At 45.1% G+C, this 62,034-nt stretch overlaps 1 protein-coding gene and 1 pseudogene across 1 annotated transcript; one reads left to right on the forward strand and one right to left on the reverse strand.

Annotated features, from left to right (window-relative positions):
* The first annotated feature begins 21,978 nt into the window (after positions 1 to 21,978).
* LOC140720645 (uncharacterized) lies at positions 21,979 to 38,776 on the forward strand (annotated as a pseudogene).
* A 13,392-nt stretch (positions 38,777 to 52,168) lies between these two features.
* On the reverse strand, positions 52,169 to 56,140 carry LOC140720595 (uncharacterized; the record flags this gene model as incomplete). Its single annotated transcript, XM_073035427.1, has 1 exon — positions 52,169 to 56,140. A coding segment is annotated over one exon (819 nt), but the record flags the coding sequence as incomplete, so codon positions are not given.
* Positions 56,141 to 62,034: the final 5,894 nt, after the last annotated feature.

A 62,034-nucleotide genomic window follows, 5' to 3' on the forward strand; every position in this document is an offset into this window, starting at 1 on the left:
GTTGTTCCTCCAACCTGAGTTTGGATTCATTTTGACAGCAGAGGAGGCCATGGATAGACATATCAGAATGGGAATGGGACGTGGAATTAAAATGTGTGGCCACTGGGAGTTCCTGCTTTTTCTGGCGGACCGAGCGTAGGTGCTCAGCGAAACGGTCTCCCAGTCTGCGTCGGGATCACTAATATATAAAAGGCCACACCGGGAGCACCGGACGCAGTTTACCACACCGGCCGACTCACAGGTGAAGTGTCGCCTCACCTGGAAGGACTGTCTGGGGCACTGAATGGTGGTGAGGGAGGAAGTGTAAGGGCGTGTGTAGCTCTTGTACCGTTTACAAGGATAAGTGCCAGGAGGGAGATCGGTGGGGAAGAGATGGCGGGGGGGGGGGGGGGGGGGGGGGGGGGAGGGGTGTGACGAGTGGACAAAAGAGTCGCATAGTCACTCCTGTGCTCTGTACTTTGGTCTATGCAGGCCGATGTGCGAATTTTATTTTTTTTTACGACCATGTACCGCATCTTTCATTGAATTACGGACCTGCATTCTCAGATTCGTTTGTTATATCGTACTCCTCGGTGCCCTATTCTCATTGTGTCAGACCAAGCCTGGCTGGTCCTCCCAACTGCAACATCTAACACTTGTCTGCGTTAAACCAGATCCGCTTTTTTTTCAGCCCATTGTTCCAGCTGGTCCAGATCCCGTTTCCGGTAACATGCTCTGGGACTCTTCCTCGCTGTCAACTACACAAGTAATGCTGCTGTCATCGGCAGTTTGCTGATCCAGCTAACGACATCATTATCCAGATCGTTAATATAGATGACAAACAACAAACAACGATGACAGCAACGATCCGTGCGGCTCCCCACTCGTCACAGGTCCCGAATCAGAGAGACAACCATTTATTACCACACTCTAGATTACCCAACGTAGCCAATGGCGAATCCAATTTACTACCTCATCGTGAAAGCCAAGCGACTGAACCTTCTCGAGCATCCTCCCCTACGGAACCTTGAGAAATTCCTTGCTGAAGTCCCTGTTAGACGGCATCCACTGCCTTGCCATCAACACCATTCCTGGTAACTACCTCGTAAAGCTCTGGGAGATTGGTTAGACATGACCAACTACACACTGGCCCATACTGTCTATCGCTAATGTTCCTGTTAGTACGGATACTTCCCTTTATACCCCGATGAGCAGCGTAGTCCTGAACACCGAGGGCAATTCGTCATTACATAATACTTGGGGAGTCCCTTCCAAGCAAAGCTATCGAGATCATCCAGCGGTCGGGACTGAAATTTATGGCCTATTGTTTCTTTTAAATACTCCTGCAATTTATTATCCGACGCATTGAGAGTAGTCTGGAAAAGCAAGGCGTCATAGCGTTAAATAATTAGACTAATTTAACTATAGCAAGTTTCGGTACGCTCGATCGAGCATAGAACATTGCATATTACTGTACTGTACACGAGGTTGGATAAGCTTTCAACTGATGTAAGTTCGATCTAACACATCCGCCCTGCATCTGAAACAGAATCAAAGGTTTCAAAAGTACATTTAAAGAATCAGAACCAGATTTAATATCACAGACATACGTCGTGAAATTGTTAACTTTACAGTAGCAATACAATGAAATACAGGATAAATAAATATAGAGAAAAACAAAACTGAGATACAGGTGGCAGCGGGAAAAAAGCTGTTCCTGAATCGCTGAGCCTGAGCTTTCAGGCTTCTGTATCTCCTTCCCGATGGTAACACTGTGCAGAGGGCACGTCCTGTTAGAGGGCAATGTTAATGATGGACGCCACTGTGACACGAATCATCCCCTTGTAACAATGATCAATGAGATACAGAGAATCTGTATTTACCAACAAGTATCTTTTATTATTTCTACTAAAGCACGTAGATTTACACACTATCTTCCTGTGTGCACCCTACTGGAAACCCTGACACTCCATGAACAGTCAATGAAGGGAAAAGGTATTACCCCGGAAAAGAGTCTACGCTGGCAAGGCATTCCATAGAAACATAGAAAACATAGAAAATCTACAGCACAATACAGGGCCTTCGGCCCACAAAGTTGTTCCGAACATGTCCCTACCTTAGAAATGACTGGGCTTACCTATAGCCCTCTATTTTTCTAAGCTCCATGTACCGATCGATAAGTCTCTTAAAAAGACCCAATCGTATCCGCGTCCACCACTGTCGCCGGCAGCCTATTCCACGCACTCACCACTCTTTGAGTCAAAAGACTTAACCCTGACATCTCTTCTCCTACCGTCTCCCCAACACCTCAGGTTTATTGCCTCTGATTAGATTGTCCCAGAGTCAAGAATTAGTTCAGAGTTCACGCCCTTCACATAACAAATGGCGATTTGTTTGAGAATGGACTCAGGTTTAGCGGATCATTACCTGAAGCTTCCTGTGTCCACATTCAGTTCCTCTAATTAAATTATTCCAGTGCAAGAATCAGTTCATATTCTACGAAATGGGGGGGGGGGGGGCGGACAAAACTGGCTTGTTTGCTTCCCGAGTCTTTGATTTGCTGCAGTTTCTAATGGCCAACAGTGTTTTATGAGCCATTCAATCTGACACGACTGTATCTTTCTCGGGTCTGCTGTCGTCTGAATGCACCAGGGTGGATGATGGAGGTTTTGCAGAGATGCGAGTGCTGTAGGGTCGAAGGGATTTACAGAAATGCGGGTGTGATGTAGGGGTTGCAACGGTTTTGTTACGTGCCGCATAATGGGTTAAAAGAACCAGCAGAAATGGAACACACCTGTAGTCTGGTATTTTTACAAACAAAACACTATTTATTAGTATCTACGTAATTAAGGGAGCTAGGGCTTCACTCTTTGGAGAGAAGGAGGATGAGAGGAGACATGATAGAGGTGTACAAGATATTACGAGGAATAGACAGAGTGGACAGCAAGCGCCTCTTCCCCAGGCACAACTGCTCAGTAGAAGAGGACATGGCTTTAAGGTAAGGGGAGGGAATTTCAAGGAGGATATTAGAGGAAGGTTTTTTTACTCAGAGAGTGGTTGGTGCGTGGAATGCACTGCCTGAGTCAGTGATGGAGGCAGATACACCAGTGAAGTTTAAGAGACTACTAGACAGGTATATGGAGGAAATTAATGTGGGTTATATGGGAGGCAGAGCTTGAGGATCGGCACAACACTGTGGGCCTAGGGCCTGAGATGTGCTGTACTATTCTATGTTCTAAGTATCTATATGTAGTATAGTAACATAAAACCAGATAAATCAAAAAGGTTAGCAGAGTATATGCATATACAAGTGTGCAAATATAAAACCCCAAACTTCTTCAAACTCAGGTGGTAAATGATACAGTCCTACGATGACGTCGGTTCAGTTCTCGATACTAAATTGAGTGGAGTTGAGGAGAGAGAGAGAGGGAGAGAGAGAGAGGAGAGAAGAGAGAGAGGTGATTTTTTTCCAAATAAGCCGATACCGTCGATCTTTCCATTGTCCTCCGAAGTCTTGTTAAAGTTACCGACTTGTGACCACTCAAAAAGGTACCGTCTTCACGCGGTGAAGCTGTCAACCCAGTCAAGCCTTAAGCACACCGAGAGCATTCCACCGGTCACCCCTTTTCCCACACTGCGAGTAAAACCCACCCTTTCGTGACATTGAAATCTCAACCAGTGTCTATTTCTTCTGTACTTCTGTCCGTGTCTTCCGTGTGTCTGTGTGTCTCTGTGAAAAGCCAGATGACCTTGTACATATCCTAAACATGCTGAACGCGAACTGCCCATTATATAGCCCCCACCCTTCGGTAACCATGGAGGCTCACGAGCTGTTCGGTCCTCTCTCTCTCTCTCTCTCTCTCTCTCTCTCTCTCTCTCTCTCTCTCTCTCTCTCTCTCTCTCTCTCTCTCTCCCTATCTATCTCTCTCTCCCCCTCTCTCTCTGAATCAGTGTACACCCATCCTCTCTCTCTCTTCGTAAAGGCACATTCCATATTGAATAATTCTTAAATTCTTAGGATCTCGTCACACCTCCCTACATTTCAGGAAAAAAGTTTGGTCAAGGAGCAAAATTTCTGTCTAACTGTAGAGTACAGAATATAAAGCAACACATATCTGATTAACTTGTAGCAGACTAGAGAAACTATAAAAATATTAGTTTCTATTTCATTCTTAAACTTAACATCCAGACAATCAATCCACCATGTTATTGACTTTGCCTTTCACATACATTGTTACAAAACCAAATTCCTGCAAAACCAATCCCGTTCTCTTCAAAATGGCGTTGTTGATCACACATTTTCTCATTTCCACTTCACTACAGAATATTTAACCATCACGTGATCAGCCCCAACAGGGTTTTCAAGGACGGCGTGAACGTTATCCTGCACAGGAGCTAACTCCTCACTCATGTTTCCTAAACTAAGCCCATTCGCTGAACCTCCAAAGAAGTCCTTTGTTCGAACATGTCATTAGTTCTTTCTCAAAGATCTGTAGTTCTATATGCTTCCATACGAACACCTGCAGATGGCCTCTCTTGGTCAAAACAACACTTCCCTTTGTTTTGAGAGTCTGCCGAACCCTGTCTCTCCAATTCACGAACTTGAACAACATCACTAATTGTTTATCTTCAAATTCCAAAACATAGTTAAACAATTCAACGTGTAGTGTCTCAGCACCTGAGAGAGCTGTTTCTGTCAGCAAGGTCAAAGGTCTTGAACCCAATCTAGACTTCACAGGTACTTTATTCAAAAGTCCAGAAACAGCACCCTTCTCAAAGTCCTCAATAACATTCACTTCACCAGTTTTCATCTCATCACCAACTTATAAAACACTGTCTAACTCAAGTGACTGAGAATCCTCAATTTCCCACTGGTACCAATGTTAACCCATTATTCACTGAACCAAGTCCATCTGACACAAAAGGGCTGCATTCCTTTTAGACCGAGTCAGTCAGCTCAGACCTTAACTCAGTTTCAACACAAGTTTCAGTACCCTGTGAAGTGACGGGTTCTTCAATAACCTGAACATAGGCAATCAGGCCAGCTGTCTCACCCACGCTTTCATTACTAGTCCCAATTTCATATTCTAGTTCAGCCTTGATTATCCCAGATATTCTATTGGAAGCTCTCATTCAGGAAAAACTGAACCTTCGTGAGTTAAAGCAAATTCGTCTGCTGACTTAGCAGACACTGAAAGGGTCTCACCAACTTTCTCATCCTCCCTCTTTAATTTTATTAACCAAAGCTGAACCTCAGCATCAGTAGGTTTCCCGTTCAACATTTTTCCCACACATCCTCTTGAAACGTTCCCTTGGATATATATAAACGATCCCTTCTCTATTAACGCCTGTATTATCGACTTCCTCATTCTGGTGGTCACCTTAAGTTTTAACTTATGAGTAACTCCCAACAGCACATCCCTCTAGCATTATCTAATGCTTCAGGGGATGGTTCCAACAGAAAACTACCAACCTTAATCTCCATTGCTGCAGATTTTCCACTCAAGAAAATGATGGATATTCCGCGTATAAGATCAAACACAAATCATTCAATTATTCCCCCAAATTTAGGATGGCACTAAATTTATTCTGTTATCCCGGACAAGCCCACAATTTCAGTATGTACACCGTAACGGGTTAAAGGAACAACCAGATATGGACACAATGGAGTCAGGTTTTATAACATACAATAGTACAGCACAGTACAGGCCCTTCGGCCCACAATGTTGTGACGGCCCTAAACCTGCCTCCCATCTTAAATTCCTCCATATAGGTTTTGGTACACTCTTAAATTTTACTAGTGTATCTGCCTTCACCATTGACTCAGGCAGTGCATTCCACACACAAGCACTCTCTGAGTCAAAACCTTCCTCTAATATCCCCCTTGAACTGCCCGTCCCGTACCTTAAATCCATGTCCTCATATTGAGCACCGGTGCCCTGGAAGAGGTGCTGACTGTCTAATCTATCACTTAATATCTTGTATACCTCTATTATGTCTCCCTTCATCCTCCTTTTTTGCAAAGAGTAAAGCTCTAGCTCCCTTAATCTCTGATAACAATGCATACTCTCTAAACCAGGCAGCTTCCGGTAAATCTCTCTGTACCCTTTCCAATGCTTCACACCCTTCCTACAGAGAGGCGACCAGAACTGGACACAGCGCTCAATTATGGCCTCACCAGAGTTTTATAGAGCTGCGTCATTCCTTGCGACTCTTAAACTCTATCCCTCGACTTATGAAAGCTAACACCCATAAGCTTTCTTAACTACCGAGCTACATGTGAGACAACTTTCAGGGATCTGTGGACATGTACCCCCAGATCCAACTGCTCCCACACACTACCAAGTATCCTGTCATTTACTTTGTACTCTGCCTTGGAGTTTGTCCTTCCAAAGTATACCACCTCACACTTTTCCGGGTTCAACTCGATCTGGCTCTTCTCGACCCACTTCTGCATCCGATCAATGTCTCTGAAATCTGCTACAAGCAAAACTATTTATTATTATCTACGTAATATAGTGATATAAAACTAGATAAATCAAACAGGTAACGCTAATAATGTTCGTGCAACATTATGCCGAGTGAACCTGAGTACCTGCCATGAAGACTGGAGTCCCTACACTGTATTCCATCTGCCACTTCATTGTCTGTTCTTTCAAACCTGTCTGAGCCCTTCTGCAGACACCCACTTTGCTCTAAGCTGCCTATCCGGCACCTACCTTTGTAGCAACTACAAAGTCGGTCACCAAGCCACCAACTCTGTCATCCAAACCGTTGACTTTAACATGAACAGGCGCAATCTCATTATCGATTCCAGAGGAACGCCATTGGTTACCGGTAGCAAACAGAATAGGCACGCATTGTTCTAACTTTTTGCCTCATACCGATAAACCAATCTTCGATCCGTGTCAGTATCTTTCCTGTAATACCGTGAGTTGTCATCTTGTTTGGCATCCTCATGTGCAGCAAGTCGTTAACACCATCTGAAAATCCAGGAGAAAAACATCCACTGCCTCTCCTTTGTCTATTCTGCTTGTTATTTTGTCAAAGAATTCTAAGAGATTTCTCAGGCAATATATACCCTGAAGAAAACCATGCTGAATTTGGCCTACTTTAGCATGCGCCAAGTATCCCGAGAAATCATCCTTAATGGAATCCAACCACTGAGGTCAGACTAACTGTTCTATATGTTCTATAATTTCCTTTATTCTGCCTCCCTTCCTTCTTAAAGAGTGGGGGTGACATTTGCAACTTCCTAGTTCGCCAGAAACATTCCAAAATCGGGACACTCTTGAAAGATGATTACTCATTTTTTAAGAGATCCATGGGGGGGCGGGGGGACGTCTTCACTCAGAGGCGGTGAGAATGTGTAACGTGCCGCCAGAGCAGCAAGGGGCAGGGTCGATTTTCAACATTTCAGAGAGGTTTGGATGGGTATATGGATGGGAGGGAATGGATGATTTTTGTCCCGTTAGCGGTTGCTGGAACTAGGCAGATCAATGGCTTGAAACAGACTAGACTGGCTGAATGGAATTTTCCTGCGTTGTCATGTTCCATGACTCTAATGTCTTCACAAACTCTTCAACTACCTCTTTCTGAACCCTGGGGTGTACATCATCAGGTCCAGGAGTCTTACCTACCACCAGGCGTTCCAGCTGCCAAAGCACATTTTCTCATTAGTAATGGATTCTATACTCACTTCTGTCCACGATACTCTTGAATTATTGGCTTTTTTTAAAAAAAGAGGACGATAAGTCAGAGTAAGAAGTGTAGTAGGCAGGGGAGAAAGAATAGCAAGGAGGTACTTCATCGGTGAAACTGGGAGATGGGGAGGGGTGTTCATTAAAAAGAACCTCCTCAGGGTATGTTTTTCTTAACGAAACCAGAATTGAGCACTGAATGCCGGCATGTGTAAAACTAATAAAAAATAGACAATACTAAACGTAAATGAGAGCACAATCCAGAAATATGAAGAAATGGTCAGCATGGAAGTTCGAGTGAACCACTCATGTTCGTCCATAGAAGACATCCCAGAGATTTGAGCACACAATTTCTTAGAAAACTGAGAAATGAGTGTGCTTCGCGACCGCTGTACCTCAACTTATACCAGCTCGAGCTAAGAAACAAGTAAAATATAATAATAATTATTAGAGGTTGACAAACCCTGTATAGAGAGTCGATTGCTCCTTCATCATCAAAGGTTGAAGAATTAATTAAATAGTAGAACTATATTCTAAAGATATAAACATGAACTTTTGACAGAATAAGTGCAGTGCAAAGTTATGAAAGTTGCAATAGAGCTGGTAGTGTATGAACCAGATCAACCAGATACAATACAACTGAGAGATGGATATTAAACATAAGACTATAGACGTGGGTGCAGAGTTAGGTTATCGAGTCTGCTCCACCATTTCATCATGGCTGGCCCAATTTTCCTCTCAGACCCAATCTCCGGCTTTCTCCCTGTATACCTTCTTGTCCTGACAAGTCAAGAATCTATCGCCCTCTGTCTTAAATAAGCACAAGGTCTCGGCCTCCACTCTGCCTGTGGCATCGAATTCCACAGATTTACCACTCTCTGGCTAAACTCATCAATGTTGCAAATGGGCGACCCTCTATTCAGAAATGGTCTCCTCTGGTCCTAGACTCGCCCACCATAGGACACAGCTCCTCCACATTCAACCCATCGAGGACATTCGGTAAGTTTAAATTGTATCAGCCATCATATTCTCTTCATATGATAAGGTATTCAATCCTGGAATCACTTTCGTTAAACTCACTCAAATGTTAGCCCATTTTCCTAATATCATCGGCCCAAAACATCTTACAATCTCTAAGCGAGCTGTTGTGCTTTTTCAGTTCACGGCTGGTATGTACAGATCACGTGAGGTCCTCGGTGATGTGGACGCTAGGAACTGAAAGCTGTTTATCCTCTCAACCTCAGATCCATTGGTGTCAATAGGAGTTATCCCGTCTCCATTCCTCCTGTAATCAACAGCCAGCTCCTTTGTTTTTGCGACATTAAGGGAGTTTTTTTTACTTGACGGCACTGTGTCAGAGAGATAACTTCTTCCCTGTAGGCCACTTCGGTATTTTTTGAGATTAGTCCAATTAATAGGGTATCGTCGGCAAATTTAATTAACAGATTGGAGCTGTGGGTGGCGATGCAGTCATGGATATACAGGGAGTAAGGGAGGGACCTCAGTACATGGCCCTGAGGGGCTCCTGTGTTGAAAGTCAGAGGGGTGGAAGTGAGGGAGCCCACTCTTACAACCTGCTAGCGATCTGAGAGGCAAGGTCAAGAACGAGATCCCTGAGCATCCTGTCGAGCCTGGGGGGAATGATGGTGTTGAATACTGAACTGTAGTCCAAGAATAGCATTCTCACATTAGCATCCTTCTTCTCCAGATGTGTAAGGACGGTGTGTAGAACAGCCATTGCGCCGTCTGTCGATCAGTGGTGTCGGAAGGCAAATCATAAGAGGTCCAGCACCCTCCTTTCGTAAAAGGGTTACATACACTAATCACACAGGCCCGCGTCAGTCACCAAGTAATCTCAATGCCCCGCTGTGTCCCCACAACCTCGTGTCATTCCCCATACCCATCCCATTGCCCCACTCTCAGCACACTTCCTCGTGTCAGGAACCAAATTAATCACTCTACCCGCTCACGTCCCATAGCCCCGTGTCAGTCCCCAATGTAATTAACTGTGTACGTGGAATTCTGATTATATTATGCTGAAACATCAAAGCATAAATCGGGAACGGACAGGTCCTGTTCTGGAAAATGCACAACGGAAATGTGAAGGTATTTTAGTCTGCACTTACATGGGGTTCTGGACAGATTTGCCTCATTCAGACAGGGGAAGAACTGTAGGGTGAAGGAACCATGGTTGTCAAGAGATGTGATACAGCTGGTCAAGAGGAAGAAAGAAGCTTTAGGAAGCTGACCTCAGGATTAGAAAGGATCAGGCATGACTGTAGATTTACAAAGTAGCCGGGGACAAACTGAAGAATGGAATTAGGATAATTAGAAACGTCTACAGAAGGTCTGCAGTGGCTTTAAGGAAAATCCCAAGCCATTCTAGATATATGTGAAGAAAAAGATGACTGGAATGAGTGTAGGACCGGTCGGGGATAGAAAATGAAACAGGCCCCTGAGGTCGGATGAAGAAGGGCAGGTCCGGAATTAAAACGTTTGTTCAGTATTCACCAGTCAGAGGGATATTTGTGAGGAGAGCGTTAAACAGGCCGATGTGCGACAACATACCGAGGTTAAGAGAGAGGATGTACTGGAACTTCTAAAAAAAATACAGTAGGTTAAATACGTCTTCTTGTGTGATCGGGAGAAAGCCTGAGTGACTGCGGGAAGCGGTGAGTCCTACTTCAGTGATGGGCAAATTATCAGAGAACTTTCTTAGAAACAGGATTTACGAGAATTTGGAGAAAGATTACCTAATTTGGGAGAGTCAGTATGGCTTTGTGAGGGGCAGATCATGTCTCACGACCCTGGTTCAATTCTGTGAGGATGTGATGGTTATACTTACGGTTAAGCCTGTTAGGACCTTTCAGAAGGCTTGGTATCCTGGGAAAGTTGGCTTGTGGATTCAGGACTGACGCCCCAGGAGGCAGAGGGTAGTTGTGGGTGGAGCGTTTTCTCCCCGGATGCTGTTGCCAGTGGTGTCCTGCAGAGATCTGTTCTGAGACCCCAGGATATTTGTGCTTTAAATGATGTGAATAAATAATTGGAAGGGTGGTTTATTGTATTTGCAATGATGTGGAGGTTGGTGGAATTAGGGTTAGTATACAAGGTAGTCAGAGTTTACAACAGGACAGTGACAGGACGCAGAGCAGCGCTGAGAAGTTACAGATGGAGTTCAACCCTGAAAGGTACGAAGTGATTCACTTTGGGCGGATAAATTTGAAGGCTGAGGTGATACTCTCTCGAGTCAACCGAGGGCCGCACATTAGTACGAGATCCACAATGGAAAGAGAGTGATGAGACTCTCTCCAATAAGCCGAGGGCCGCTCATCGGTACGAGAACCACAATCGGCAGGTGAGCTTGAACACTTCCGCTGTTCTGCACATACTCACAGAGACGCTCGAAAGGCAATATACATGACAGTAAATCAAGAGGAAAAAAAATACAACTTCGCGGCAAATGATACAACAGCCTGAGAACCTGCTGATTGATCATAGATTTTGCTTACTATATTTGTTCAAACAGAGAATGGATGGAGAAATAGTGGTAGAATTGTGGCAGGTCTGAGAATATCTTTAAAGTTAAACAGACTGCATCGCAGGTCACGGGTGTGGGGTGGTCAGGTCCTTCACTGGCAGAGGTCAAGTTCCTGCCAAACGGCCCATGTGTGCGCTGGAAAACATTGTTCTTCAAACTGTCCACAGCCCTCGCTAATCTCCAGCGGACACGTTCCCTTTTTGACGACAGGTCTCTGGAATATCGCTGCGGATCTTTTAAAGTGTTTGGAGGAATATGTGCAGTGTATTTTATTGTAACACATGTCAGCTGTCACTCTGATTTCCATCACTCAAACCGCCCGGAATAACTGGAACGAAGGAAAGAAAAGATGATGAAAGTTCCCCTTTAATAAATAAGTGTTCTCCAATTCACCCGCCAGAACAAACTCCCGTCAATTTCAGAAGCGAATGTGCTCCGTCAAATATTTCAAATAAATCGACTTCAAGCTGAATGCCTGATTTAAAAGCAACAATGACAGAATATATCTTCATTTAAATAGCTGAAGCCAGGTATCATGGAAAATAACATGGGGGAAAAAAGCACATCATATTTTGTTTTAAAGTAATTACATTGCAAAATCCCTTGAGGAGTCAAATTCATGACAAGGGGATTGAGACAGTAAAAATAGTTTAACGTAAATGTTTGTGTAGTTGGTTGTCACTAATGTCCCTGACGTGATAGCCACGCTAATTGCCTCAGTGGAATTGCTCTCTCCTCAATAAAAGTCTGCTAAACCGATGCCCAGTCAATCTGAGCAGCTGAAACGCTCCGTAGAACTGAACGCTGCTTCTGACGGAATATGGGATATCCGGCGATTTACTACATCGCGGCCATTTTCTATCCCGCACTTGTAGCGGTTGGTGTCCCCGGTAAGATGCCGGAGCTGGTTACTTTATGTATGGTGCCGTCGTTACTCTGCTGCGGTATCCACACTCTTACTAAGCACCGATGCTACCGTCGGCTGAAACGTGTTTTCGGAATGGAGGATTCAGGCATCTAATGGTTTTATTTCCATTTGCGTACTTTGTTCGAAGTGATTATTCTTTTGTCAATTACGTATATGCCGATATTGCCATTGTTTCATAATTTCACCTCGCTAGGCTTTCTGAAGTGATGCCGGTCTCTGCTTTTTTAGGTCCGAGTTTCAATCAGTGCAGACACTTCGACCTAAAAACAACATAGCAGCTTATTTAAATGACTGTCCAGTCTATTTCCGACACGCGGGTCTGTAAATGATAAATTGTGTTTTGTATCTTTTGATTCCACTTTGTCACGGCTGCAAACAATCCCTTCAGCTCTTTCACCTCTAGTAATGGAAATGGTGTTGTTTACTGGGACGATCGTCCGTTCACCGGTACGTGAGCCGTGGAACTCAGATTCTTTGCTCTAACCTGCCCAGCCGGAGTGCAGCGACACAGACTCCCGCTTTCCACTTCCAAGACCCAACCCTGCATACCATCGGTAGAATGGGGGCATTCAGGGAGATGACCATATCTCTAATCTCTTTTCAAATTTCTTGCAGTTAATTTAACGGCGATTGTGATCCTCTCTCGGGGAAAATGCGGACTCTCCAAATGCATCACCCGTTACCTGGTTGGAATGGCCACAGCGGATCTGCTGGTGGTTATCGTTGCTGTTTTAATGGAACAGACCAACAATATCTACATTTATTCCAAATCCCTGCTCATCACTCCTGTATGCGCTCTGACACTTGTATTGCGGGCTGTAATGACGGACTGTTCTGTTTGGTTCACGGTCAGTTTTACCTTCGATCGCTTCATTGCAATATGTTGCGAAAAGTTGCGGGAGCGATACTGCACCGAGAGAACAGCAACTGTGGTTATCGTGACCGTGGTTATAGTGAGCTGCGGGACAGGGGTCCCGTTTTACTTTGTCATTGAACCTTACGTCATAATTGACAACACGCCGTGGCGGTGCACCACCACATATGAATACGCTACTTCACCCGTGTGGAAAGGATACGAATTACTGGAGAGCATTTTAACACCATTGCTACCAATCGGCTTAATCCTGTTGTTTAACGGGTTAACCGTAAGGCATATCGTTGTGGCAAATAGAGTCCGCAGAAGGCTTCGGCACAGCAGCGATAATCAGAAAGATGCCGAGGTGGAAAAACGCAGAAAATCGATGATTTTGCTGTTTTCTATATCAGCTAATTTCATATTATTTTGGATGCCCCATGTATCCCGTTCTCTAAAATGGCAAGCGCAAAACTTTTTTTACGAGGACAGATATTTGAGTTCCCCGGTATACATCCTACAACAATTTGGGTTCATGTTACAATTTATCAGCATGTGCACCAATACTTGTATCTATACACTGACACAGAGGAAATTCAGAGAGGAGCTGAGGAATGGAATGAAGTGTGTGTTTACATTAAATGGCCATCTGTGTAGATAACGTCCGCCTCCAATGGCAATTCAGCGGAGTTTTCAAACAAAGCCGTTTTACAATGAACAGGCTTGGCAAATATGTCATAAATTCAAACATTCATATGCCTGGTCATCCGGGAATTGGAGAATTGGCGGAAGATTGCTGACGTGATACAGTTCAGGTAGGTAGCAATACAAACGCTCAATGCTGCTACCGTGATTGTTAGATTGGTTGAATTATGTTACAATCTATCACAGACACTGGCCTGTCTGTGAAAGGTACATAAGATTCGCTTATGTACATGGACTAATTTTACGTACTTAAATAAACGCTGGTTGCGCGAACATCTGAACATGATATGTGTCTGACAGGAAATTATAAATTGACAATGTCAATGGCCACTGAAATGTGTCAACAAGGCAGGGATGGCTTCAGGGCTTTCCGAGTTTTAGGTGTTTCAAAATGGACAGGGTCGTGTAACAGAGTGTAAAGGGAGTGCGATATGAAACCAGGGATAGTATCGCAGCTGCAGAAAGGGAGGACAACGTGGAGCGTTCGTTTGTTGTTAGACTGTGAGACGAACACAGAAACATGAAGGACGTGATCTCTCCTTTTGGAGTATTCTATACAGCTGCCCACAAGTTGAACAAAAATAAAAACGGCGAATGAAACGGAGGTACCGATCGGGAAGCGGAACTTGGACATGTGTCATGTTATTGGCAAGGGCAACTGAAAGTTCCCTAATATTCTTTGGCACATCCCCAGGGTAAAAGGTTTGGTTATGACAGAAATCCTCAGTTGTGTGCTGGAAGGATTCATGTCACTATATGAAGACAGGCGGACTTGCGAACAGTCCATACGGTATCTAATATTAGATAAGGAAACGGATCAGGTGACAGATCTCTCCGCGGGTCAGCATTTCAGAACGACAGGGAGAACTCCTCGACATCCACCCTGCACGCGGATAGGACCGGAGAGCACGGAATTATTTAATTGCGATATATCGGGCTACCTGGCAGGAACTTGGGAAGTAAATAGGAAAATGATGTACTCTGGGAAATGCACAACACATATGTGGAGATTGTTCAGGAAACACTTACATGGGGTTCAGTAAAAGCTTGTCTCATTGAGGCAGGGAAAGGACGATAGCGGAAAGTAACCCTTGCTGACAAGAAATTGGAACAGCTTGTCAAGAGGAAGAAAGAAAGATACTTAAGGTTCAGGAAGAAAGGATCAGATTGGCTTAGGGCGAGTAACAATGTAGATAGAAAATGAATTTAACAATGGACTTCAAAGTTAGAAGGGGAGTAGAGATTCACTAAGATAAGTGAAGAACAGAAAGATGACCAGAGAGAGTGTGGGCAGATCAGATGTAAAAGAGGAAAACTTGTGTCTGGAGTCCAAAGAGGCCCTGAAGCTCCTCACTGAATACATAGGTCAATGTGAACACAGCGTCAAATGGCAGATATGCCAGAACCTGCCGACGCTGAGAAAGAGGATGCGCTGGAAACTTGGAAAACATTATGATAGATGATTCCCCGGTGCCGAAAGAGATATAGTCCAGGTAATTTTGGAAGGCGAGCAAAGATATTGCTGCACTTTTGGACAGGATATTTGTGTCTTAGCTGGCCACGGAGGTAGAACTAGATGATTGGAGAGTGGAAAATGTTATTCATTTGTTGACGAAAGATAATAGGGATATTTCTTTTAATTATAAGCAGTCAGTCTTACAGCAGTAGTGGGTAAACTACTGGAGAGGATAATCGAAGAAGGAATTATGTGTATTTGGAGAAACGTAGTCTGGTTAAGGAGAAACAACATGGCATGTTGTCCTTTATTGGCCAGATTGAGTTATTTGAAAAAGTGAAAATAAATCAAATAGATGAATTAGAACAGTCGATGTGGGGGCATTAATTATGCTCAGGCTTTTCATCAGCTCCCCATAGTGGACTCATTCAGAAAGTCAGGAGGCATGGGATCGAGGGAAACCTGACTGCGTTGATTCAGTATTGGCTTCCTAAACGAAAGCAGATGATGTGGTAGACAGAGTGAATTCTGGCTGGAAGACAAAGGACAGCCGTGTTCCGCATGGATAGTCGAAACTTCGGTACACTTTACAACTCTATTGCGAGTCCGCAGTTACAGTGCTCCAAGAAATAGGGCTGAGGAAATAATCGATTTAATCTGATCACACAGCAGCACCTGGATAATTAATGGAATTAGGGCTGACGATGTGAACAAATCGCTGAGCGATTGACTGCACCAGCGCGTTTTCTAAACTGACCTGCCATTTACATATTACAGGGCAAATGCTACAATGACTTTACAACCTGATTTCCAGTGAAGCCCTAGAACTTAAAACCAGCATTTCAAAGTGTTCAGCAGCAGCTTCTGGCGCTTATTAAAAGAACCAGCCTTCCAAAATGTCAATTCCATATTCCCAATTCAGGTACACACCAATTCATCTGAATGCCAATTTACCTCTGAATCGTGGTTTTATCGTATCGGGTGCAGATACGCTCATATTTCGATCAATTTAACCCTGAATCCACATGGCCGGTGTGGAATCCGTGTCTCCCTCTGAAATCAATAATAAATGAAACACACAAATCTACACAAACTGAAAACGCAGCGAAGGCAAAGCAAATATCTGGGCTCATACTTGTCTTCCTTGAAAACCATCGCAGGCAATTGGGGAATACAGAATAAACAATTTCCAAAGCTTCCATCTTCCCATGCTATAACCATTCAAGAACAGTATCAACGACTTTATAGATTGGTCGGAGCTGCGACACACTGAAGTTCTAACCCAGACATACAGTCAGACACCGATAGGGATCCACTGCACAGAAACAGGGTCTTCAACCCGTCAGGCCACTGAGGAATTACTTAAACTGCCTACTGCCATCGACTAAACCCGGACCGTGGCCATCCATATCCCAGTACTTATCCAATTATTTCGTAAACATTGGCATCGGAATCTCAATCACTGTGTGCGTTGGCGACACTGTCTACCCTCTGACCACCCTCTGGGTGAAGAAGTCTCCCCTCATGTTTCCAGTAAACTTTTCACATTTCACCATTCGCCCATGATTTCTAGTTGTATTCTCGCCGAACATCAGTGGAGAAAGTCCGCTTGCATTTACACTCTCCATCCGCCTCATAGTGTTGTACACCTCTATGAAATCTCCCCTCGGTCCCTACCCGCTCGGGAATAAAGTGCTGACATATGTAACCTTTCTTTTTAGTTGAAAACTTTCAGTCCCGGCAATAGCCGCATAATTTTTTCTGCATTCTTTTAGCCCTTCTAGTCCATGCTGACCTGTTTTTCTTGTTACAGCCTGGTTCCAGCTACCTGCACCAGAGCCTCCATACACCTCCCATCCACGTCCTCACCCAAATTCCTCTTTAGTGTCTAAATCAAACCCACATCCTCCACTTCCACTGGCAGCTCATTCCACACTCTCACCAACCTCTGAGTGAAGAATTCCCCTTCATGTTCCCCGAAAATAATTCACTTTCACCCTGAACGTATGTCCAATGTCAGGGTGAGAGGGAGGAAGGGGCAGAGAGGGAAGACAGTAAGGGGAGGGGGTGGTCGAGTGCGCAGTGGGAAACAAAGCGGAGAGGTTATACTTAATATCTTTCAGAAAAACTAATTGTTTGAACTTGCGGCAAACATACTCTCCATACCCTGTACATTCGCAACCAAATTATTGATCTAGATGACAAGCAGCAATGGTTGATATTCAAAGTAAATGTTATTATCAGAGTACATATATGTCACCACATGCAACCCTGAGATTGTTTTTCCTACAGGAACACTTGGGAAATCTATAGAATAGTAACAGGATCAATGTCAGATCAAGTGGAGCATAGAATTCAACAAACTGTGCAAATGCAAATATCATTAAATATCAATGAATAATGAGAGCAATGGGGTGTAACCCTGGGGAACCTCACTCGGCCCGGGCCTCGAGTCCAATAAACAGCCTCCCACCATCACTCTCTGCTTCCTACCATCAAGACAACTGTGCATCCAGTGAGCCAGCTCTCCCTGGATCGCGTGTGATCTGACTTTCCACAGCAACTTACCATGTGAACCTTATCAAAGGCCAAACTGATGCCCATATCGGCCACGATCCTGGGACAGAGGTGTCACCGATCAGAGGGCATGGATTTAAGCAGAGGATGAAGAGGATTAGAGGGATCTGAGGAGGAGATTTGTCACTCAGAGGGTAGCTGAAATCTGGAGCTCAATGCTCGAGGTGGCGGTGGAGGCAGGTTCCTTCACAACATTTACGAAATGGATGGGAATGGAAACTGCCGGGATAGAGTCAGCTACGAACCAAGTGCTGATAAATGGGACGAGTGTAGACAGTGAGTGGATGGTCAGAACAGGTATGGCCGGCCAAAGGCCTGTTTCCGTCCTGTGTGATCCACCACTCTGGACATGCTAAATTAACGATAGGAATTCAAGGCATTGATTTCAAAACTCCACACCCCACTCCAACCTGAAATAAACCAGACTGCACCCCTTTGTCACCATTGCGAATATCTGTTTCTGTCAAAGTAATATACAAATTGATCACTTCTGCTAAACAACTGGCAATTGATGAAGTTCCTGTGTCTTCTTCCATTAATGTTGCTGCCTTACAGCTAAACTAACCCTCTCACTGTATCAGAATGAATGATTAAAGCCGGCCCCAAACACTGTGATTTCATCCCAGCACATTGTAACATGAAGCATTTCACTGAGGGTCTGATGGAGACACAACCCGTGCCCTCTGCACATGTGATCACATCTCCCCAGCTTCTGACATTTCAAATACTCTCGGAATGGTTTTCTGATTCAGTCTTAAAGTTATTGTATATTCAGCTCGTCGTCAGACCTGACAAACCGTGTCTTCCCACAGCTGGTTCCACCTGTTGGTGTGTCCTCTTTCCTTCACCTCCAGGGAAGCTGCATCTCCACACAAACTCCTCACTTGAGACGACTGTCTGTACCCGTGATACAGGAAATCACATCTCTCTCACTCTCCTGATACCGTGTCTGACCTGCTCACCTCCGGGTATCCTCCCTCAACAAGCTTCCTCCTCAGTCACCGTCTGTGAGATTATATAAAAATACAATTACTGTAAAGCGATCTATCAGGCAGCCCCTGTACCCCTCCACCCCAGAGCATGTTTCGCTGGTTAAAACTCTCTCTCTCCTCACCCCTTCTCTGTTCCATTCGCCTTTGCAAACTCCAGATATGCCAGCTGATCCGAATCCACTGTGAGGACATTTATATCTCACAGGAGGATGTAGAAACCCGTGTTGTTCTCTGATACAGAGGTCACTGACACCCCACCGCCATCCCAATCTGCACCAACAGCCCATGACGTTGACAGCTCTTCCAGACACTGGGGCTTTGTAACAAACACCATGTTTACAGCAAGATAAGACAGTAATTCATTTGAAGAGAGAATTGCTGCTTCCTGAAAGGACAGTCGAACGTCCGACACATCGGAGCAGATCCTCCCCCGTTCACAACTTTATTTGACCCGGGTCACGGAACGTCCGATCATCCAACTTTCTCACAACAGCAACCCCACCTTCCTCCCCTCCCGACTACGGCCCCGCAACCTTCCCTCCTCACCCCACACCCACAGTCCACCCATAACCTCTACCCACACACACACAGACAGATCCCCTTTACCCCAAACCCCTCCCAGCCTGGGAACCACAACTAACTGATCCCACAGCCCGGGCTCGGGCGCAAAGCTAAAACCGGGGCTGCGTGACCGGAGAGCCCGGAACCTCCAGCCGTCCGGCAGAGCTCGTTCCCGGCACTTTTCATAGAAACATAGAAAACCTGCAGCACGATACAGGCCCTTCGGCCCACAAAGTTGTGATTCGACGGCAACCGGCCCCCGATTTCCACAAACCCGAGATCAGACCCTTCTTCACGGACGCCTGAACAGAAGAACCGCCGGCGACAGCTCCAGTCGGCACTGCGCCTGCGTTTAGCAGGAGGTTCTGGGCTGCACCAGCCGTGGCCGGAGGTCCCTACAGAGGGACCAGTGACCGGAGGCGGGAGAGACAACGGAGAGGTAAATCACAAACACGACAAAGTCGGCAGATGCTGGAAATCCAAAGCAACACAAACAAAACGCTGGCCGAACTCAGCCGGCCGGGCATCATCTATCAGAGAGAAAAATCACACTCCCACTCCACCTCCCGCATAAAACAATGCAATCAGAGGTTTATGATCATTTTCAACATCAAAAGATTGCCCTGACACAAACTGATGAAATGACTCACAAGGAAACAGAATGCTGAGCAATTCTTTTTCAATCTGGGCATAACGTGTTTCTGGATCAGATAATGAACGAGTTGCATCCGCCACTTGTAGCCATTCTTTATCATGTTATGATCATTTTCAACATCAGTAGATTCCCCAGAGAGAATCGGAATGAAAATGTTTGGACACCAGGAAGTCCCGCTCGGAGCGGATAGTTCAAAGGTTAATTTATTATCAAAGCTGGTATCCGTAAACAATTCTTGAGCTTTTCCTCTTCTCCAGAAAACCACGAAACAAAGAAAGAGCATGAAAGTCGTTCAGAGAGAAAAATCAAACTTCCACCTCAAACCCCGCATCAAAAAGACAGCATCCCGATCATCAAACCCCCAAAATCCACCCCTCCCGCACTAAAGGGAACAATATCATCGACCGCACCCCCCCCCCGAAAAAAAACAACCCTACCCCGCACAACTGCGGAGGAGCCGGTGTCACCAGTGTAGAGCCGGCCGCATCGGGAGCAGCGGACACAATGGGCGACCCCGGAAGATTCACAGGTGAAGTGTCGCCTCACCAGGAAGGGTGTTTGGACAACGGAGAGAGTTCGGCCGTTCGGCCCTTTCACTGTGACACCCCGAACTCCACATCGAATCCGTCCAAACGAATCTGGGCGAAATTTAATGACCAATAAATATAATTCCTCTCAGCGGTCAGCTGTCTGAATGATTCCCTGACTCTGAGAGGAAGGGGTATCTATGGTCCACACTGTCAGGGTGTTGAGTTTACCTTTACAAGCTTTACAATTCTACCGCCAGGACTTAAGAGCTTTTTAAAGCTATTATTAATGCTTTTTGAGATGGTGATTTAGATGCATATCATATTTTTACTGAGTTAAGTATTGTATGTAATTAGTTTTGCTACAACAAGTGTATGGGACATTGGAAAAAAGTTGAATTTCCCCATGGGGATGAATAAAGTATCTATCTATCTATCTATCTATCTATCTATCTATCTATCTATCTATCTATCTATCTACCAGGAGACAAAGACTGCAGGGACGAGAGGTTTTCTGTTGACTAATACACTGTGTGTGTGTGGTGAACTGCATATACCTGTCTGACTGCTCCTGTGGCTCCTCCCACAGACCCTGCTGACTGCTCCTGTGGCTCCTCCCACAGACCCCTGTATAAAGGCGACTGTGGGCTGCTGCTCTCCCTCATTTTCCCCAGGATGTAGTGTTGTTTATTCTTCCAGTCAATAAAAGCCGATATCTCGTTTCCTAAGTCTCAGCGTGAGTTATTGATGGTGCATCAGTGTGGACCCCGCTGGCAATTCTGGTGTTGTGACCCGAATCGAGACAAACACTACGCTGCCCACTCCACCAACAACACGGCACAGCCGGACACCTAACAGGGGACTTTACATCTCACAACACTGGATTCAGTGATGAAACCCGTGATTAATGTTGTTGTCCCACCGAAAAATCCATTAAAGTGATTTTAAATACGAGCGCTCCCCCACAGGTGACGTCACACAGCTCCCCCCCCCACTCGCCTGACGTCACACATGGGCTCCCCACACCGGGATCTGCCCTGACGGGCGCGGTGTCTTACGTCACCCACGTGCTGCTGTACTCGAGCTTTATCGGTTTAACGGCTGGGCTAATAATTAAGTGTTTATAAACATAGACTGATTTAACTGAAACCCGCACATTTCCTGTGTGGGTCTGAATTGTGTGTCGGGATGGGATGGGATGGGAATCGAAATTATAACTCTGAGAACTCTGTGACCTGGGGCTGGAGGGAAAGGGATCGGGGAAGATATGGAGGGAAAAACTAAATACGAGTCTGGTGTAAATATGGAAATAATATAGGGAAATAATGAAATAATTTGGGAAGTGCGGCGGTGGGTCGGGCAATATGTGAAGGGGGAGGAACAGTCACCGAGTCACGTGATCCTGTTTTACCGCGGATCGTCAGCATTTTCCGAGGCTCCGCCTAACGCCCGTGACGCAATAAGCACATTGCGCATGCTCACATTCCCGGGAACGGCAGTGTTTTTTCGTTCTTTGTGAAAGCGGGACGGCGGTGAGATCGGGATCGGAATGGGCTTCTCGCCCCCTTGGACGGGGAGCCGGAGACGGATTATTCTCTGCGGGGCAACCCCAACCATTTCCCTTCGGTAAGTATTGAAGCCGGTCCCGAGCGGGGAGGTCTGACGTTGGGTAGTGAGTTAACTTTCCCGAACTCAAACAAGAGAAAATCTGCAGTTGCTGGAAATGCGAGCAACGCGCACAAAATGCTGGAGGAACTCAGCAGTCCGGGCAGCATCTAGGGGAAGAATACAGTCGACATTACCGGCCGAAACCCTTCGGCAAGACTGGAGAATAAAAGGTGGGGGTGGGGAGGGAGAGAGAAACACAAGGTGATCGGTGAAACCTGAAGGGGGAGGGGATGAACTTTCCCGAACTGGCGGCCTCGCCTCGCTTCCTTCACAGAATCTGCCGGGGTCGGTCCGGGTTGTGAGACCTTCACACCGAACCGTCTGAGATGAGCCGGCGCTCAGCCCCTGTTGTTCTGGTCCTATTAGCAGGATGACGTAAACATGTTTCTATATTGTCACTGACAGAGAATCGTATAGTGTGTGTTCCGTGTGTTATCTGAATGTACTTGCCTGTGATGCTGCCACAAGTCAGTGTTTCTCTGTACCTGTACCTTCCCGTACTTGTGCACTTGGCAATAAATTCAACAGGTCCTGAGAAATCTCAGTGAGATTTGATTAGTGATGATCATCTTGGCAGCTCGGTAGGTCGAATGTATGCGACAGTACACTGTTAAATGCAAAACCCTGAACAGTGTCGATGATCAGAGGGATCTTAGACTCCAAGTTCATCGCTCCCTGAAAGAGACTGCACAGATTCATCGGGTGGTTAAGAAGGCAAATGGCATGGTTGTCTTTATTAGTTGAAGCATTGAGTTCAAAAGTCATGAAGTTGTGTTGCAGCTTTATAAAACTAGTTAGACCACATCTGGAGTGTTTCACACAGTTCTGGTCGCCCCCATTCTCGGAAGGATGTCGGGGCTTTGGAGTGGGCGCAGAAAAGGTTTACCAGGATATTGCCTGGATTAGAGGACCTGAGCTATAACGGGAGGTTGGACAAAATTGTGTTGTTTTCTCCGGAGCCGTGCCGGCTGGGGTGAGACTGGATAGACGTTTATAAGATTACCAGAGGATTAGAAGCCATGTCTCAGAAAGGCAGCGTCCATTATCAAGGACCTCCAGCACCCAGGGCATGTGGTTTTCTCAATGTTACCAGCAGGTAAGGAGGTACAGAAGTCTGAAGGCTCACACTCAGTGATTCAGGAACAGTTTCTTCCACTCTGCCATCCGATTGCTAAATGGATATTGAACCCTTGAACACTACCTCACATTTAAAATATATAGTATTTCTGTTTGTTGCACGATTTTTAATGTATTCACAGAAACAAAGAAAACCTACAGCACAATACAAGCCCTTCGGCCCACAAAGTTGTGCCAACATGTCCCTACCTTAGGAATTACTATGGTTACCCATAGCCTTCTATTTTTCTAAGCTAGTATTTCTTTATTTTTCTCCAGTGTCTCCAGGTACCTATACAAAAGACCATATTCTACCCTCCTCCACCACCGTTGCCGGTAGCCAATTCCACACACTCACCACTCTCTGAGTAAAAAAACTTATCCGTAACATTTCCTCTGCAACTACTCCCCAGCACCTTAAACGTGTGCTGTCTTTTCATAACCATTTCAGACCTGGGAAAAAGTCTCTGACCATCCACACGATCAATGCCTCTCATCATCTTATACACCTCTATCAGGTCACCTCTCATCCTCCGTTGCTCCAAGTAGAAAAGGCCGAGTTCACTCAAACTCTTCTAATAAGGCATGCTCCCCAATCCAGGCAACATCTGTGTAAATATCCTCTGCACCATTTCTATGGTTTCCACATGCTTCGTGTAGTGAGGCAACCAGAATTGAGCACAGTGGGGTGTGACCAGCATCACATATAGCTGCAACATTACCTCTCGGCTCCTAAATTCAATCCCACGATTGATGAAAGTCAATGTATCATATGCCTTCTTAACCACAGAGTCAACCTGCGTAGCAACTTTGAGTGTCCTATGGACTGGGACCCCAGGATCCCTCTGATCCTCTACACTGCCAAGAGTCTTACCATTAATGTTATATTCTGCAATCATGTTTGACCTAACAAAATGAACCACGTCACAGTTATCTTGGTTGAACTCCATCTGCCACTTTTCAGCCCATTTTTGCATCCTATCAATGTCCCACTAAAACCTCTGACAGCCCTCCACACTATCCACAACTCCCCCAAACATGGTGTCATCAGCAAACTTGCTAACCCATCCCTCCACTTCCTCATCCAGGTCATTTATCAAAATCACAAAGAGTAAGGGTCCCAGATATGCTGTAAATAATTTAGTTGTTTATTTTTATTATTTTATTTTGTTTTTTTTCCTTCTATAATATGTATTGCATTGAACTGCTGCTGCACGGTTTTCAAATTTCATGACACACACCGGTGATAATAAACCTGATTCTGATTCTGAGTGGACAGACAATCTATTTTTCCTGGGGGTTGAAATGTCTAATATATTTATGGTGAGAGGAGATGTAAGCAGCAAGTTTGTTTCTTTACACAGAGTGGTGGGTAGCTGGAAAACTCTGCCTGGGGTGGGAGACCCGACTGGTCACGTGATCCCGTTTGCCCCTCCCATTTAACAGCAGATGGGCAGCACCTGTGCATCTGTTTCCGAGGCCCTGCCCTCCGGATGATGTGACACTCACTTCGCACATGTTCACTGTCTCCGGCCGGGCGGTGTTTTCTTTTCCGCTCAGTGCTGAAGTGCATCATCTGTGGGATCGAGGGAAGGGTCCTCACCTCCTGGGTGGGGGAGCCAGGGGTCGGGATCACTGTCTGTGGGCCAAAGATATCGCGTTCCTGTCGGTGAGTATTGAGACCGATCCCAAGCGGGGAGATCCAATGTTGGCCGTGAGCACCAAACTGAGAACCAATTACTCATTTATTTTCTGATTATCTGGGCTGGTCAAAAATGTGTAGACTTCACTTAATCTGCATTGAACGATCCAAACCTGGAGCCCAGGCTCTCTATTTCCACAGAGTTGAAATGGGAGACCCACCAACAGGTCACGTGAGGCTGTTTACTGTTGATCTGCCCTGCCCTTCACTTTGTGATGCAAGATGACGTGGTGTGTGCTCAGAGTCCCCGGATGGGTCAGGATGCTTCCTCTATGTTGTGTTGGGGGATCTGACGTTGGTCACTGAGTCCCGTTAACTTCCTCCAACTCGCCTCGTTTCCTGAGGCTGCTCACATTTGTCCTTGAGCTTTATGGCTGTTGTGTCTTCTCCCGGAGTGGGGTGGGTGAGAAAGGAGAACGTTCCAGGTTGCGGGGATCTTTGATTTCACTGCCTGCTTTACCGAGGGACTGGGAAGTCTAGGGGGAGAGTGGTTTCTGTGATGTGCACGTGGCCAAGTGGTTAAGCAATCTGAAGGTCATGAGTTTGAGCCTCGGGCCAGGCAGTGCGTTGTATCCTTGAGCATGGCACTTAACCACACATTGCTCCTGCACGTTTATAGCCCAGATGGATCAAATCACCTAATCCTGTTCCTGTGTCTTATGTATTACCATGACAGAATGATGGCTCCTTCTTATCCCATATTGTTTTGTGATGTGTGAGGGACAATAAAAGATTGTTCACTGAGATTATTATATTTGGCTTCAACGTTTAAATTTCAGTGAGTTTTGTTCTTAGTAACATTAAGCAGAAATGTTTGGTTCTCCTTTTCATTGTTAATGTGCTTCATTATCTCTCTGGTTAATGTTAGACCCGCGGTGAGAGGTTTATTGGAAGAAAAAACCCCAGCTGGAAGCAAACCATGGCTAAAGATGTGGGAATAGCAACAAGTGAACTGGCCCGAGGACTGAGAGCATCAACTGGAGAGAACAACTCTGAATCAGCTGACTTGGAGATCCCAGTGAGTCAGTGAGGAGGAAGTTTGGTGAGTCTCATTTACTCAAACACTGGTCCTTTATACATTACATACCTGTACAATAGAAGGTGGGAAATAGTTGGTGAGACTGAATGTGCCCAGAAGAACCATTTATGCCTCTGTCAGACACAGTTGCAATCACACCAGGTCTGGTAATGTGCTTCCAGCAGCCCAGCCCTTTAAAACCACTCCCACTGTGGAAGTCGAATCTGGATAAAGTCACTCTGAGACCATACGGTACAAACTCTTTATTCCAAGCACCCAGGGCTTACTTAGTTAGTCGCTCAAACAGGAACAGTCTGTGACTGTTCCCACCCAATCCACTAACTGACTAACAATTCCCCTTACACCACAGATATATCCATCCAGATACCCCCACACAAGACAGGCTGGAGCCAAAGATATTTACTACATGACAGGCTGTAGCCCCTAAAGACAAACTACAAAATAGTCATAATGGTTTACACACACAGAACAGACTGAAGCTATCCTATCTCTACATGTGAATGTGCAAGGAGATAAGCATCTTGAAACCCTAGCTAGCTACCCACAAGAAGAAACATGTCTCAGCACATCGGTTGATCATCAGCAGTTTCTTTCAGAAAAACAGGCTGCTATTGTTTAACGAAGTGTTAACCATTTTACAGACTTTATCCTTCCCTCCTTTTGATCATTACATTATCAACAACGCAGTAACTTCTTACAGAGATAGCAACTGATGACAGCATTGACTTATCAGTGGGTAAAGACAGGGTACAACAGTAATTGTAACAAAGATATGTACAACTGTTAGGACATAATGCAGTATCATGCCCCACATATTACCAAACAGGCCTTCAAAGATCACCATTTCGACCCTTCGGTGAACCCGTGTAAATCCTGCCCTACTTTCTTGATGCTGTCAATCTCCTTTGCAGTGTGCTCGGAGAGGGGTGTAATGTTAGTAGATTCATCAGGGATATACGTGCAGCATTCTGTGTCAATAACAGCACAGGTTCCCTCTTTCTCAGCTGGGATAAACTCTAAAGCTGTACGATTCTGTATGACTGTTTGCCAGATTGCAATCATTTCAGTGGATATTTCTGTTACTTGGGCCTGTGTTTCTGTCAGGGCCCCTGCAGTATTGTGGCCAGCTCCTCAAGTGCTGTATCCAAATTGATTATCTCTCATGAATTCCTGGCTACTCCATAGGAGAGAAAAGTAATCATCCAAAATCAATCAGTCTCAGTTATTCCTCTCGGCTGCTGGGCACCTGCAAGTATGGCCAGGATGCATGTTTCCCAGTATTGGAAGTTCCGTTTGGTGGGGGCCTGAGACACCATCCCTCAAAACACTGACAGCCACAGTCATCTCTGACTGGACCACAGGTCCTCATCTCACTTCCCCGGATGTTATTTGAGAAAGCCCAAGCTGAAAGTTCCTCACTCTGGTTGAGCAGGATTACTGACATTGGAACCATAGTTTTACCATGCTGTGGAATTTCAGCACAAACCCAGCAGGCCCCTAGTTCTACCTGTTTGGCATAGGTATGACAGAAAGACAGAAATGTGTTAACATAGGGGCCCCCGGATGCTGGGGTGAGCCCTCTCAAAGACATAAACATGAACACCACTAACAACCAATACATTCCCATTAGTCCGAGAGAGACCTTCTACTCAGTTCCTTCAGTAACATGTTTGGCACCTAATGATGTATCCACCGAGATTGTCCCTTCAGTTTCACACCCTTGTGAGTGGTCGGTAACACCTGATATGGTCCTCTCCACTGCGGTCTGAGTTTCCCTCAATCCCAGTTCTTCATCAGGAAAAAAAATCCCAGGTTCCATGGTGGGATAGTCACTCCTTTCTGCGGAGTAGTTCTCTTCCTTGTAAGCCTGTCATACCTGTGAATGTATGCTTGGAAAATGTTGGTTAGTTGGCATATATATTTCCCCATGTCTTCCCCTTGCGTATGAATATCCAATTTTGCTGGTAGACTTTCTGGGAGCAATGGTACACAAGGTCTTAGTCCCCAGTGTGTCTTCATGGGCCGTCCATAAATGATTTCAGCTGGTGACAACCCTGTTTTCCCCTGTGGGGTAACCCTCATGTGGAACTGGGTAACGGTAGGACCTTCAACCAAGTGAGTCCAGTCTCCACCGTTAGTCTGGCCAGTTTACGCTTCAGAGTGCCATTGGCTCTCTCTACTCTGCCAGCGGCCCGTGGGTGGTGTACACAGTGGAATTGTTGCTTGATAGCTAGTTTGTTACGTACGCCTTTGTTTACTTTCATCACAAAGTGTGGGTCATTGTCAGAGCTCAGCATCTCTGCCAGGCCGTACCTGGGAATTATTTCCCATAATAGTAACTTCACAACAGTCATAACAGTATTATTGGTAGTTGGAACAGCTTCAACCCATCTACTAAACACATCTATAATATCTAAGCAGTATCTATAGCTATGTACTCTAGGCAATTCAATAAAATCAAATTGTAGACACAAAAAGGTCCACCTGGCAAGGGACTCGTACCTGGTGTGCAGGGTACAGGTTACCAACTATTCCCTCCTTTCCCAGGTGTGTACAATTATGTATATAATCGACCAATATTGGTAAAAACTGTGTAGGAACACAAACCTGTCCCACTGGGGTGATCCAAAAACCTAGGTCGGGGTCTTTCTGTCACCCCCATCTGGGACCACAGTTTTCACTCCTCCTCAGAGGCGTCCCCCTGAGAAGAACAAAACTCGAAGTAGCTGTAGAGCGGTGAGTAAGTTGTTTACAAAGGTGGCATTACTAATGGGGTGGCCAGAGGAAGTCAGGAATCCCAATGTTCCCAGAGAGCCCTGTAGTCATATACAATTCCAAATGTATAACGGGAGTCTGTGTAAACGTTCCCACTTTAGTCTGTTGCTGGGATACAGGCACGAGTCAGAGCAAACAGCTCAGCCTTCTGGGTGGAGACAGCTGCTTCAAAAGAGGCTTGCTCAATTACTTCACTGTCCGTCACTATCGCATAGTCAGAATATCATTTTCCTGCTGGATCCACAAAGGAGCTTCCATTCTCATAAAACGTTGCCTCGGGATTGGTGGGATATTGCTAAATGGATGGGAGAGTCTGTCCTTCTTTCATGGTGATCCAGACAGGGGGACAGTTGGTGCGACAGATTTCTTGGCCTGAAATTACACAGAGATAGGATACAGCATCTTGGGATTGGACACTATTAAAAGGTTGTCTTAACAGATATCCCGTCTTCACCTCAGACTTCTTCCCGTATTGGACTAGACCCGCGGCCAAGTGTTGCCAGTCTCCATCGGTGCTGGAGGCTTGTTTTGTTAGGGTGTAGGCCAGGAACCCTGGGCTCTTTGGCTTGAACCTAGTGCAAACCCTAATGGTGGTATGGGGAACTACCAGTTCTGTCTGTCACCAAAGGAAATCTGGAAATTCGGCCAGGAATGCAATACCGTCTCTTCCTTTAACCTGTCTAATCACCATGACTGGGAATTTCTGTCCATCGGGTGGTGCATAATATTGGCTTTCCTCAGTGGCGCACCCCGTAGGGTCAAAGCACAGAGTCACATGAGGGTCGGCTGCTGGCAGAAGGAGTGGAGTCCAAATTAAGTGCCCTCCACTTGGGGGTCGGAAACTGGGGAAGCTGTTGGTCGTTCACCCGTCAAGGGTGACAGCATTGTCTGTGCAAAGAATCTCGACTTCCAACAGACGGAGCAAGTCTCTCCCTGCTAGATTACACCCCTGTCTGGTGGTGACTGTAAATGAAACCTCACACTGGCTCCCCTGGAATTCCACCTGCAGTGGCTGGGTACGTGAATATGTACGTTCTGTGCCTTCAAACCCTGACAGAGTGATTATAATGTCTGATAGCTGGAATCCCTTTTCCGATACTATTTCCTGATTGAGTGTTGTGGTTGCCCTCATTATCAATCATAAACGGAACTGGATTTCCAGCAACTTGCAATATTACTTTGGGCTCTTCCTGAGGGTTGGCACTCATGGTTGGAAGCATCTTCTTGTCAATTTCTAAACGGGTTGTTGTCCCCACCTGTCCCTTGGTAGGTTTTTGCTCCCATTTCTGTTCCTCAGATAAAGCCCGTTCGCATCCTTCTTCCCACTGAACATGTTCACTTTAAATATTAGTTCCCTTCGGGGTTGATCGAGATTCGAAAGTTGGGTCCTAATAATATGTCAAAGCTTGTCGCATTCGATTTCAGTCATTGTCAGGCCAATCCATATTATTTGTTTTAATCATGTTGGCGAACTTAGTTGGTAAGCATTGGAGCAGTAGGGCATTGAACTGGGGGGACAGATTCCCATCATTAAAGTCTTGGTCTCCTGCGAAGGTGCCATAGCAGGCCACAAATCACTCTCAGTAGTCTGGTCCCGATTCCCCAGGCTTAGGTTTGCATTCAGGTACTGCTGTTCAGGAGGATTTAAACTAATGTGGCAGGGGGATAGGAACAAGTGCAGAGAGACGGAGGGGTGCAAAATGAGAGTAGCAAAATTCCATATCCACCGTCAACCCTTTAAGTATCATTTGCCAATCTATCTTAGCTAATTCATATCTCATACCTTCAAAGCTACCCTTCTTTAAGTTCAGAACCTTTGTTTCTGAATTAACTCTCCATCTTAATGAAGAATTCCACCATATTATGGTCATTCTTGCCCAAGGGGCCTCGCACAACAAGATTGCTAACTAACCCTTCCTGTTTGCTCAATATCCAATGTGGAATTGCCTGCTCTCTAGTTGGTTCCTCAACATTCATATGCAATGGCAAGCATTTAAAGATTGCAAGGATGAACTACAACAAGTGTTCTTCCAGTTTGGCAAAAGAATAAACCAGGGAAGATAGTGCACCCGTGGCTGACAGGGGAAACTAGGGATAGTATCAAGTCCACAGAAGTAACATACAAATTAGCCAGAAAAAGTGGCACACCTGAGGACTGGGAGAAATTCAGAGTCCAGCAGAGGAGGACAATGGGATTAATTAGGAAAGGGAAAAAATATTATGAGAGAAAGCTGGCAGGGAACATTAAAACTGACTGTAAAAGCTTTTATAGATAAGTGAAAAGAAAAAGATTGGTTAAGACAAATGTAGGTCCCTTACAGTTAGAATCAGGTGAATTGGTCATAGGGAACAAGGACATGGCAGACCAATTCAATAACTACTTCAGTTCTGTCTTCACTAAGGAGGACATAAATAATCTTCTGGAAATAGTAGAGGACCGAGGGTCTAGTGAGATGAAGGAACTGAGGGAAATACATGTTAGTAGGGAAGTGGTGTTAGGTAAATTGAAGGGATTAAAGGCAGATAAATCCCCAGGGCAAGATGGTCTGCATCCCAGAGTGCTTAAGAAATTAGCCCAAGAAATAGTGGATGCATTAGTGATAATTTTTCAAAACTCCTTAGATTCTGGATTAGTTCCTGAGGATTGGAGGGTGGCTAATGTGACCTCACTTTTTTAAAAAAATGAGGGAGAGAGAAACCAGGAAATTATAGACCGGTTAGCCTGACATCGGTGGTGGGGAAAATGCTAGAGTTGGTTGTGAAAATGTGATAACAGCACATTTGGAAAGAGGTGAAATAATCGGATAACGTCAGCATGGATTTGTGAAAGGAAAATCATGTCTGTCGAATCTTACAGAATTTTTTGAGGATGTAACTAGTAGAACGGATGGGGAGAATAAGTGGATGTCGTATATTTAGATTTTCAAAAGTCTTTTGACAAGGTCCCACACAGGAGATTAGTGTGCAAATTTAAAGCACACAGTATTGGCAGTATGTTATTGATGTGGATAGAGAATTGGTTGGTAAACAGGAAGCAAAGAGTGGGAATAAGCGGGACCTTTTCAGATTGGCAGGCAGTCACAAGTGGGGTACTGCAAGGCTCAGTGCTGGGACCCCAGTTGTTTACAATGTATATTAATGATTTAGACGAGGGAATTAAATGCAGCATCTCCAAGTTTGCAGATGACACGAAGCTGGGCGGCAGTGTTAGCTGTGAGGATGCAGGGTGACTTGGATAGGTTAGGTGTGTAGGCAAATTCATGGCAGATGCAATTTAATGTGGATAAATGTGAGGTTATTCACTTTGGTTGCAAGAACAGGAAAACAGATTATTATCTGAATGGCCAATTAGGAAAAGGGGAGGTGCAATGAGACCTGGGTGTCATTGTACACCAGTCATTGAAAGTGGGCATGCAGGTACAGCAGGCGGTGAAAAAGGCAAATGGTATGCTGGCATTCATAGCACGAGGATTCAAGTACAGGAGCAGGGAGGTTCTACTGCTGTTGTACAAGGCCCTGGTGAGGCCACAGCCGGAGTACTGTATGCAGTTTTGGTTCCCTAATCTGAGGAAAGACATTCTTGCCATAGAGGGAGTACAAAGAAGGTTCACCAGATTGATTCCTGGAATGGCAGGATTTTTATATGAAGAAAGACTGGATCGACTAGGCTTATACTCGCTGGTATTTAGAAGATTGAGGGGGGATCTTATTGAAACGTATAAAATTCCAAAGGGATTGGACAGGCTAGATGCAGGAAGATTGTTTCCAATGTTGGGGGAGTCCAGAATGAGGGGTCACAGTTTAAGGATAAAGGGGAAGCCTTTTAGGACCAAGATGAGGAAAAACATCTTCACAGAGTGGTGAATCTGTGGAATTCTCTGCCACAGGAAACAGTTGAGGCCAGTTCATTGGCTATATTTAAGAGGGAGTTCGATATGGCCCTGGTGGCTAACGGGATCAGGGGTATGGAGAGAAAGCAGGTACAAGGTTCTGAGTTGGATGATCAGCCATGATCATACTGAATGGCGGTGCAGGCTTGAAGGGCCTAATGGCCTACTCCTGCACCTATTTTCTATGTGTGGAAAATTAAAATCTCCCACAATCACAACCTTGTGCTTACTACAAATATCTGCTATCTCCTTACAAATTTCCTCCTCCAATTCTCGCTCCCAATTAGGTGGTTTATAATACACCCCTATAAGTGTTACTATACCTTCCCCATTCCTCAATTCCACCCAAATAGGCTCCCTAAATGAACCCTGTAATCTATCCTGTCAAAGCACCACTGTAATATTTTCTCAGACAAGCATTGCAATACCTCCCCCTCTTGCCCTTCTGATTCTGTCACACCAGAAGCAACAATATATTAGAATATTTAGTTGCCAATCACACCCCTCCTGCAACCATGTTTCACTAATAGATACAACATCATATTTCCAGTTATCAATCCATACTCTAAGCTCATCCACCTTTCTTACAATGCTCCTAGCATTAAAATAGATGCATTCAAGAAACTTTCCACCTCTTTCTCTCTGTTTATCCCTAACGGTGCAAACAACTTTATTATCTCTTTTTTTCCCTTCTCCCCTACACCTTCAGTCTGAGCGCTCTTACATCAGGGAGGAAGTTCAAATCATCTCTGTGTTAAAAGTTTAGCCATCATGGTGACTAAAGGCAGCTGCAGGTTCATGAGGGACTGTTGCTGTCAGATTCTGCAGTTCTTGCGGCGGCTCATCGCACCCAGGACTGAACCCTGGTCACTGAGCATTGGAGGAGTCTGTTCAGTTGATGTTAGCCTTAAACTAGACTGGCATTTAATATTGTGGATCTGTGAAAGGTAAATCAGTTCTGTATCAAATCCCGTGTCTCAGGTACTTACTGTCTCTACCACACTCACAATGTACACTAGAAAGGCCAATCAGCCCATCTGATTCCTGCCCATGTTTCTGTTCCATATCAGTATATCAAAATCTATCCCTGCCGTTCCCCTCTCACCCTCCCTGAGATGACAGGTTGCATCTAGTCACCACTCCGTGGGATAGGAGATTTCCCATGAATTTCATGGGAACATATAAATGCACAACACATTACTGATGCTTTGTCCCACATTGCTGTGCCGACCATGTATCTTACTCTAGAAGCTGCTTAGAATTACCCTGCCGCATAGCCACCTATTTTCCTAAGCTCCATGTACCTATCTGAGAGTCTCTTAAAAGACCCTATTATATCTGCCTCTACCACCGTCGCTGGCAGTGCGTTCCACACACACACCACTCTTCGCTTAAAAAACTTAGCTCTGACATCTCCTCTGTACCTACTTCCAAGCAGCTTAAACCTATTCCCCCTCGTGTTAGCAGTTTCTGCCCTGGAAAAAAGCCTCTGGCTATCCACACGACCAATGCCTCTCATCATCTTATACACCTGCATGATTTTCTCCAGGGTGAATAAGACGATGACCTCACTGTGGTTTTGACGTTCTCTCTCTCCCTCTGTCTCTGATGTCACAGTCCCGCCTCAATAAGGCGCTTAAAGCGACACTCACAGTAAGCGAACCTGCGGTCTCGTAACACAATGCACCTCTAAAGTCTGACAGCAGACTAGCGAGTGAATCTTAGATGGTGCAGAGTCAGAAACCGAAGAGTTGTCAGCCTGAGTCAGGGCTTTGGGGCTCCAGAAAGAGATGGGGTCTAGACTTTACCAGGAGGAGGAGGAGGAGGAGGAGGAATCAGACCAGCAGGATGTGGCTACAAAAGAAAGGTCAGAAACATTTGGAAACTGGTTGACCGAAATAATGGTGGTTAATTTCAGGCAGCAAATGTGGAGAGGAATAAAAACACAATGTTTAGGCCGAGCCCCTTCAGCATGCCTAGACTGTGTACTCCACTGCTTAGTTGCTACCTGAATTGCAGAGTTCCTCCAGCGTTTTGTGTGTGTGCGTCTCTGTATTTCCAGCAACTGCAGAATCTCCTGTGTTTTATATCTGCATTTTACTTTGGCATTAGATACACATTGATATTGAGTATATTGCTTATGGGAGCCGCTTTCTGCGTTAAAACACCCGCAGATTTTTCTATACACACGATTAAAAAAAATGCGGTATGGACATTGAACCGGTGCTTGCAGAAATGGTTAATGGCACCGTGATTACCCAGAGGGCCATGCATTAAGAATTTTGCCAGCGCTGAAGCGCCGATGAAATGCACCAATGTCAGACTGAGGATGTCACCGAGTATCACGCATGCGCGCAGTACACTGAAGGCCTTGAAAATGTCGGGTGCAGGTAAGAGCGATTCTCCATGTTTTTATCTTAAACACCGACTTCGGGACAATTCCTGTGAAATCCGGACACCGTGGCCAACAATCCCGGGACAGTCCTGCTCTTGCCCCTGTCTCTCAGCCCCATGATCCGTACACGGGCCCCGGGGAGCTTCCGGCTGCTGAGGGAATGGGAACCGATGGATCTCTCAGACAGAGCTTAGCTCCGGCTATAATAAAGGCAAGGATTAGGAACTCAGAGAAAGGGAACAAAATCTTTTACATCACCAGTTGAGAAAATCACCTTTGTTCTATCTCCAATCACTAACAAGAGAAAATCTGCAGATGCTGGAAATTCAAGCAACACTCACAAAATGCTGGAGGAATTCAGCATTAGTACTCTTTTCCATAGATGCTGCCTGGCCTGCTGAGTTCCTCCAGCATTTTGTGCCTGTTGCTTGTTCTACCTCCTCTTGTTCTGGACATTTCTACCCGTGAGAACATGTTTTGTCCCATTTTCTCTGGGTAGTTAATGATGGCAAACACCTTTGTCCTGGGCAGCAAGTAGCTTTCACATCCCAAATGTGCCAGGCTCCAATGAAACAGACTACAGCCCTTCCCTTCATATTCATTGGCATTACCATCACTGAGTTCACCACTGTCAGTCATTGGGGGAGGCTTCAGGGGAATACAGAAACTGGTGATACTTGTGTGTTTTCTGGTGTTGCAAAAGTTGCTGGAGAAATTGCAAGTGGGAAGAAGTGGAGTGATATTTGGAAATCTGACTTTTTAAAGCGTAACTTAGCAAGCAAACCACATATGGACAATATGCAAAAACTTTGGTGAGAAAATCCTTCATTACCCATTACAGGCCAGCTACATAGGTTGTGTGAGAGTGCAGATGAACTGGATCAAACCCAGAGGAGATCAAAGTTCCTATTGACAGTGATTTGCTAGCTGTGAAAATGAATACCTCTCTATAAAAAAAACTCACTGTGCACATCTTGTCACTGTGTAAAAAAAAATGCACAGTGCAAGACTTATGTACACACTGGTTATTACAAATTAGATGGGTATTGGAGGGAAGATGGGGAGACCTGTAGTGTCCCTGATGCCCTCACTTACAAGAAATGCATCCAGCTGCAGCTTGTAACCCTGCACTTTAAGGAGTTGGAACTTGAAACGCATATGGGGATTGATGGTCATTCCAAATACCAGCACTCTGCCCAGTCAGGAGATGATTTCTCTTCCAACTTGGGTTTAACCTCACTGTAACAGTGTGATACCAAATCAAACCTTGGCAACTCAAGTAATCTCATCTGAAATGTTGTCCTACACCCATTGATGGATTTTGTAAATCTTTTACAGGTTAAAAAAGGGAAGGAATTTGTCTCCAGGAATCTCAAACACGACACGCCAGTTTTGTTGTCTCTGTCTAGATATTTAAGAAGTGGAACAAGCGATCCTATCAACCATCCTTCCTGCTCAGACTGTGGGGAGGGATTCATTCGGTCATCTGAGCAACTAGCAAGCCTGGCATTTTACAAAGGAGAAAGGCCGTTCACCTGCTCAGACAGTGGGAATAGATTCACTCGGTCATCTCAACTGAAGGTACATCAGCAAGTTCACACTGGGCAAGGCCATTCACCTGTTCTCTGTGTGAGAAGGGATTCAGTCGGTCTTCCCACCTGTGGACACACCAGTCAGTTCACACTGGGCAGAGGCTGGTCAACTGCTGAATTTCAGGGAAGGGATTCTCTCGGTCATCTGACCTAATGGCTCACCAACATGTTCACACCAGGGGGCTGCCATTCACCTGCACAGTCTGCAGGAAGGGATTCACTCATTCATCCAACCTACTGAGTCATCAGCGAGTTCACACTGGGGAAAAGCCATTCACCTGCTCAGTCTGCGGGAAGGGATTCACTCATTCATCCAACCTACTGAGTCATCAGCGAGTTCACACTGGGGAGAGGCCATTCACCTGCTCAGTCTGTGGGAAGGGATTCACTCAGTCATCCAACCTACAGAGTCATCAGCAAGTTCACACAGGGGAGAGGCCGTTCACCTGCTCAGTCTGTGGGAAGGGATTCACTGATTCATCCCACCTACTGAGTCATCAGCGAGTTCACACTGGGGAGAAGCCATTCACCTGCTCAGAATGTGGGAAGGGATTCACACAGTCATCCCACCTGCAGGGTCATCAGCGAGTTCACACTGGGGAGAAGCCGTTCACCTGCTCAGTCTGTGGGAAAGGCTTCACTCAGTCATCCAAACTACTGGTCCACCAGCAAGTTCACACTGGGGAGAGGCCATTCACCTGCTCACCATGCGGGAAGGGATTCACTAGCTCATCTAAACTGAAGGTACATCAGAGAGTTCACACTGGGGAGAAGCCATTCACCTGCTCAGTCTGTGGCAAGGGATTCACTCAGTCATCCCAACTACAGAGTCATCAGCGAGTTCACACTGGGGAGAGGCCGTTCACCTGCTCAGAATGTGGGAAGGGATTCACTCAGTCATCCAGCCTACAGAGTCATCAGTGAGTTCACACTGGGGAGAGGCCGTTCACCTGCTCAGAATGTGGGAAGGGATTCACTCAGTCATCCAGCCTACAGAGTCACCAGCGAGTTCACACTGGGGAGAGGCCGTTCACCTGCTCAGAATGTGGGAAGGGATTCATACTGTCATTCTACCTACAGAGACACCAGCGAGTTCACACTGGGGAGAGGCCATTCACCTGCTCAGTCTGTGGGAAGGGATTCACTCAGTCATCCAACCTACTGGTACATCAGCGAGTTCACACTGGGGAGAAGCCATTCTCCTGTTCAGTCTGTGGGAAGCGATTCACTCATTCACACCATCTGCAGAATCATCAGCGAGTTCACACTGGGGAGAAGCCGTTCCCCTGCTTAGACTGTGGGATAGGATTCACTCAGTCATCACAACTACTGGCACAGCAGTCAGTTCACAGTGGGGACGGGCCGTTGTTATGAATCCCTGGGTTTCATTTGCTGTAATTTTAAGAGAGAGAGATTAAGAAGGTATTCACTTTCAGAATCAGAATCAGAATCAGTCTGACTTGCAGCTTATTTACATCGCTCACTGCTTGTTTAGTTTTAACCGAGGACACAGACACTCAGAGTCAGACGGAGACGAAGGAGGAAAAACTAAAGGATCGAAACCAGGGAACTAGTGGCCAAGGGTCACTGTTTGGAACTTTCCTATGCCCACAAGGGTGGGTTAATTATACAATCACCGTACATCGAATGTGTGGTTGTCACCTTGTTTGATCCATAGGAGTGGATCGGATTTGGCGCATCCTGTGGAGACCACTTATGTGTTAACCCTTGTCTGGCTGTGGTGTGGTTGTTCACTTGAAGACGATACACCTTGTGACAAGTCACTTTCGGTGATAATTTGTATGTGGATTTGGAGCGATGACGGATAAAATCTACAGCGACTGTTCTCTTGTTTTACCACCGTGGAACCTGTGGAATTCAACATATTTGCGTTCTCTCGCCATTTACCCTGGATTACAAATCTCTCTCTCTGATCGCCTCTTCTGTAGTTGAACTGAACTTTCATACTTTACCATCTCAAGACTCCAAGCCTTGTTTCCCCCGAGCTCAATAGTTTGGGAGTTATATTTACACACATTTATAAACTTAACACTGTTAACTTCTGTTTATCTTCTTTAAGTTGCAATATTACAAGTAGATTCTAATAAAGACAGATTTAACATCAAAACCAGACTCCAGGTGTAGTCTATTGCTGCTGGCTTGTTTCTAAAGCATTATGGTTCGTAACAAATTTGGGGCGTGCGTCTGGGATATGAACAAATTTGGGGGCTATTGATCGAAGAATTATTGATTTGATTGGGGAAATCCCTTTTGATTCATTTGTGTGTGGAAATCAGCAGCAGCGGACATTTATAAATTTCTGGAGGCGCCAACCCCTGAGGCATTAGGAAAAGCCAAAAAGAATGAATTGCTGACTGTTGCTAATGGGCTGAATCTTAAGCAGGTAAGGGGGTGTGAAGGACCAGGGCAACCATAAAACTGGGAGAGGAGGTAAAGGTAAAACAATAGGGGTTTTATTATAAAATATAGTCATCCACCCCCTTTTTCAGAGACTGGGATCCCTGGTTCAACCGGTAATGATGTGCATTTCAATGTGTTCACCTGTCAGTCCTCGATTCTCTAAATGAAAGGGTTATCACATTTGATCTTCCTTCATATGATGACCCAACCATTTCAGGGATCAGTCTGTTGAAACTTCATTGCACACTCTATAACAAATACTCTCTAACCACTTTGTTAATCCTCTGTGCAAAAAATGTCCATCTTCCGCAGCCCCGTGTTGCCCGAACCACTCACCTCCTACCCCTGTCATTGGCCCCACTTGCAGGTCTACCAACTGCAGGTGTTTCGCTCCCAACGTGAATCCCTCTGCTCGCCACCAGCGTGGGCTCAGACATTTCCACAGATTTCCACCGGGACAAACATCCTGTCCGCCCCCTCTCACACCATCTTTTTCCTTTCAATAAAATCCCTCCTCTCCCTCCCCAGGGAACTGGCATCAAACCGACGGGCCGAGCGGTCTCCTCCTACCTCTCGGCGACACATCAGACTCCGGCCACAGAAGACGCTTCACAAATCCCCCAACTTTCCTAGGAGGAAAATGGAAATAAATCAAAAAACGGACATTTACTCCGCTGTGATGTGGAGTTTGAGGCCGGAGCGGGAGGCGAACTCAGCGGGGGTAACGCCCTCTGGACTTGTCCACCTCTGCGACTGGTGGTAACAAGTGATTGACATCGCTTTGCACCAATGGGAATAGCGCAGCCCCTGAATCCTCTGTTGACAGCAGTGGGGGAGGGCTGGTCACGTGATTATTAGCCCAGCTATTAAACTGATAAAGCCCGAGCTCACCAGCGCATGGATGACGTAAGACGCTGTGCACGTAAGGGCAGATCCCCGTGTGGGAAGCCGATGCGTGACGTCAGGCGCGAGGGGGTCTGTGTGACATCACCTGTGAGGATGCGCTCGCATTTAAATGCACCTTAATGTGTGTTTCTTATGATTTGAGAGGGACAACAACATTAATCACGGGTTTCATTACTGAATCCAGTGTTGTGAGATGTAAAGTCCCCTGTTATGTGTCCGGCTGTGCCGTGTTGTTTGGGGGCTATTGATCGATTAATTATCGATTTGATTGGGCATATCCCTTTTGATTTATTTGTGTGTGGAAATCAGCAACAGTGGATATTGATAAATTTCTGTGGGTTGGATGACTGAGTGAATCCCTTCCCACGTACTTCCTCATCCTGGTCATCCACTCTTGGTCTTCCTGGAATCATTCTTTGAAACTTCTCCGGACCCACTCCAATACAAGCACATCTTTTGCTCAGATAATAAGTCGGAAGTACAGGTCGGAATCTGCTCACCATACACCAACAGTGATCTGCCCAATGCGTTATAAAGCTATAGTATCACATCCTTGCTCTTATATTGCTAACATTGCAGTTGTCATCCTTAATCAACTCCATCTGCAAGCAAACCTTTAGCGCCTCTTGCTCAAGGACTCACAAGCACTTATGCACCTCTAATTTTTTCAAGTTTCTCCCATTTATTTTTTTTCTACGCCCAATTACTTCTACCAAATGTACATGACTTGCATACACTGTATTTCAACTGCTACTTTGCAGGCATTCTCCAGACCTATCGAAGTCCTTCTGCAGACTCCCGCTTTGCTCTAAACTACCTGTCCCCTACCTATCTTTGTATCAACTGCAATGTTCGTCACCAAGGTATCAATTCCATCATCCATATCATTCAGATTTAACATGAAACGATGCGGTCTCAATACTGACCCCTGCAGAACAGCATTCGTTACCGACAGCAAAACAGAATTGCCCACATTATTCTGACTCTTTCTCCCTTGTCAGTACAAGGTTCTTTCCTGTAATTCCATGAGCTGTGATCCTGTTCAGCAGCCTCACGTGCAGCACCTTAGAAACATAGAAAACCTGCAGCACGTTACAGGCCCTTTGGCTCACAAAGCGATGCCGAACATGTCCTTGCTCTAGAAATGCCAAGGGTTACCTACAGTTCTCTATTTTTCTCAGCTCCGTGTACCTATCCAGGAGTCTCTTAAAAGACCCTATCGTGTCTGCCTCCACCACCATTGCCAGCAGCCCATTCCAAGCACTCACCACTCTCTGTGTAAAAAACTTACCCCTGACATCTCCTCTGTACCTACTTCCAAGCATCTTCAAACTATGCCCTCTCGTGCTAGCAATTTCAGCCCTGGGAAAAAGCCTCGAACTATCCACACGATCAATGTCTCTCATTTTCTTGTACACCTCCATCAGGTCACCTCTCATCCTCCATCACTCCAAGGAGAAAAGACTGAGTTCACGCAACCTATTCTCAAAAGGCATGCTCCCCTATCCAAACAACATCCTCGTAAATCTCCTCAGCACCCTTTCTATGGCTTCCACATCCTTCCTGTAGTTTGGCGACCAGAACTGAGCACAGTACTCCAAGTGGGGTCTGACCAAAGTCCTATATAGCTGGAACATTACATCTTGGCTTTTAAACTCACGCCTGCGGTTGATTAAGACCAATGCACAGTATGGCTTCTTAACCACAGAGTCAACCTACATAGCAGCTTTGAGTCTCCTATGGACTCCGTCCCCAAGATCCCTCTGTTCCTCCACACTGCCAAGAGGCTTACCATTAATACTATATTCTATCATATTTGACCGAAGAAAATGAACCACATCACACTTCTTTGGGTTGAACTCCATTTGCCACTTCTCAGCCCAGGTTTGCAGACTATCAATACCCCCCTGCAACCTAACCCAACCTTTGTGTCATCAGCAAATTTACTAACCCGTACCTCCACTTCCTCATCCAGGTCATTTATAAAAGTCACGAAGGGTAGGGGACCCAGAACCGATCCCTGAGGCAGACCACTGGTCACCGACCTCCATGTAGAATATGACCAGTCTACAACCACTCTTTGTCTTCTGTGAGCAAGCCAGTTCTGGATGCACAAAGCAATGTGCCCTTGGATCCCATGCCTCCTTACTTTCTCAATAAGCCTTGCATGGGGTCCCTTGTTGAAGATCATCTGAAAATCCAAGCAAACAACATACACTGCCTCTGCTTTATCTATCTTGCCTGTGATTTCCGCAAAGTATTCCAAGAGCTTTGTCAGTCAAGATTTTCTCGAAACCATCCGGCTGACTTTGGCCTACTTTATCATGTTTCCCCAATTACAGTACCCAAAACACACACTCTTAGTACACTCTAACATCTTCCTGACCACTAAGGTCAGACTAACTGTCCAATAATTTTCTTTCTTGTGCCCCCTCTCTTCTTAAATTGTGGAGTGGCATTTGCAAATTTATGGTCCACCAGAACCGTTCCAAAGTCTAGTGATTTCTGATAGATCATTACTCATCACTTGAAGAGAAAACTAAGGGGGAACTTCTTCATTCAGAGGCGGGGAGAGTGTGCACCGAGCTGCCAGAGCAAGTGGCAGGGACGATTGTAATCTTTAAGAGAATTTTGCTTAGGTCACTGGATGAGAAGCATATGGAGGGCTATGGTCCAGGTGGAAGTTGTTGGAACTCAGAAGATTAATGCTTTAGCACGGACTAGACTGGCCGAATGGCATTTTCCTGTGTTGTCGTGTTTTATGACTCTAATGCCTTCACAATCTCTTCAGCTACCTCTTTCTGAACTCTGCGGTGTCTTATCTACCTTCAGGCCTTTCAGCTTCAAAAACACCTTCTCTCCTTGGTAAAAGCATGTATCCTCACTTCTGCCCCAGGTACTGCTGAATCTTTGGCATTTATGTAATAAATTTAATGACACAACTGTAGTGGGTGACTTCAATCTGCAGGAGGATTGTGAAAGTCAGATTGGCGTGAGATCGCAAAAGAGGGGATGTATTGAATGCAAACGAAATGGCTTTTTAGAGCAGCTGATGGTTGAGCCTACTCGGGGAACTGCTATCTTAGATTGGGTGTTGTGTAATAACCCAGATCTTATTAGGGAGGTTAATGTAAAGGAACCATTAGAAGGCAGTGATTATAATATGATTGAATTCCTCCTGCAATTTGTGAGGGAGAAGCACAGGCAAGATGCATAGTATCTCAATGGAATGAAAGGGAATTTCAGAGGCGTGAGAGAGGTGATTCCCCAGATGGATTGGAGGATGCTGGTGGAGAAGACGCCAGAACAGAAATAGCTGACGTTTCTGGGAATAGTTCATAATGTGCAGGATAGATATGTCCCACAGACGTAGTTCTCAAACAGCGGGGCTAGGCTATCGTGGCTGACAAAGGAAGTTAAGGACTGTATAAAAGCATATAAAGTATTAAAAGTGAGTAGTAAGTTGGATAATTGGGTAGCTTTTAACACCCAACAACAGGCAAATTTAAAATAAAAGCTATAAGGGGAAAGGTGAAATATGACAGCAAACTATACAATAATATAAACCAGTTATAAAATATACGAAAGGGAGGCGAGAGTTGATATTGGACCACTGGAAAATGATGCTCATGGGGTACAAATGGGGAAGAGCTGGTAGATGAACTTGATAGGTACTTTGCATCCGTCTTGTCTGTGGAAGACACCACCAGTGTGCCAGAGATCCGTGAGTGTCAGGGAGTAGGAGTGAGTGCCATTGCTATTACAAAGGAAAACGTGCTAGGCCAACTCAGGTTCTTAAAGTGGATAAGTCACCTGGACCAGATGGACTACATCCCAGAGTCCTGAGAGAGGTTGCTGGAGAGATAACAGATGCATCGGTCATGACCTGTCAAGAATCACTTGATCCTGGCATAGTCCTGGAGGACAGGAAGATTGCAAATGTCAATCAACTCTTTGAGAAGGGAGGAAGGCAAAGTAAAGCAAATTATAGTCCAGTAGGCCTAACCTCAGTGGCTGGGAAAGTGTGGAGTCATGATAACAGATGATGTTTTGGGGTACTAGGAGACTAATGATATAATAAGACAAAGCCAGCATAGGTTCTGTACAGGGAAATCTTGCCTGACAAGTCTGTTGCAGATCTTCGAGGAAGTCATAAGCAGGATGGACAAACGAGAGGCAGTGGATATCATTTACTTGGATTTTCAGAAGGTATCTGATCAGGTGTCACACATGAAACTGCTTAACAGGATAAGAGTCAGAAGTAATACTGGCATGGATAGAGGAATGGCTGACAGCCAAGAGGCAGTGAGTGGGAATAAAAGGGGCCTTTTCTGGTTGGCCAGCAGTGACTTGTGGTCTTCAGGGGTCAGTATTCGGTCAGCTACTTTGTCAGTGATCTGGATAATGGAACTGATGGGGTTGTGTGGCTCAGACTGTGGGAAGAGATTCACCACATCATCTCACCTACTGACTCACCAGTCAGTTCACACTGCAGTGAGGGATTTCACCTGTTCAGTCTGTGGGAAGAGATTCACTCAGTCATCTAACCTACAGAGACACCAGCGAATTCACACTATGGAGAGGCTGTTCACCTGCTCAGACTGTGGAAAGGGATTCACACAGTTAGCTAGCCTACAAGCACACCAGTGAGTTCACACTGGGGAACCGCCGTTCACCTACTCAGGCTGTGGAAAGGGATTCACCAAATCATCTCACCTAGTGACTCACCAGTCAGTTCACACAGCAGAGAGGGATTTCACCCGCTCAGATTGTGAGAAGGGATTCACTCAGTCATCTGATCTGCTGGCATACAAGTGAGTTCCACTGGGGAGAGGCCTTCGACCTGTGAATGTGGGAAGGCATTCACACTATCATCTCATCTATTAAAACACCAGCGAGTTCACACCACTTAGAGGCCGATCGTCTGCTCAGACTTTGGGAAGAGATTCTCTCAACCGTCTCCACCAAGGCTGCATCATTGTGTTCAACTGGGGAGAGGCCGTTCACCTGCTGTGAATATGGGAAGGGATTCACTCAATAATCTAACCTTGTAACACACGACCGGGTTCACATTGGGGAGAAAGTTTCAATAAGCTGTAGGCTGGATATTTGCCCATACCCGTTGCTGAATGCAATTTCGAGAGTGACTGGGGGAGTCTAGTACAAGAGGACATGACTTAAGGTTTCAGAACAGAGATGCGAAGAATTTTTTTTTTAGTCAGAGAGTGGTGAATCTGTGGCATTTGTTGCCACGGGTAGCAGTGGAGGCCAAGTCATTGGGTGTGTTTAAGGCAGAGATTGATAGGTATCTGAGTAGTCAGGGCATCAAAGGTTACGGTGGGGGAATGGGACTAAAGGGCAGATTGGATCCACTCATGATGAAATTGTGGAGCAGACTCGATGGGCCGAATGGCCGAATCTGCTCCTTTGTGTTATGGTCTTATGTGATTTTTTTCTCATGTGTGTTATTCCTCTTCCTCCTTCTGTCCAAGGTCGTGTTAATCTCAGTGGGTTTGAGTGTAAGTAGTTTTTTCTAAACTTGTCATTTCAGTTCTTACTTATCTTTGTAAATTTTACTGATTGAAATGGGACTAAGATATTTTCATTAAAAAATGTCAATGTCGGTATTGATGGAAGTGTTTATTGCGTTTGTTGTATTTGTTAACTATTGAGCTCTGTTCGGCAGTTTTTTAAAGCCTTGAAATAAATTTTGTCAAAGGTTTTCCGAATATTGCACTACTTTCTGTTGCTTTTGCTTGTTGATTTTTCAGATACGTGGTTATCACGAGTCCCGGTGAAGGGTTGATTCCCATCCATAGATGCTGCCTGACCTGCTGAGCTTCTCCAGCACTTCGTGTGAATTTCTCTCGATTTCTTGCATCTGCAGGTCCTCCTGTTTCCCAGATATTTATATGTTTAGTGAAATAACAAGCCGGCCGTTGGGTTGTGTGGCTCTGTTGGTAAAATATTAAATAAAATCATTAAATAAGAGGTGGCATAGGGTTGGGCGGTGTAGAATCTGTGGGTAGTATCAAGGAATAGCAAATGTACAAAAAGACCCTGATGGGAATTGTATAGTGACCCCAAAACAGTAGTAAGTATGTGGTCCACAAATTACAATGAGAGATAGAAAATGCGTGCCAAAAGGGCAATGTTACAATAGACATGGGGGATTGTCATGCAGGTGATTAGGAAAATCAGGATGGTGTTGGTCTCAAGAGGAGGAATTCCTAGAATGTCTACAAGATGCATTTTTAGGGCAGCTCGTGGCTGAGCCCACTTGGGGGGGTCAGCTATTCTGGATTCGGTGTTGTAATGAACCGGAATTAATTAGGTCATTTGAGTTCAAGGAACCCTTCGGGACAAGTAATCTTAATCTGATCAAATTCACCCTGACATTAGAGAAGGAGAAACTAAAGTCAGATGTGGAATAAAGAGAATTAGAGAGGCATGAGATAAAAAATTGTCAAAATTGATTTGAAAAGAACACGGGCAGGGATTAAAACAGAGCAACAATGGCTGGAATTTCTGGAAGCAATTCGGAAGTCACAGAGAGGAAGTGGTATTCTAAAGGTAAGGTGACAAAACCGTGGCTGATAAGAGAAATCAAAGACACCATATAAAACAAAGAGTGTGCACAGAACAAAAAATACTGGGAAGTTAGAGGATTGGGAAGCTTTTAAAAATGATCAGAATGCAACTAAAATCATTAAAAAGGAAAAGATGGAATACTTAGGTGAGCTAGCCGGTAATATTAAAGAGGATATCATTTTTTTCTTCAGATACATACAGTGCAAAAGAGAGGCAGAATTGGATATCAAACCACTGGGGAATGATGCTGGAGAGGTAGTAATTGGGTGGGGGTGAAAGGTGATGGCTGATGTACTGAATCAGTATCGTACTCTTTGGAAGACGCTGGCAGGAGTATCGAAGTCCCAGATGTCAGTGGTCAGAATGTGTAAAGTTACGTTACTCGGGGGAAAGTAGAAGGAAAGGCGATGAGCTGTGATTTTTTTACTGGAAGGAGAAATCGATATTCATGCCTTCAGGTTGGAGCTATGCAGTTGGAATATGATGTGTTTCATTTCAACCCTGAGGCTGTCACGTTGAACAACTCCAGCCATTGCTATTCTGCCATCATCCCTGCTAGTGTCCCCTTCCAATCAACTTCGGTAAGCTCTTCTCCCGTGCTTCTACGTAGTTCCCCTCACCCTACTAATAAAGATGCATCTTGTTGTACCTTTCCCCTCTCAAAGTGCAGGGTGAATTGCAACATGTTATGATCACAGCGTCAACATGGTTCCTTTACCATAAGCTCCCTAATCAAATTTGGTTCTTTGGACAACACCCAATCCAGAATTAACATTTCTCAAGAGGGCACAAATACAAGCTATTCTAAAAGGCATTGCATTAGTATTTTCCAAATGCCCTCTCTTGAGATCAAACACCAACCTAATTTTCATAATCTACCTCCACCCATCCCGCTCATGGACCGTTTGTCCCACTCACATCGGGGGGTAGATACGCAGCATCCTCGCCAGGACTACCAGCCTTTGGGACAGATACTTTTCCCAAGCAGTAAAGCTAATAAATATCTCTACCCACTAACCCACCCTTCCACATCGCCAAACACCTCTAACATTTCCAGTCTGTCATCTTATATGCAGGCATCCTATGCCGAGCGTCACTTTATGAACATATAATCAATCCGTGCACAGTATATATGTTGCTTTTATTGTGTTTCTGTATTGCATTGGAACTGGAATAATAATTATTTCAACCTCATTTACACCTGTTTGCTGGAAATGAAATTAAACAACCTTGAATCTTGAATAAACATTTCAGTAGGCTGCAGCGTCACATTTCTGTCTCTCAGCGTTTTTGCGGCAGAGCGCCATCGGGTGACAATGGACTCCACCGATCTGGGGGTCCTGTTATTATGGCAAATCACCACTAAGTGGCAGTGTTGTCCACAAAAGGGAGAGGTTTACAGTGATAAAGAGTGGTGTAGTGGACTGGAAGCCAACTGCAAATGGATGAAGTGCCAGAGATGCCCCAAACCACTCTCCTCACCACTAGTCAGGGTCCCAAACAGTCCTTCCATTTGAGGCAAATTTTCAACATCGTGCCTGTTGGGGTCATCTACTGTTTCCAGTTTTCCAGATGGGGCCTCCTCGACATCAGTGAGACCCGATGTAGTCTCTGCATTCTGCACTCTGTCCCGATGAGATTCTGCAGATGTTGGAGATGCAGAGTAACAGACACAACATGTTGGAGGAAGTCAGGAGGTCAGGTAGCTTCTATAGAGGGGATAAAGCAAAACAGAGATTTCCTGCGGAGACCCTTCATCAGGACTGGAAGTGGGGAGAAGCCGGAATAAGATGGTGCAGGGAGTGGAAAGAGTCGAAGCTGGTAGATGACATGTGAAGCCAGAGAATAGTGAAGGTGAGTGTGTGGGGGAGGTGGGAGATGAAGTGAGACGCTGTGAGGTGGTTGGTGGAAAATGCAAAGGGCTGAAAAGGAGGAAACTGATAGGAGAGGAGAGCGGACAATGGGAAAGTAAAGGGGAACCAGAGGAAGACGATCCGCAGTGGAGGAGAGAGAAGTGAGGAGACAGAATGGAGGAGACTGGCGTGTGGGTTGATGAAATGAAAAGGTGGAGATAGAAGTTAAAGGTATCGATGCTCATGCCATCCGGATGGAATATGAGGTGTTGCTCCTCCAACCAGAGAGTGCACTCATCGTGTTAGTTAAACAATGAACCGGAAGGGAGAGTGGATTAATAATTTTCCCCTGGGATCTCTATTAAATCAATCCTCTCTCACCTTAAACCAGTCCTCTCTGGTTGTTGATTCCACAAAAATGGGGTAAAAGAAAAAAATAAACTTAGAAAACCTACAGCATAATACAGGCCCTTCGGCCCTCAAAGTTGTGCTGAGCATGCCCCTAAATTAGAATTTACGAGGGCCACCCATAGCCCTCTATTTTTCTAAGTTCCATGTACCTATCCAGTAGTCTCTTAAAAGACCCTATCGTAGCCGCCTCCACCACTATTGCCGGCAGCCCATTCCACACACCCACCACTCTATATAAAACTTACCCCTGACATCTCCTCTGTACCTGCTCCCAAGCACATTAAACCAGTGCCCTCTGTGGCAGCCATTTTAGCCCTGAGGAAAAGCCGCTGACTATCTACACGATCAATGCCTCTCATCATCTTGTACACCTCTATCAGGTCACCTCTCATCCTCAGTCGCTCCAAGGAGAAAAAGCCGAATTCTCTCAACTGCGCACATTCTCCGTTTCTGTACACTTATAGTTTGGAACACCTGCATAATGTCGGCCTCATTAGTAAGTCTTCGGAATCTGTTGAATTTATAACACTGCTAGTGTACTGTAGAGAGTCATCTCAGGCCTGCTAAACCCTACCACTGATTCTGTTCCAAGACTGTCCTTTTAAATCCTCCCCTGTTGTTCCCCTCTTGTTCTCCCTGTGGAATGGGTTTCAGTCACCACTTTCTGGGTGAAGAGGTTCCCCTTGAATTATCTGCAGACTGAAGAAGACGAGCTGACTGCTGTTCTGTCCAACATGTTCTTCGCCCCTCTTATCTCTGGACTGAGGAAGAATTACTTTGGTAGTTAACCTCCTTATTCACGACTCATTTCCACATTATGGATCATTTTCCCTGCTTCTAAAAGTTGTTGAAAACACCCGTCCTTTAAAGACTGAAAGCGGAATGGGAAACCACCTGTCGGATGTTCAACGAAGCAGGGTCAGAAACCCGAGGGGGGTCTACACAGGGCAGAGTTTGGGGCTCTGGGCAATGGTCGGGTGATGAAGAGAAGAGAATCAGTAGCGGGACGTGGCAACGAATGACAGAGTCGCAACATTTGGAAGCTGATTGACAGAGAAAATCTTTCGGTTGTCTGACTGATGACACAAACAATGCCTGTGGTGCGGTACTCCACTGGTCGAGGAACACATGTGTGCTGGGAATGGTTTAATCTGTTGGGGGAGTTGTTCCTGTTTGTTTATCCTATAATATTATATCCGGATGGTTATTACGGATTGTCCTATCTGAAATAATGTATTGATTATCATATAATTTGTAAGATTTTGACACTAAAACTGTATCCGGCTTGAATTTATGGTACCTCTATGAAGTGATGGAGGGCATTCATGAGTTTGTATTTTAAAGCAAGATTTTGGTGAATGATATTTGCCATTTGTTTGTACCTTTGTAAGTAATCAGATTGAGTTACTGCTGCAGGATCCAATGTGTTGGATTGTGTCTGGTTTCTCTGGCATTTTCTGCACTTACTGCCTTGTTTGTTTATATTTTATGTATTTTTGATGTTTTCCCCATTTTGTAAAACATCTTGTCCTGTATTTCTGCAGGGAACCCCTTTTTGAGAGTCTCCAACTCTCAGTCAAGTGCCCAAGGCTTCCTTGTCACCATCTAGTCTGCTCAGATCGTTGGGATGTCTCCCATGGAGGATCATACTCATTCCACTGGTTAATGTTTTCTTCCAGAGTGATGATTTATTGTTCTGAGTTGGCCTCTCATTTAAGTTTTCTGGTCTGTATTTCTTATCACGATTGCATATACACACATGGAGTGCTGAATCCTGTTCATTTTTGATGAAAATATATACTTAAAAATTTTATCTGACTGTTTTTTCTTGTTTTTTTAATTGAAGTTCATCACCAAACATTTCCAGAAGATGTATTTCAGACATTGTAGATATATATCATATAATCATATATGCCACAAATCTCCACATAGAATTTATCTGAGGTATACACTTATAGAAAAGAGTGAAAGAAAAAACAAGCAAAAGGAAAAAAAAACTATGTACAAGTAGGGAGTGATCTTTTTTTTTACAACATATTCATTGATTTGTGAGAATAAAATCAGGCCTATGAGGCATTACGTTGTTAAACCATTTTTCCCAGTATGAATCAATTTGTTCCAGATTATGATTATCTTCTCCATTTTGTAAATGTCCATTGTAATTTCCATCGATGCATTTAAAGTTGGGCTCTCCTGTGATAACCATTTCCTAGTAACAGTCTTTTTACCAGCCGCCAACAATATATTCATTAAACATTTATCTTTTTTTCAACCATTCTTGAGGTATATATCCAAAATATATGGACTTACTCCCCAAGGGTATTTCACATTTAAAGATGCCAGGTCGGGCATTGTGTATCCCCCTCCAATAGTCTTTGATAACAGGGCAGTCACAAAAAATATAATAATGATTTGCATTTCGATTTCCAGTTTCTCCAGCAAACAGCGAGGTTACTATCATAATGGGATTTCTAAAAGGGTGTAATAAAATATCTTATCAAGTTTTTCAGTCCGAACTCCCTCCATTTCTGAGAACTGGTACACTTCCATTGATACCTCCATATTATTGTCCATTTTTCCTCAGATATAATTATCCCTCCTTCCTTCTCCCATTTTGTTTTAATGTATGAATTCAAATGTATGTTAAGATTTGACAAACCCTTTTTCATGCTTGAAATAATTCTACTACCGCTATCTGAGTGATATGCTTTTCTAAATAGCTCTATCATGCATGTACTTGCCTTGGTTACAATTGTAAGCATCCTATTAACATACTGTCGCATCTATATATACTGATAAAAATCTTGTTTTTCTAAATGTTTCTCTTTCAGCATTTCAAAGCTGAACAGTGTTCCTTCTTTCATTATGTTGCAAAGAACTGTTATTCCTTTAGCTGTCCAGTCCTTAAATCTAGCATCCAATTTGTTTGGTCTAAAATCTGAGTCATAAGCACACCATTTAAGAATTGCAGTATTTCCCTCGAGATTATATTCTTTTATAGTAGTTTTCCATATTTTAAGGGTCAATTTCACCCATGGATTATCAATAGTATTTATGTACCTTTGCAAGTTATTATCAGCCAAAATTGCTTGTATGGGGATGGGAAGTACCCGCTCCTCAATGTTTTTCCATTGAGCGTCATATGATGGGTTGCTCCAGCATATCACAGCTCTCAACTGTGCTGCAAAATAATAACCTCTAAGAGAAGTTAGGCCGCATCCACCCTTTTCCTTTGCTAATTGCAAAGTTTTGAGACGAACTCTAGGCCTTTTACCTTGCCAAATATACCTTGATAACATCTTGTTCCAATCATTGAATTGATTTTGATTAATCTCTATTGGTAGGGGCTGAAAGAGCTATAACAGTCTGGGCAGTATATTCATTATAATAGACTCAATCCTTGAACTGAAACTAAAAGAAAGGAATCAGGTTCCATCTTGCTATATATTCCTTAATTTTTTTTATATATAAAGGCTGATAATTACATTCTGATAATGTTGCCTAAGCTTTTGGCATAATGATGCCCAAATATTTGAAAGACTCTGTTGCCATGCCCAGGGATACCTACTTTCAATTTCTCTTGGTGGGCTATAGTAATATGAAAGTAATTGGGTTTTATCTATGTTGATCTTGTATCCTGATAATTGACCATATTGTTCAAAGGATTGCATCAATCAGGTAAAGAGTATGTTGGTTGCCCTAGATAGATCAAAATGTCATCCACGTAACAAGCCAATTTATGCTCTGTCCCTTTACTAGTAATTCCCCATTTTGTCTGATGTATTGAGCTAATGGTTCCAGATATAATGCGAAGAGTAGTGCTGACCATGCACAACCCTGTCTTGTGCCCCTTTCTAGGGTAAGACTATTTGATAAATATCCATTGATTTTAATCCTAGCGGTAGGGTTGTCATATAGTGCCTGTATAGTTTTAATAATTGTTATGGAAACCAAATCTATGTAAAACTCTGTAAAGAAAATTCCAATTAACCGAATCAAATGCCTTTTCAGCGTACACACTTATCACTATTGCTTTGATTTTATTTTTTTGTATATATGATCCATAATGTGAAGTATCCTTCGTATATTGTGCAAACACGAGGAAATCTGCAGATGCTGGAAATTCAAACAACACACACACAATGCTGGTGGAACACAGCAGGCCAGGCGGCATCTATAGGGAGAAGCACTGTCGACGTCTCAGGCCGAGACCCTTCGTCAGAACTAACAGAAAGGAAAGATACTAAGAGATTTGAAAGTGGGAGGGGGAGGGGGAAATGCGAAATGATAGGAGAGGACCGGAGGGGGCGGAGTGAAGCTGAAAGCTGGAAAGGTGATTGGCAAAAGTGATACAGAGCTGGAGAAGGGAAAGGATCATGGGACAGGAGGCCGAGGGAGGAAGAAAGGGGGAGGGGAGCACCAGAGGGAGATGAAGAACAGGCAGAGTGATGGGCAACTAAGTATGTCAGGGATGGGGTAAGAAGGGGAGGAGGAGCATTAATGGAAGTTAGAGAAGTCAATGTTCATGCCTTTCTTTCTCCCTTATCACTATTGCTTTGATTTTATATGAATTTGTATACAAGTTCCCTCACTGCAGCAAGAGTCATTCCTTTGCCGCCCGGCTGGCAGTTTCCGCAGCCGCAACCCCCGCATTTTGGCTCGCATGCTGCGCCAATACTATCCCACTTCCGATTTCCACAGCAGTTTTCTAGAACACGAAAGATGTCATCTGCAGTTTTATAAGTTTTGAGGCGAAGGTCTCTTCTGACTTTGTTGTCAAGACTGTCCAGCAGTTGAACCTTTTTCACCTCTCTTGAAGCGGCCGGCTCTCCCTGCCTCTGGAGTGCTTCCCAGTCCTTTCTCCACCTGTGAAAATCACGTCTGCTGCCAGGAAACTTGGGAAGGGCCGTCGGTTTCAGTCTGATGGCTGGCGTGGGAAAATTGGAGGAAAAGCCCAACGCCGTCGGTGTTAGTCTTTCAGCATCCTCCTTTCTCCTTGCCTGTATGAAGTGGGCCTTCTTGGAAACCAACGGGGTCGTGGAGTTCGAGCCCCTTCAGGTGACTCTGAAGGACTTTCCGATCCCCTGGCGGGATCCATCGTTCCCACCTCCTTCACTGTCTTTACCAGTCCTTGCAGGTGGTTAAGCATGAAGCCATACGCCTTCTGGTGGCCATCGGGTTGTACAGCAGCGACGTCTTCACATTCATCCTCTGCTGCTTGTAGTACTGTGAGCAACTCAACATTTCCAAAGTTGGTCCAAAGAGTCTCCTGGATCAGCCTTCTGATTTCCTTTAGTTTCAACTCACACTCATTTGCCGTCTTTTTGCTGTTCAGTTACTTTCTCTGTGTTCAGCTCCGCCTCCCGTTCTGCAGTGAGTCCGGCCTCCACATCATCATTGGCTTCCATGACTCTCTCGGCTTCCATTGTGAGTTTATTGAAATTCACTCTGAGCTCCTCTTCAGACATGTCTTCATAGGTCCTGGTAATGCTGTTGGCCAGACGAGAAAACGATCTTTTTGCTGTTATTCTCTCTAGCTTGAGTTGCTCAACTGATTTCCCAATAGCTTGATCAGCCATGTTTGATTCCGTCTGCAGGCTGTTCACAGGTGAGAGTACAACTTTTTAGTGATGCTTTGATGTTGTTTTATCTGAACTTGATTTCCTTCCTTTTTCAGGACTCCAGGTTATTGCTCTTGCTGTTCCAGCTCAAAGCTCCCAGATTTCTGTTTCCTGGTCAAACAGTTTCCGAGTCAAACAGTTTTGTCAAGCAGTATTTTCACTGCTCCCTTTGAACATGTGCAGCTTCCCCACTTGAAAGGGACTGAATACGCCTACCCAAAGGTTTTAACTGGATTCCACTCAATGACCAAACAACTTTCCTTCTTTTTCCTTTTTTATTTTTATTTTCGCAAGTGTGGCAGTTCATAGTTCTTAGTTATTAGTCAGTAGTGATAAATAATCAGTCATGTCAGTCATTAGTCTAGTCAAGGTTAGTCATAAGGCAGTGGCAGTAGCATTAGCATTAGGATTAGGTGAAAAACTGGCTGCCTCTCGGACTTCGGAGACGATTTCAGACCTGCACCTCCGTTTCTCTACTGGACCATTATGGTTCCAAACTGGGTGAACCCTCTCAAAGTATCGCAAGCTCTTCCTAAGCCTCGCGCCGTTTTCAAGAAGTGCCTGTGTGCGATGATCCCGGTGGCGGAGTTAACCCAAACGCAGTGACAGCAGGGCTCCTTTCCCTGAAACAGTCTCAACAATTATTTAAAGTTCGGCATCTTACCGCGGGTTGTGACACTGCTCTCAGACTGCCACTGTGACGTTGCGGGTTCCGCCCAAATGTTCTGGGCAGAAACCACCCTCAGGCAGTAGGTTCCGTCCTCTCTGCCTTAATACCTTCCGAAACTCAAGTTTGACTTGACAATGATGCACATTTGGTGGAGATGGCCGAGAGAATCTCTTCCCAAAGACTGAGCAGGTGATCGGCCTCTACCCAGTGTGAACTCGCTGGTGATTCCGTAGGGTGGATAACTGTGTGAATCCCTTCCCACAGTCAGAGCAGGTGAATGGCCTATCCCCAGTGTGAACTCGCTGGTGACTGCGTAGGGCGGATGAATCACTGAATCCCTTCCCACATTCTGAGTAGGTGAATGGCTTCTCCCCAGTGTGAATTCGTTGGTGACTGTGTAGGGGGGATAACTGAGTGAATCCCTTCCCACAGTTCGAGCAGGTGAACGGCCTCTCCCCAGTGTGAACTCGCTGGTGATTTTGTAGATCAGATAATTGAGTGAATCCCTTCCCACAGTTCGAGCAGGTGAATGGCTTCTCCCCAGTGTGAACTCGCAGATGTCTCTGCAGGTGGGATGAATTACTGAATCCCTTGCCACATTCTGAGCAGGTAAATGGCCTCTCCCCAGTGTGAACTCGCTGGTGACTCTGTAGGTTGGATGACTGAGTGAATCCCTTCCCACATTCTGAGCAGGTGAACGGCTTCTCCCCAGTGTGAACTTGCTGATGTACCTTCAGTTCAGATGACCGAGTAAATCCCTTCCCACAGTCTGAGCAGGTGAATGGCCTCTCCCCACTGTGAACTGACTGGTGTCTCAGTAGGTGAGATGACAGAGTGAATCCCTTCCCACAGTCTGAGCAGGTGAACGGCCTCTCTCCAGTGTGAACTCGCTGGTGTACCAGTAGGTAAGATGACCGAGTAAATCCCTTCCCACAGTCCGAGCAGGTGAACGGCCGCTCCTCGGTGTGAACTCGCTGGTGAGCCATTAGATCAGATGACCGAGTGAATGCTTCCCCACAAATTCAGCAGATGACCAGCCTCTGCCCAGTGTGAACTGACTGGTGTGTCCACAGGTGGGATGACCGACTGAATCCCTTCCCACACACAGAACAGATGAATGGCCTTGCCCAGTGTGAACTTGCTGATGTACCTTCAATTGTGATAACTGAGTGAATCCATTCCCACTGTCTGAGCAGGTGAACGGTCTCTCCCCTGTGTAAAATGACGGACGTGCCAGTTGGTCGGATGACCGAATGAATCCCTCCCCACAGTCTGAGCAGGAAGGATGGTTGATTGAATCCCTTGCTCCTTAAATATCTAGACAGAGACAGCACAACTGGTGTGTTGCGTTTGAATTCCCATAGACAAATTCCTTGTTGATTTTAACCTGTAGAAAGATTTAAAAATCCATCAGTGGGTGAAGGACAACATTTGAGATGAGATCACTTGAGTTGCCAAGGTGTGATCCGACATCACACTGTTACAATGAAGTTCAACAAAAGTTGGAGAGCGAAATCACCTTCTAACTGGGCACAGTGCTGGTATCTGGAACGACCCTCAAACTCTCTGATGTTCTGTAAGAATGGGGCACTTATGCCATTTCCAGTCTGTGACTTGGCTCTGTTTGACTCTGTCCATTTGAATTATTCCCTCTTCCCACTGAGCTGAAAGGGTGTCTGGCCCCATGGTAACTAAACCCTCTTACACAAATAGCCTTTGTTGACGTGCAGCTGGGGTTTTCCTTTATGTAATGTTCATTTAAAGTGCCACAGTTTCAATGCCATGTCAATATCTCCTGACCTGGCTGGTGGTGTAGTGGCATCAGTGCCAGACTTCGGGACGAAAGGTCCTGAGTTCGAATCCAGCTGGCTCCCCTGCACGCTTTCCATCCGTGCTGGGTTATGAGCTGGTGATCTCTTTGGAAACTCACCCGGCAGAAGTTTCCCCTCATGTTCCCCTTAACATTTCAGCTTTCACTCTTAACCCATGGCCTCTGGTTGTAGTCCCACCTCATCTCAGTGGTAAAAGCCAGCTTCCATTTACCCTATCTATAAACCTCATAATTGTAGTATACCTCCATCAAATCTCCCCTCAATCCTCCACATTCCAAGGAATAAAGTCCTGGCCTGTTCAATCTCTCCTTATAACCCAAGTCCTCCAGACCTGGCAACATCCTTGTGAATTTTCTCTGAAATTCCTGAACCTCTTTTACATCTTTCCTGTATGTAGGTGACCAAAACTGCACACAATACTCCAAATTAGGCCTCACCAATGTCTTGTACAAAGTCAACATAACATACCATTCAGTACTTTGGTTTATGAAGGACTATATGCCAAAATCTTTCTTTCTGTCCCTATCAAACTGTGACACCACTTTCAGTGAAATATAGACCTGTATTCCCAGATCCCTTTCCTCGACAACACTCCTCCATGTCCGTCCAGTCACTGCGTAAGACCCACCCTGGTAGGTCCCACCAACATGCAACACCTCGCACTTGTCTGCATTGAATTCCATTTTCCATTTCTCAAGCCATATTTCCACCTGATCCAGTTCGCACTGCAAGCCATGATAGTCGTCTCGCAGTCCGCTGAATCCCCAGACTCGGTTTCATCCACAAATTTGCTGATCCAGTTAACCACACTATTATCCAGATTACTGATATAGATGACAAACAACAACAGATCCAGCACTGATCCCTGTGGCAACCACTAGTCACAGGTTCCAGTCAGAGAGGCAACCATCTGCTACCACACTCTGGCTTCTCCCAAAGACAGTGTCTCATCCGATTTACAGTCTAATCTTGAATGCTGAGTGACTGAACCTTCTTGACCAGCTTCCCATATGAGACTTTGTCAAGTGCCTTGCTAAAGTCCATGTAGACAACATCCACTGCCTTGTCTTCATCCACTTCCCTGATAACTTCCTCAAGAGACTCTGTGAGACTGGTTAGACATGACCTACCATGCACAAAGCCATGCTGTCTATCCTTAATCAGTCCACATCTATCCAAATACTTATATATCCGGTTCCTGCACATATGTTCTAATAACTTTCACACTACTGATGTCAAGCTCACTAACGTAACATTTTCTCGTTTCTCCTTAGAGCCCTTCTCGAACAGTGAAACAACATCGGCTGTCCTCCAATCCTCCAGTACCTCACCTGTCACTAAGGATGATTTCAATATCTCTGCTTGGACCCCGACAATTTCTGCACTTGTCTTCCGCAGGGTCCCAGGGAACAACTTGTCAGGCCCTGGGGATTTATCCACGCTAATTTGCCTTAAGACAGCCAACAGCTCCACCCCTGTAATCTGTCCAGGGACTCTGAAGTTGATGTTGCTTTCCCTCACCTCTACAGACTCTGTGTCCATCTCCTGAGTCAATACAGATGCAAAACTACTATTTAAAACCTCCCCCATCTATTCTGTCTCCCATATAGATTACCATTCTGATCGTCCAGAGTGGGCATGTTTCTGTTCTGACCTTCTCCATGTTTCTGTGACAGAGAAGCTGGCCACACCTGACTGGAAGGGGAATCTGGTAGGAGTGACGACGGAGCAGCAATGGCTGGAGTTTCTGGGAGCAACTCGGGAGCTGAGTGATAGGCACATCCCAAAGAAGTGGAAGCATTGGAAAGGCAGGAGGACTCAACCGTGGCTGAAATGAGATGCCAAAGCCAACATAAAAGCCAAAGGGAGGGCAAATAATAGAGCAAAAAACATTGGGAGGCTTTTAGAAACCAACAGAAGACAACTAAAGAAAGTCAGATCAGCTCAGGGTGTGGAAATATGATATTGTAGTCATTAATGCATCTTGGTAGCACACTACAGCCTGAGGAATTTAGAGGAACAAAATATCCGGGGCCTCAATATCTCTTGAAAGCGAAGATTCCATGCACCAGTTACCTTTCAACTTTTATTTTGGTAGGCACATACAAACACTACACCCTCAAAATTTCACTTCTGAAGATCCCCCACTCACCAAGTACTCCTTTGCCATGAAACATCCTGTCCCAATCTGCACTTGTCAAATCCTTGCAAATACCATAAAAATTGATCTTTCTCCAATTTAGAATCTCAAGAGAGGTCCAGGCCTCTGTTTTTCCGTACTTATTTGGAATCTCATGGCATTATGATCACTATGCACAAAGTGTTCCCATTCACTAATTTCTGTCACCATCCCTGGATCGTTTCCCAACAGCTTATTGCACACTTCTACGCCGGATGTTTTACGTACTGATTAAGGCTCATTTGACAAACTCGACCCCATCTAGTCCTTTTACAGTATGGGAGTCCCAGTCAATATATGGAAAGTTAAAATCACTTACTATATCAACTATTGTTTCTTGGTGTAGTCTGTGAACTCTCTACAAATTTGTTCCTCTATATCCCTCAGACTGTTGGGTGCAACCAATTCCCAGTAATGCCTACGATATCACAATTCCATGCCCTGGGCTCATCTGGCTTTGCTAGGATGCTTCTTGCATCGTGATTTCTACAGCTCAACACATTCATCGCACCATGTTCAAGCATTAGATGCTGACTCTATCTGAGGTCTGAACAACATCTGTCTGGTGTCAAGAAAACAACCTCTTCCTCAACGTCAGAAAAACCTCTGACACTGAATTTTGTGGTGGGGATGCAGGAAAGGTTTTCTTCTGATGACTCTTCCATGAAGGTCATGTTTGTGCAGGTGTCGCTGCACAGTAGAACAGTGCACCACCACTCCAGAGGCTGCTAAATCTTCCTGAATATTTTTTTTTACAGTCAAATGGGGGTTTCGATTTGCCTTTCTAGGAATCCTACGAGTAGTTCTCTCAGAAAGTTTTCTTGGTCTTCCAGACATCAACTTGACCTCCACTGTTCCTGTTAACTGCCATTTCTTAATTACATTGTGAACTGAGGAAACGGCTACCTGAAAACGCTTTGCTATCTTCTTATAGCCTTCTCCTGCTATTTGAGCATCATTTATTTTAACTTTTAGAGTGCTAGGCAGCTGCTTAGAGGAGCCTATGGCTGCTGATTGTTGGGACAAGGTTTGAAGAGTCAGGGTATTTATAAAGCTTTGCGATTTGCATAACCTGGCCTGCCCTAATGATGACTGTGAACAAGCCATTGTCCTAACAAGCTAATTCAGGTCTGAGACCGTGGTAAAATTTAACTGAGAGCTCAAATCTCTTGGGGTGCCCAAACTTTTCCATGGTGCTCCTTTCCTTTTTTTTCCCCCCACTCTAAAATTGTACAAAACAGAAATAATACACTAAACTCCTCATGAAGGGTTTCAGCCCGAAACGTCGTCACTACCTCCTCCCATAGATGCTGTCTGGCCTGCTGTGCTCTGCCAGCATTTTGTGTTTTTAATAACACACTAATCTTACTTAAAATGTTGAAAGGAATGTTTTGTGTTTAACTTTATGACTTTTGGAGATCAGTTCACCTTCTACTCACTAAATTATTCACAGTAACAGAATGTTTGACCAGTGGTGCCCAGCTGTTTGCATACCACTGTATTCAATGAGGTGGTGAGCACGGGGTGTGATGGGGGGGGTGAGGAGGAGGACTGACAGGGAGCGAAGAGGGAGAACGTGTGGGGTGAGTGGTAGATTTAGAGAGTGATAAAGAGGGGAAGACAATGATGGATACGGGAGCCAGCAGGGAGAGTGTTTGAGAGAGGGGGGAGGGTGGGAGGTAGGGAGAGAGATAGAGAGGGTGAGAGCTGGAAATGGAGGTTACAGAGTGGTGGAGGTGACTGAGTGAGAGAGACAATTTTGATTGAAGTGAGAGGGTGCATGAGAGAGGGGGAGATGGAGAGGGGAAGGCAGAAGGTGAAAGAGAGTGGGAGAATGGTCAAGTAGCAGTGTCACTGAGGCGGATAGAGAAGAGGGAAGGGGAGGGTAGAGGTGGGGAGGAAGCAAGAATGATTGAGAGGGGTGATGATATGGAAGGGGTGAGGGAGAGGTGAGATGGCGAGGGAGAGACTGAATAAAAAGGGAGGTCTGGAGTAGAGGGCAGGAGGATGAAGAGGGACTGTGAGGAGGGAGTGGTGAGGGAAACGGGGTATGTAGACAGGGATGAGGGAGAAATGTGAGAAGATGGTGTGTCTGATTAGAATTGTTAGACTAACTATTTATTCAGTCCCCAGTTGCAGGGTCGTTAATCACATATGTTCACAAGTCACCCAACAAATCCACCGTGGGATTACGGTTCCATGCCTTGAGATTTACTGTGTATGATTCTGGTCAACATATCCAACAGTGGGGAGCTCTAACACGTACGGTTCTGGTCAACATATCTGACAGTGGGGAGTTTCACAGCATACGGGGACCTGCTGCAAATCGCAGTGTAATGCCAACCCCAGCGGATGCTGGTGTTTCTCTTGTTCAGGTAGTGGTGAGGAAAGAGTTAATCTCGGGTTTGTGTAAATCGAGGGCCGGTTGCAGTGGGAATGGGCTGGGATCGATCCAGACAGCTGGAGGCACCGGGTTCTCCAGTCTTTTAGATTTGCGCCTGAGTCGGGATTGCGGGATCAGTTTGTTGTGTTTTCCCTCCAGCTTGGGAGGGTGGATGTAGGTGAAGGGGGCCTGTCTATGAGTGGGTGTGGGGTGAATGGTCAGAAGGGTGTGGGGCCACTGGTGGGACGGAGGGTGGTTTGGGTACTGTGGGTGATCGGACGTAACATGACCTGGGTGGGTGGGCAAGGGGTAAATTACGTTGTCAACGGCGGTGGATCTGGTCCATTGAATCAGACAGCTCAGCTCGCGTGTCCTTTCAGGAGGCCACAATTCTCTCATTATCTTAATCACTGACCAATCTTTCTGTTAACATTGAGTTTGTTACAGAGCCCCAGGGTCTGCAAACAGATGATTGGTAAGAGGCAGAGTGTTATGGTGACTGCCTGTTTCTTGGACTCG

The sequence above is a fragment of the Hemitrygon akajei genome, unplaced genomic scaffold, assembly GCF_048418815.1.
Source record: "Hemitrygon akajei unplaced genomic scaffold, sHemAka1.3 Scf000045, whole genome shotgun sequence".
Lineage (NCBI taxonomy): Eukaryota > Metazoa > Chordata > Chondrichthyes > Myliobatiformes > Dasyatidae > Hemitrygon > Hemitrygon akajei.